The sequence below is a fragment of the Coregonus lavaretus genome, assembly GCF_964263955.1.
Source record: "Coregonus lavaretus genome assembly, chromosome: 17".
NCBI lineage: Eukaryota > Metazoa > Chordata > Actinopteri > Salmoniformes > Salmonidae > Coregonus > Coregonus lavaretus.
In genome coordinates, this window is record NC_140004.1 from 7812530 (window position 1) to 7884618 (window position 72089).

Sequence of the window (72089 nt, forward strand, 5' to 3'; positions counted from 1 at the left end):
TCGCTCTCTCTCTCCCCCCATCTCTCTCTTTCTTTAATTTCTCTCACAGATCAGAGGAAGGGGGGAAGTCCCCTTTTATCTTGGTGACAGCACTTTTCACCTCCACCGGTGACTCACTGGGGGCCGATGCTCTCGTTGCACCCTGGGATACCAGATGATGGCGGATGCTTCTGGGCCACGTACCCTGGCAACCGTTCCTGGAGCCAGGCAAGCCTCGCCCACAGCCCCCCTCTCCAACCCTCTACCGCCTACCCCTTCAATCGAGCAGTCCTCAGCCCACCAACCCTCCACCCAGCGTCCCCAGTCTGCGTCCAGGGCTCTGGCCACACATAAACCCGAGACAGGACTCTGATGGATGGGGCTGGCTGGAGAGAGGAGAAAGGCCCTTGATGTTGGAAATAAATCTGACAGGCCCTACTGGAAAGGGCCAGGCCTAATCTTTCCCAGCAACGGTGTAGACTAAGGCTTTTTCCTTTTCTTTTTCTATAGCCTTCCCTCTCTTTATTAACCATCTCTCCCTCCCTCTCTCCATCCTTCTCTTCGTCCATGTCTACAGAGATAATCCTGTAATTTACTTTCAAGCATTGTGGAACATGAAATAGTTGCTTTTTCAACTTAATACAAACTAGCCTTTAACAGATAATAGCCTACTGGTAAGAGGAATAATTAAAACAATTGTGGTCACATTCTTTCCCTAATGTGCTAAAAGTGATATAATTCGTATTATTTCATAAGATTCCAAACTGATACTGATCAAAGTGGTCTGATCAATCTTCTTTTCAAAGGTACCTTGCTTTTATTTGTCATATTCATGAGAAAAATATGGTCGTAAAAAGACAATTAAGCAAAGCCTTTCCCATTTCTATGTACAGTGCCTTTAGAAAGTATTCATACCCCTTGATTTATTCAAAATGTTGTTGTGTTACAGCCTGAACTCAAAATTGATTAAAATTGACACAATAACCCAAAATGACAAAGTGAAAACATGTTTTCTGACATATTTTCAAATGTACTGAAAATGGAATACAGAAATATCTCATTTACATAAGTTTCCACACACCTGGATCAATACTTTGTAGAAGTCTTTCTGGGTAAGTCTCTAGGAGCTTTCCACACCTGGATTGTACAACATTTGCCCATTATTATTTTCAAAATGTTTCAAGCGTTATCCGATTGGTTGTTAATCATTGCTAGACAACCATTTTCAGGTATTGCCATAGATCTTCAAGTAGATTTAAGTCACAACTGTAACTCAGCCACTCAGGAACATTCACTGTGTAGATTTGGCCTTGTGTTTTAGGTTATTGTCCTGCTGAAAGGTAATTTAATCTCCCAGTGTCTGGTGGAAAGCAGACTGAATCAGGTTTTCTCTAGGATTTTGCCTGTACTCTATTCCATAAAAAATGGTATACTGAAAAACTCCCAGTCCTTAACGATTACAAGCACACCCATAACATGATGCGGCCACCACTATGCTTGAAAATATGGACAGTATTACTCAGTAATGTGTTGTATTGGATTTGACCCCAAACATAACACTTATTCAGGACAAAAGTTAATTTCTTAGCCAAATCTTTAGCAGTTCTTCTTTAGTGCCTTGTTGCAAACAGGATGCATGTTTTGGAATAGTTTTATTCTGTGCAGACTTCCTTCTTTTCACTCTGTCAATTAGGTTAGCATTGTCGAGTATCTACAATGCTGTTGATCCAACCTCAGTTTAATCCAATCAAAGCCATTAAACTCTGTAACTGTTTTAAAGTAACCATTGGCCTTATGGTGAAATCCCTGAGCGGTTTCCTTCCTCTCCAGCAACTGAGTTAAGAAGCACGCCTGTGTCCTTGTAGTGACTGGGTGTATTGATACACCATTCAAAGTGTAATTAATAACTTCACCATGCTCAAAGGGATATTAAATGTCTGCTATTATTATTATTTGTTTTATCTACCAATAGGTGCCCTTCTTTCCAAGGCATTGGCAAACCTCCCTGGTCTTTGTGGTTGAATCTGTGTTTGAAATTCACTGTTCGACTGATGGAGCTTACAGATAATTGTATGTTCAAAAATCATGTCAAAAACTTATTTCAGTGTCCATGCAACTTATTATGTGACTTGTTAAGCAAATGTGCACTACTGAACTTATTTAGGCTTGCCATAACAAAGGGGTTGAAAACTTATTGACTCAAGACATATCAGCTTTTAATTTTTAATTAATTTGTAAAAAATTCAGAAAACATAATTCCACTTTGACATTATGGGGTATTGTGTGTAATCATTTTAAATTTAGGCTGTAACACAACAAAATGTGGAAAAAGTCAAGGGTTGTGAATACTTTCTGAAGGCACTGTAGGTGGGTCTCTTGAGCGTGTACACGTGTGTAACTGACAGTAAAGAAACACAATGGATATGGTTAACACATACACGCACCTGTCAACATGAAGTGCTTCGAGAGGCTGGTCATGGCCCACATCAAGGCCAGGTTGCAAGACACACTGGACCAATTCAAATTTGCCTACCGTTCCAAAATAACCATGGAAGAAGCCATCTCCATTGCTATTCACATGGCCCTGTAATATAAGAGGAACACCTATGTAAGAATGCTGTTCATTGACTATAGTTCATCATTCAACATTGTTTTTCCCTCCAAACTTGTCACCAAGCTATAGGCTCTGTCTCCAAATCACCATCTGCAACTGAATCCTGGACTTCCTGTCGGGCAGGCCACAGGCTGTGGGGATTGGCAACAACACCTCCCCCACTCTTAGAGAAAAGGGTTCCAAAAGGGTTCTGCGGCTGTCTTCATAGGAGAACCGTTTTTGGTTCCAGATAGAACCCTTTTGGGTTCCATGAAGAACCCTCTGTGGAAAGGGTATTACATGGAAAGGGTTCCATCTGGAACCAAAAGGGTTCTACTTGGAACCAAAAGGGGTTCTTCAAAGGGTTCTCCTATAGGGACAGCTGAAGAACCCTTTTTGGTTCAAGATAGCACCTTTTTTTCTAAGAGTGTAACTCTCAACACAGGTGCTCCCCAGGGATGTGTCCTCAGCCCACTGCTGTACTCCCTGTTCACCCTTGACTGCGTGGCGAAGCACAATACCAACTCCATCATCAAGTTTGCTGACAACACCACGGCCGTAGGCCTGATCAATGACAAAGTCAGCCTACAGGGAGGAGGTCAGAGACCTGGCAGTGTGGTGCCAAAACAACAACCTCTCCCTCAACGTCAGCAAAACTAAGTTGATTGTTGACTTCAGGAAGCAGGGAGGAGGACACGCCCCAATCCACATCGCCGGGACTGCGGTGCAACATCATCAAGGACCCCGCTCACCCCAGCCACGGACTATTCACTCCGTTACCGTCTGGCAGACAGACCTCCAGGCTAATAGACAGTTTTTACCCACAAGCCATCAGACTACTGAACTCTTGAACTGAACTCACTGCACCTTAACACACATTAACTAACTCTCATACACACACACACACACACACACACACACACACACACACACACACACACACACACACACACACACACACACACACACCCTACACATTCACTTCATGATTGCTGCTAATGGACCCCTAGTCATATTGCTGCACAATGTATATTTATTATTGCGCAATCTATTGCACAATTCCCCAGCATATGTGTAAATATCCTACTTCAATTAGTTTGTATTGTATTTTTGCTACATGTTTATCCTATTTCTTATTCATTGATCTTTGTACTCTTTTATTAACTTAATGACATTCCTATTGTTGTTGCATTGTCAGTAGTAGCATTTTGTTGCACTGTGTATTCCATGTAAATAATGTGTACAGTGGTTCCTCAATGAAAGGTTTAGAGCTTATGCCGCGACCGTTTGTGGTAGATGGTGGCAGATTGTGGTAAATTGCGTAATTCTGTCATTGCACCACACAATCAAAAGGAGTTTTGTATTTGTATTTATTTCCAAGGCAGCAGCTACTCTTCCTGGGGTCCAGCAAAATTAAGGTAGTTCATACAATTTTAAAAACATTACAACACATTCACAGATTTCACAACACACTGTGTGCCCTCAGGCCCCTACTTCACCACTACCACATATCTACAGTACAAAATCCATGTGTACTTGTGTGTATAGCGCGTATCTTATCGTGTGTGTGTATGCATGTGTCTGTGCCTATGTTTGTGTTGCTTCACAGTCCCTGCTGTTCCATAAGGTGTTTTTTAATCTATTTTTTAAATCTAATTTTACTACTTGCATCAGTTACTTGATGTGGAATAGAGTTCCATGTAGTCATGGATCTATGTAGCACTGTGCGCCTCCCAATGTCTGTTCTGGACTTAGGGAATGTGAAGAGACCTCTGGTGGCATGTCTTGTGGGGTATGCGTGGTGTCCGAGCTGTGCGCCAGTAGTTCAAACAGCCAGCTCGGTGCATTCAACATGTCAATACCTCTCATAAATAGAAATAGTGATGAAGTAAATCTCTCCTCCAGGAGAGATTGACATGCATATTGTTGATATTAGCTCTCTGTGTACATCCAAGGGCCAGCCGTGCTGCCCTGTTCTGAGCTAATTGCAATTTACCTAAGTCCTTTTTTGTGGCACCTGACCACACGACTGAACAGTAGTCCAGGTGTGACAAAACTAGGGCCTGTAGGACCTGCCTTGTTGATAGTGCTGTTAAGAAGGTAGAGTAGTGCTTTATTATGGACATACTTCTCCCCATCTTAGCTACTCTTGTATAAATATGTTTTGACCATGACAGTTTACAATCCAGGGTTACTCCAAGCAGTTTAATCACCTCAACTTGCTGAATTTACAAGATTTTGTTAAGGTTTAGGGTTTAGTCTATGATTTGTCCCAAATACAACACTTTTAGTTTTAGAAATATTTAAGACTAACTTATTCCTTGCCACCCACTCTGAAACTAACTGCAACTCTTTGTTAAGTGTTGCAGTGATTTCATTCGCTGTAGTAGCTGACATGTATAGTGTTGAGTCATCTGCATACATAGACACTCTGGCTTTACTCAAAGCCAGTGGCATTTCATTAGTAAAGATTGAAAAAAGTAATGAGCCTAGACAGCTGCCCTGGGGAATTCCTGATTCTACCTGGATTATGTTGGAGAGGCTTCCATTAAAGAACACCCTCTGTGTTCTGTTAGACAGGTAACTCTGTATCCACAACATAGCAGGTGGAGTAAAGCCATAACACATACAGTTGAAGTTGGAAGTTTATGTACACTTAGGTTGGAGTCATTTTTCAACCACTCCACAAATTTCTTGTTAACAAACTATAGTTTTGGCAAGTCGGTTAGGACATCTACTTTGTGCATGACACAAGTAATTTTTCCAACAATTGTTTACAGACAGATTATTTCACTTATAATTCACTGTATCACTATTCCAGTGGGTCAGAAGTTTACATACACTAAGTTGACTGTGCCTTTAAACAGCTTGGAAAATTCCAGAAAATGATGCCATGGCTTTAGAAGCTTCTGATAGGCTAATTGACATCATTTGAGTCAATTGGAGGTGTACCTGTGGATGTATTTCAAGGCCTACCTTCAAACTCAGTGCCTCTTTGCTTGACATCATGGGAGAAATCAGCCAAGACCCAAAATCCTTGGGAGCAATTTCCAAGCGCCTGAAGGTGCCACGTTCATCTGTACAGACAATAGTACGCAAGTATAAACACCATGGGACCACGCAGCCGTCATACCGCTCAGGAAGGAGACGTGTTCTGTCTCCTAGAGATTAATGTACTTTGGTGCAAAAAGTGCAAATCAATCCCAGAACAACAGCAAAGGACCTTGTGAAGATGCTGGAGGAAACAGGTACAAAAGTATGTATAGCCACAGTTAAACGAGTCCTATATCGACATAACCTGAAAGGCCTCTCAGCAAGGAAGAAACCACTGCTCCAAAACCTCCATAAAAAAGCCAGACTACGGTTTGCAACTGCACATGGGGACAAAGATCGTACTTTCTTGAGAAATGTCCTCTGGTCTGATGAAACAAAAACAGAACTGTTTGGCCATAATGACCATTGTTATGTTTGGAGGAAAAACCGGAACGCTTGCAAGCCGAAAAAATCATTAAAGTAGTTGGCAATATCAGTTGGTTTTGTGATGAATGAGCCATCTGATTCAATTAATAATGGAGCTGAGTTTGCCTTTTTTCCCAAAATTTCATTTAAGGTGCTCCAAAGCTTTTTACTATCATTCTTTGTGTAATTTATCTTTGTTTCATAGTGTAGTTTCTTCTTCTTTTTATTCAGTTTAGTCACATGATTTCTCAATTTGCAATATGTTTGCCAATCGGTTGTGCAGCCAGACTTATTTGCCATTCCTTTTGCTTTTTCCCTCTCAATACAATTTTTCAATTCCTCATCAATTTCAGAAATGTGTCAAGTGCAGTGTCTGTTTGCTCCTCATTACACACCACGGACCAACATATATTCTTTACATCAACAACATAGGAATCACTACAAAACGTATTGTATGACCTCTTATACACAATATTAGGCGCATCCTTTGGAACTTTGGTTTTCCTAGATATGGCTACTATATTGTGATCACTACATCCAATGGATTTGGATACTGCTTTCAAACAAATTTCTGCAGCATTAGTAAAGATATGATCAATACATGTTGATGATTTAATTCCTGTACTGTTTGTAACTACCCTGGTAGGTTGACTGATAACCTGAATCAGGTTCCAGGCATTGGTTACAGTTTGAAGCTTTCTCTTGAGTGGGCAGCCTGATGAAAGGCAGTCAATATTTAAATCATCCAGAAAGTATACCACTCTATTGATATCACATACATTATCAACCATTTCACACGTCATCCAGATACTGAATGCTGTTAGAATGCTGATCATTCTGAGGTTTAAACTGTGGCACAAATTGACAATCTTTTCCTAAATTAATGGAGGTGTGAATGTTTCAGTCTGAGAGTCTCTCTTCTCTGGCACTAGAGTCCTGCATCAGGCAAAAAATGAATTGCTGGCAGGTGGTCCCAGAGTTGAGAGAGTAAATACAATTGTGCAATTACACTTGACTTGTGGCCTGCCGATTTTCCAAAAATAGGCACGGTGGGCTTTTGGTTTCTCTCCCTCTAAAAACAGAAATAAATCATTCTAAATAACAAACTGGCTTTATTTACCACAGTGTGAGAGAGTGATAGCCCCTCTACATAAAGTGGGTTTCTGAAACACGGAGTCCTTCTTTTCTGATGTGAAGAAGAAACTGAATGAAAGAGTCCAGCGAGGACAGGGAGGGGAAAAAGGTTGCCCATATTTTCAAGACCTGAGCTACTTCATTTATTTTTGAAATGTCCTAGTTTATTTAGGCAATTTAATATATTAGTTTAGGCTTGGCCTATTTAGTAGGCTATTTAATATATTAGTTTAGGCTTGGCCTATTTAGTAGGCTATTTAATAATATAATAATAATATGCCATTTAGCAGACGCTTTTATCCAAAGCGACTTACAGTCATGCGTGCATACATTTTTGTGTATGGGTGGTCCCGGGGATCGAACCCACTACCTTGGCGTTACAAGCGCCGTGCTCTACCAGTTGAGCTACAGAGGACCACAATTTAATATATTAGTTTAGGCTTGGCCTATTTAGTAGGCTATTTAATATATTAGTTTAGGCTTGGCCTATTTAGTAGGCTATTTAATATATTAGTTTAGGCTTGGCCTATTTAGTAGGCTATTTAATATATCAGTTTAGGCTTGGCCTATTTAGTAGGCTATTTAATATATTAGTTTAGGCTTGGCCTATTTAGTAGGCTATTTAATATATTAGTTTAGGCTTGGCCTATTTAGTAGGCTATTTAATATATCAGTTTAGGCTTGGCCTATTTAGTAGGCTATTTAATATATTAGTTTAGGCTTGGCCTATTTAGTAGGCTATTTAATATATCAGTTTAGGCTTGGCCTATTTAGTAGGCTATTTAATATATTAGTTTAGGCTTGGCCTATTTAGTAGGCTATTTAATATATTAGTTTAGGCTTGGCCTATTTAGTAGGCTATTTAATATATTAGTTTAGGCTTGGCCTATTTAGTAGGCTATTTAATATATTAGTTTAGGCTTGGCCTATTTAGTAGGCTATTTAATATATTAGTTTAGGCTTGGCCTATTTAGTAGGCTATTTCGCAGCATTAAACTATATTTGTCAGCATAAAGCTGAGTGACTCATTCATTTGTGACTTTGGATCAAAATAAATAAGTACCAACATTATTTCTGATAGTCTTTAATAAAGAAAGGTTTTGAGCAAGTTAATCTGCTCATGTTGTATGTGTTCAATTATTTGTGACATTGTGCTTACAATGAAGAATGTAAACAAAATAAATCAAATTCATAGTGAATAATCAGATGCGTGTTGCAAGCTTGTCATTTTCCTTATTACATTTTTTTAAAATATGTGATTTCATATTTTTAGACAATAGAAAACATACACATACAAACGACAACTACATCACACCTGGCCATGACTAATAAACAAACTTGAACACACATGGTCAACAGCAGATTCACAGCAGTGGTTTGGTTTTGCATGCATCAGCCAGCTTAATGCTATAGCAGAGGCTCAGCCTTGCGGGCAGTGCAGGAATCCGAGTGTCTGTCCGCTGGCCTGGCCAGACCCAGTCTCCCCTGGGAGCCTTCATTGATTCCTCTGAATGGCCCTAATGACCTAAGCTACTCCCAGGCCGCCATTTGTCTAACAGGTTGAATAAAGGGGTCAAAGGTCAAGTCAAAGTGGATGTCACTATGTGACCTCTTAACAGACAGAATCAAATCACTAAAATAACACTAAAACAGGACCTTATTCACGTTCATCAAACAGACTCATTCATTCTCAATGATATTAACTACCTCTTCACAAATGACATTTCTATGTGTTTATTTTGCTTTATTTTGGTCAAGTCAACCTTATTGAAAATGGATCATACAAACCAAACACACAAATACAGTTGTCAGAACAAAAGCCCAAACCATGTTGTACACAGAGGGTGTGAGATTTGGATCCAATTTTTCTTTTCACATATATAGTGTAGCTACACTAAATATGGATACATAAGCCTGCTGTATTTTTCTGCATAATTGCCCAGATTAATTCCTTAATAAAGAAACTTGACTACATATACAGGTAACTGCCAAAATAAAGGAAACACCAACAAAAATAATCTCCCATAAGTGATAACTGAGACGGCCATGGCATATGGTTTACATCATTACATCATCAATTCCTGATAGTATAGTACAGTGTTAAATTGTTTTAATGAGGAACATAGCTTGATTTTCAGGAACTGTGTGGAAGGACTGGGGGTGTAGCACTCTGTGAATGTATTGTTCATCATCAGCCTTAATGAAATATTGTGCTGCAAATTAACTCTATTAGAATTGAGACATGCAGGACATGTGCCCTGTGTGTGTGTGAGGCCCAGGGTTCATGAGGTTTAGTGGTGCTTCACATTATATCAGTCTATCACAGAGTCTAAATCTTATCAAACCAAAATGCAATCCAGGGACCAATATTTAATTGAATTGGGAAAGATTACTCATTGGGTAGACTTTTTTCCCCAGTCGCTTCGATGCACTGCAATGTAATGATAGCACAATAGGCCAAAGGATGAGGACAGCGGTCACACTCACAATCTGTCAATCATGCTGATGTTCCATGTGTGACACTAGTATTGTGTGATGCATTTCAAATCACAGAACACCCTCATTGCCCATCCCTATAAACTACAGCAGAATTTCAGGCTATTCCACCCCTTACTGCTTCATCATGATTGGAACTTGAAAGAAATAGAAGTGCAATACCATTGCTGAAGATAAACCATGATCTTAGGCTTAGAAAATATAGATTTGCATTCGTCACCTGGTTCTGTTGGATATGAATGCTTTAATAAGATGCTTTCTCATTGGACAATCAGGAGAGCTGGGATTGTGGTGGTGATGCTCAGGCTCACCTCCTTGTCCCACTTCGGTGCAGTTCTGTCCAAAGACACTAGGGGGAAGTCAACTCTGTTTATTCCTAACTGAGGAGATCCCTATAAGTGATAAAATCTGATGAAAAAGATACATTGATTGGCATTGACTTTGATGTTGTGTTTCCACTTGGTGCAACAATTCAATGTCTATCTGATTTCCGGTTTGTTCCTTTTTAATATAAAAGTATCATGTAAAGCCCTATCTTTGTCCTATTGTATTTAAATTATCTGTATAATATGTCCTATACAGAAGGGTAAACTACCAGATCTAACAGCTATTATGTTTTAATTTTGAAAATCCCATTTACTGTAGTTGTGTTTTATAAACTATTATGAATTATCATTATATCAGTTGACTGATTCCTCACGCGTGCATGTGCACGCACTCACACACTCACACACTCGCACTCACACAGTACACGTTCACACACGTGCATGTACACACACACACACACAGCTATGTTTTATACTTGTGAAGACTTTTGGGGATCAGTAATTGATTCCCATTCAAAATCCTATTTTCCCTAAACCTAACCCTAACCCTTAATCTAACATGAATTCTTAACCTAACCTGTTACAGGAGGGGGTCGCAGTTCCGGAGCGACCCACTAGGTGTCATCCTCCGACAACCTTAGGCACCTCCTCACTCATAGTCTGGACTAATCAGTATCCTATTGGTGTCACCTGTGTCTACCTGTTCACCTGTATTTATGCCCTCACTTCCCTGTGTTCCCTTGCTCAGTTTTCTCTGTTAGTTTCTCTATGTCCAGCAGTACTACTCAGTGTCTGATCGGAGACCTATGTACAGGTACTTGAGAAGTGTTCTCCCTGTTTCATTATTTCATTATTTGCTCCGCCTTTTATTATCGTGATAAGTCCGTTATTTTGTATTTTGGCTTTGGGACCACCAGGAAAGATCCTTGTTTCACCATCTCTGCCTACTAGCTACTGTATATCCTGCACCGCACCTGGGTCACACCTCACACCAAACCTTTACAGAAAACTGAGCCAATATGGATCCAGCGGAGGCAGCACAGTATCAGAGCGCATTAACAACACAGGGAGCTATGCTGAACCAACACGACCGCAGCCTGCTGCAGATCATCGAGAATATCCGCAAGCTGACGATCGCCGTGCAGAGCCGGGTGGACACACGACCAGCCCCGGCAGCCGGCGGAGCGGAAGCCGCGGCAGCGGTGTCTCCAGTCTCGCCTGTGACATCGCGGGAACCATGGCTACCACCTCTGGAGAGGTATGATGGATGTCCAGAGGGCTGCAGGGAATACCTCACCCAGTGTTCCCTGGTATTCAGCCCACAACCCTCCTCCTTCCCGACAGAGCAGTTCTGGGTGGCCTACATCATCACTCTGTTGACAGGTCGGGCCCTTTCCTGGGCTACCTGCGGAGTGGGAGAGCCAAACTCCAGAGTCCTCCGACTCCTACCAATTCACCCGGGAGCTATGCAAGGTGTTCGACACCTACCGGGTGGTGTCGGGGCATGAGGCCGGGAGGCAGCTCACGGCCTGTCAGCAGGGTGACCGTTCGGTGGCAGACTACTCCGTGGAGTTTCGGACCCGGGCTCAAGAGGCAGGATGGGAGGAGGCCGCCCTGGTCGTCCTTTACGCGCAGGGGCTATCAGAGGGGATGAAGGACGAACTCTCCTTCAGGGAGCTACCTGAGCGACTGGATGGCCTCGTCAAACTCTCGGTGCGGGTAGACAATTGGCGTCGTGAGAGGGCGCATGAGAGAGGGATGACGCAAGGCGCACTGTCCCCGTGCATCACCCGACGCACTGTCCCCGTGCATGTCTGGGTGGCGGGGGGGCTATGGGAGGATATCCAGTTTTTCATTGTGGACTCTCTGGAGTGTCCCCTCGTCCTCGGGAACCCCTGGCTAGTCTCCCACAAACCCCTGATAGACTGGTCCACGGGGTGGCTCATCCTGGAGGGAGGCTCTGCCCCCGTCCTGTTCCAGTCTCCACCGACCACTCATCAGCCCAAACCACCGTCCCAGACCCCCTACCAGTCCTCACCTCTTCCCCAGGTCCCGCACTCCAAACCGCGTACCGCTCTAGCGGCGGTTGCCACAGGGAGGACGCGGCTACAGACTCCATCACCGGCCCAGACCTGGCAGGCGTTCCCCGGGAGTATTGGGATCTGGGGGAGGTGTTTAGTAAGAGGCATGCCAATGCCCTACCTCCTTACTGGCCATACGATTGCGCTCTCGATCTCCTGCCGGGCGCAATGCCCACACGAGGGCGATTGTTTTCCTTGTCCCGGCCGGAGAAGCTGGCCATGAGGGAGTATATCGACGAGGCACTGGTCGAGGGTCACATCCATCCCTCTACCTCACCCGTGGGCGCTGGCTTCTTCTTTGATTACCGGGCGCTCAACGACATCACGGTTAAGAACCGCTATCCACTCCCCCTGATGACCACGGCATTCGCATCATTGCAGGGAGCCCGGTTCTTCACCAAGCTGGACTTACACAATGCCTACAACCTGGTGAGGAATCGGGAGGGGGACGAGTGGAAGACGGCTTTTAACACACCCAATGGGCATTATGAGTACCAAGTCATGCCGTTTGGTCTAGCCAACGCGCCTGCTGTGTTCCAGGCATTGGTCAATGACATGCTACGGGACCTCCTCGACTACAGCGTCTTTGTGTATTTGGGTGACATCCTAATATTCTCAAAGGACATGAGTGAACACCAGCAGCACGTTCGGCAGGTCCTCCAACGCCTTTTCCGTCACTAGCTCTACGTCAAGGCGAAGAAGTGCCTGTTCTACACAGAGACAGTCTCCTTCCTGGGGTTCATCGTCACACAGGGGGACCTACGGATGGACCCAGCCAAGGTCAGCGCTGTACTGGATTGGCCCCAGCCCTCAAGCAACTACAGCAGTTTTTATGGTTCGCAAATTTTTATAGCCGATTTATTCAAAATTTTTGCTCCCTAGCCGCTCCCCTGACAGCCCTCACCCAGACGAGCGTGCGCTCCTTTGCCTGGACCCTGGAAGTGGGGAACGCATTTGATGCGCTTAGGCGGCGCTTTACATCGGCCCCAGTCCTAGGGCATCCTGATCCGTCCCTGCCGTTCATTGTGGAGGTGGATGCTTCAGACGTTGCGGTGGGAGCAATCCTGTCCCAGCGGTTCCTCACGGACAGTAAGACTCACCCCTGCGCATTTTTCTCCCGTTGGCTGTCCCCGTCGGAGCGGAATTACAATGTGGGGAACCGTGAGTTGCTAGCGGTCAAGCTCACCCTGGGTGAGTGGAGGCATTGGCTAGAGGGGGCCGCCCATCAATTCAATCAATGAGATGATGAGGTGCAGGTGCGCTGGAGGTGATTAGGGTGCGTTGGGTTTCCATTCCGGTGTTGCCGAGGTGGTGCACTCAGACCGGTGGCTCAGTAGACCGGCGAATCAGAGCGCCAGAGCAACGGGAGGAGATGTGACAGTACCCTCCCCCCGGATGCGCGGCTCCAGCCGCTGGTCGTTGCCGGCCAGGAGGACGACCCCGAGGATGAGGAGCGGGCCGGTCAGGGTGGCAACGGTGGAAGTCCCAAATTAGGTTGGGGTCCAGAACGTCCCCAGCCGGAACCAGCTCCTCTCCTCAGGACCATACCCCTCCCAGTCCACCAGGCAATGGAGCCGTCCCCCACGGAACCTGGAGTCCAGCAGGTCCCTCACCGCATACGCTGGACTCCCATCAATGTCTAGGGGCGGAGGAGGCGTTCCCCGGGGGACGGCATCCGCCAAAGGACCAGGAACCACCGGCCTGAGGAGAGACACATGAAAAGCGGGTGAGAAACGGTAGTGAGGGGGGAAGGATCAGCCGGTATGATACCTCATTTATCCGCCGGAGGACATTAAACAGTCTCCAACTCCATAGTTCCTCTCTGCGGGGGTAAGATTTTTAGAGAAAAAGGCACAGGGATACATTTTCTCTGGCTTAACGTGCCGCTGGGAGAGGACCGCACCCATGCCCTCCTCCGATGCGTCCACCTGCAGGATGCAAGGACGAGATGGATCTGGGTGTTTAAGGATGGGCGTTGTGGTGAACCTCTCCTTCAGCCTCTTGAAGACAGCGTCAGCCTCAGGGTTCCAGGCCAGCTTCTGAGGCCTACCCTTAAGGAGAGAGGTGAGCGGGGTGGCTACGGAGCTGAAGGACCTGATGAAACGCTGGTTGAAATTACAGAAGCCAAGGAAGCTCTGTAGGCCCTTGATGGTGGTGGGAACTGGCCATGACCTGACGGCGTCTGTTTTCACTCCTTCCATGAACACCCCCTGAGGACTGATCCGGTATCCCAGGAAGGAGATGGCCTGTTGGTGGAATTCTCATTTCTCCCCCTTCACCAACAGGCTGTGCTCCCGGAGGCGGAGTAGGACAGCTCCGACGTCCCTGACGTGCTTTTCGAACGTAGCTGAGTAGATCAGGATATCATCGATGTACACCACCTGTCTACTCAGCATGTCCCGGAACACGTCATTGACGAAGGACTGGAACACAGGAGGTGCGTTGGCAAGGCCGCAGGGCATGACGCAGTATTCATAGTGGCCTGAGGTAGTGCTGAATGCAGTCTTCCACTCGTCTCCTTCACGGATTCGGGACAGGTTGTAGGCACTCCTCAGGTCCAATTTAGTAAAGTACGGAACCAGAGGGAGGGGGTACCGGTACTTGGTGGTGACTGCGTTCAGCCCTCGGTAGTCAATGCATGGTCTCAGTCCTCTGTCTTTTTTGGCCACGAAGAAGAAGCTGGCAGAGGCAGGAGATGTAGAGCATCTGATGAACCCATGTTTCAGGGTCTCCGCGGCCTCAGTCTCCATGGCCTCCGCCATGAAAAGGGGGTAAATGCGACTCTTCAGGGGGTGTTGTCCCTCCAGCAGGTCAATGGTGCAGTCCCAGGGCCTATGAGGAGGGAGACACATAGCCTTTAATAAAGAGAAGACATCGGAGAGATCTGCATACTCACGTGGAATGTTGGGCTGGAGGGCGGACTCCGGACTCTCCACTGACGTGGAACAACAAACCACCGGCAGGCAGGTCTTCCGGAATGAGGTGGACCAGGCTGTGATCCTCTTGGTGCTCCAATTGATGGTGGGGTTGTGTAGTCTGAGCCAGGGCAATCCCAAGACGATCTGGTGAAGGGGTGATGTGACGATTTGGAATGACAGCTCTTCATGGTGCTCCGGTAGTGTGGGAATGGTGATTGTGATGGGGAGAGTGACGTGCGTAATGGTGTCTGATGCAAGGGGTTTATTGTCCAGTGCGGTGACGTGTAGCGGAGATGGCAGTGGCATGATGGGCAACCCCCATTCAGAGACCAGCTCCCTATCTATAAGTATCATAGCAGTAGAAATGGAAGAGAAGGAATAACCAGTCACCATTATGGGAACTAAAAACAATGGTTTTGTGATAGGAGATGACGGAACACTCACCGAGCGGCGACGGGAGTCTTACTGCCTAGATAGGGAGCCGCCAGGAGATCTGTGGTCCGAGGTGGCGTAGGGGGTGCTGCCCACCTCCATGAGTGAGGACTCGGAAGCAGGGTGGCTTCCATAGCTCAGATGGGGTGAGCGTCGAGGCTCCGGGAGGTGTTGGGAAAGCCGTCTCTCTCTCAACATGTCGTCAAGACGGATGGACGTGGTGATGAGGGTAACAAGGTCCATCTCGTCGTCCAGACATGCGAGTTCCGTCTTGATGTCCTCCCATAAGCCTCTCCTGAAGGCCGTGCGCAGATCACACTCATTCAAGCCGGAAGACGCCGCCACTGTGCGAAAGCTCAGAGTGTACTCGGACGCGGGCCCCTCTCTCTTTTGTAGATGGAGGAGACGCTCACCCCTGTCCTATCCCTCCGTGGGATGATCAAACACAGCCCTCAACTGAGTGAGGAAGGTCGGGTTGGGTAGTGCCACTGCCTCCTCTCCTTCCCAGACTGCTTTGGCCCAATCCAGCGCCTTTCCTTTAAGTAGCAAAATCACCAGCGCTATCCTGGCTTGTTCAGATGGCTATGCCCCAGGCTGACACGCCAGATAAAGTGAAACCTGTAGCAGGAAGCTGCTACATTTAGTAGTTTTACCGTGATAGCGCTCCGGTAGGGCGAGGGTTCCCGCAGAAGTGGTGATAGAACGGGATCAGGTGGATAGGGGGCATTCGCCGCTCCCTGAGGTGGAACCGGAGCGCTTGGCAGATTATGCAGAGTTTGGAGCACTTCCTGCATGGTGGCGTTCAACTGGGCAAGCTGCTACTGGTGCTGGTCGAGGCACTGGGAAACTCCTGCTGCATCCATTTTCATTTGGTGTGTGATTCTGTGACGCGTACTGAGTATACGAAGAGGCAGGACGCAGACGCAGGAATTAACAAGGTCAAGGTTTACTTGACAATGACACAGAGAAATAACAAAGATAGAGTAAACGACACAAAGCTAAACAATCACACACAACACCATACAGAACAGTCCAGGGTGCAGGTATGCTGGAGGTGATTAGGGTGCGTTGGGTTTCCATTCCGGTGTTGCCGAGGTGGTGCGCTCAGACCGGTGGCTCAGTAGACCGGCGAATCAGAGTGCCGGAGGGGAGCAATTGGAGGAGACGTGACAATTTCTGATGGTTTAAGTCTAGTTTCCTGGATATTACAAAAGGTGTACTGCAAGGGTCGGTACTCGGGCCTGTTCTCTTTACTATTTATATAAATAATACTGGTCTATCTCTATTGTAATATTCATCTTCATGCAGAAGACACTGTTATGTATGTCATTGCCCCAACTGTTGACCAGGCTATGTTAGAGCTGCAATCTAACCTTGCTACCTTACAGAAAACCCTGGTTGGTTTAAAACTTGTACTTAATGGGGGCAAGACTAAATACATGTTGTTCTCAAATTTTCACAAAAATGTTTCAGATGGACTACATATTTATTCATTAGATGGTTCTCCCATTGATCGGGTTCCCACCTATAAATATATCCGCATTTGAATTGATACAGACTTAATGTTTAAAAAACATACAGATGTGCTAGTTAAAAAGCTAAGATTTAAAGTGGGCTTCTTTTTTAGAAATCCACTATATATACAAATGTATGTGGACACCCCTTCAAATTAGTGGATTTGGCTATTTCAGCACACCCGTTGCTGACAGGTGTATCAATTCGAGTACACAGCCATGCAATCTCCATAATCAAACACTGGCAGTAGAATGGCCTTACTGAAGAGCTCAGTGACTTTCAACGTTGCACCGTAACAGGATGCCACCTTTTCAACAAGTCACTTCATCAAATTTCTGCCCTGCTAGAGCTGCCCCGGTGAACTGTAAGTGCTGTTATTGTGAAGTGGAAATGTCTAGGAGCAACAATGGCTCAGCCACGAAGTGGTAGGCCACACAAGCTCACAGAACGGGACGCCAAGTGCTGAAGCGTGCAGCGCGTAAAAATTGTCTGTCCTCGGCTGTAACACTCACTACCAAGTTCCAAACTGCCTCTGGAAGCAACTTCAGCACAATAACTGATTGTCGGGAGCTTCATGAAATGGGTTTCCATTGCCGAGCAGCCGCACACAAGCCTAAAGATCACCATGCGCAATGCCAAGCGTCGGCTGGAGTGGTGTAAAGCTTGCCGCTATTGGACTCTGGAGCAGTGGAAATGCATTCTATGGAGTGATGAATCATACTTCATCATCTGGCAGTCTGACGGACAACTCTGGGTTTGGCGGAAGCCAGGAGAATGCTACCTGCCCCAATGCATAGTGCCAACTGTAATGTTTGGTGGAGGAGGAATAATGGTCTGGGGGGTTTTCATGGTTCAGGCCCCTTAGTTCCAGTGAAGGAAAATCTTAACGCTACATCATACAATGACATTGTAGACGATTCTGGGCTTCCAACTGGCCCATACCTTTTTAAGCATGACAATGCCCCCATGTACAAAGCGAGGTCCATACATAAATGGTTTGTTGATATAGGTGTAGAAGAACTTGACTGGCCTGCACAGAGCCCTGACCTCAACCCCATCGAACACCTTTGTCATGACTTGTAACACCGACTGCGAGCCAGGCCTAATCGGCCAACATTACTGCCTGACCTCACTAATGCTCTTGTGGCTAAATGGAAGCAAGTCCCCGCAGCAATGTTCCAACATCTAGTGGAAAGCTTTCCCAGAAGACTGGAGGCTGATATAGCAGCAAAGGGGGGGACCAACTTCATATTAATGCCCATGATTTTGGAATGAGATGTTCGACGAGCAGGTGTCCACATACTTTTGGTCATGTAGTGTAGATCTTGCCTCTCCCTAAATAGCATGGAAGCAGATTGTACAGTCAACCTTCCTGCCAGTTGTTGACTGTGGTGACACCATTTACCAGATTGCAGCAGCCACTACTCTTAAAACCTTTGGATGCCGTCCACCATAGCGCCATTCATTTTATCCCTAGTGACAGTTTCAATACTCACCACTGCATCCTGTATCAAAAGTTTGGCTGGTCATCCTTAAAGTCCCGTAGATCAATTCATTACTCGCTTTTTGTTAACAAAGCCCTACTACACAAGCTTCCAACAAAAAAGGGGGGGTAATTACCTAACTTTGTTGTTAAAGTATAAAACAATGAGATACCAAACCTGCTCACTGGGTTGGTTAACTCTTGAGGTTCCTCGGGTCTCCACCAAACTAGGTAAATCCGCTTTTAGCTTTAATGCATCTCATTCCTGGAAACAACTGCAAAATATGCTGCAATTGAAATGCTCTGGTGCTGCTCGGGCAATTTAAAATATTGATTGCGGAACTACTTGCTGAGGAATGTGACTGTTTTTCTTGATTGTTTGTGTTGTGCTGCATTTTAGTTTGTTTTCGCACTATGTCTGATTTTGATTTGATTTTATCTTGTGAATTGTATGTGCAGGTCTCCCTTGCGAAAGAAGCCCTGGTCTCAATGGTGACTGTTTAAGTTAAATAAAGGTAAAATGAACCCTAACTCCTAATCCTAATTCTAACCCTAATTCTAACCCTAACCCTAAACCTACATTATACTTTTTCCTGTGGGGACCGGTGAAATGTCCCCACTTGTCCGAATTGTCCTTGTTTTACTGTCCTTGTGAGGACTTCTGGCCCCCACAAGGATAGTAAAACCAAACACACACACACACACACATAGTGCTCAGAAAGGAAGCTGCTAATTAAAGGCTGTGCTAGAATGCACCATGGAGACCACAGAGGAGCAATGTTCATCGCAATGTGAATTGATGTAAGAGCACTGGTGATTACGAGGAGAGCAGCCAGCCATTTCATATCGCTATGAGGAGCCAGCGCACACCCAAATTCATCCATGACTAGATGTAGATTTATTTTGCCTGTAAAGGCGGGAAAAAATCTATATTTTCCCATCTGTCCTTGTTTCTGACAGATTACACAGTGTCCTCTAACTGATTTTATGTGTGTCCCCCCCCCCCCCCCCCCCCCCCCACAAACACACACATACCCACGCAGGGCCGGCTCTAGCCTTTTGGGGGCCATAAGCGCGATTTGGTTGGAGGGCCCCCCCACAATGCGGGCAAAACATCTGCATTGCTTACTCTTGGGGATTTAGGCTGGGTATCTGTATAGCACTTTGTGACAACTGCTGACAAGGCCTTTATAAAATACATTTGATGGATTGATTGATAGTGCCGGAGAGAGAATGTTGCAATTTTATAACACATTTCATGCAGTTCTACTCATCTTGCCATGGGGCAGAGATCATTGTTTTTGCAGTTTTACAGCTAATTTCCAGCAATTCTACCCATTTTGCCATGGTAGGGAGAGAAATCTTTGCAGTTTTAAAGCTTATGGTTATGCCATGTTAATGATATCTGAGAGTCACTAACAAAATCAATGGGGGCCACCTGGAGCTCAGGGCCCCTGGGCACCTGCCATGCGTACCCAGTCGGTATTCGGCCATGATAACTACAAGTTTAGATTGCTGGCTAGAGTAACTGACCAATCTAAAAATGGTTAGCTGACATGCTAATTGAGTGACTGTCAGTGACTGACATAACAAGAGAAAAACTGCTGTTACGCAACCAAATTTCGAAATTGCACCTTGTGTATTCTACTACTTTAACTCTCAACAGTAAGTAGAGACCCCGACTGAGTTCCTAAAATTGATGGAAGGCATTCAGGAGGAGGCAAGCTCAGGTGAGACCGTTCTAGCCAATGAGAGGGCAGATGCGGGTGTGAGTTGCCGAAATCTAACGTGCGTCCTCTTATATCAGAGCATTCGTAACAACCTTACCATTACGAAACTTCTATCCGATCAAATAAGCCTCATGTAGCAAATTAGCAATTACATTTTTTGTTGACCAAATTCAACACTTTCTCAATGACCTCCATCCCAAAATTCCTCACTTCGCGGTCTTACTTATGTGGACAGATTTTGGGCGGAGTAAACCCTCTCTCTTCGCCTCTTCCTCTCTGCTATGGAGCACTGTTTAAAGCCACCATGCAGTATTTTTTAATCATCACTGTATTTCTAATAAATCACTGTTTGTTTATTTCATGAAAATAACTCCAAATATATTTGTAATAATGTATTTCCCTGAGCCTCCTTTTGACATTGAAATGCTCAGTCTGATTGTGTTGCCGTGTCAATATGAATTTAAAGACATTTACATACACAGCCCTGATTGGCAGATAGGATCGTCTAGACTCTAGAGCCTACCCCGCTTACCCCTTCAAAGTAGGAGGATACATATGCAAATGCTGGGATGACTGGTCATTGGTCAGAATAATCAGATCAGATTGTGATGTCATGTTCTGGGCTGAACAGACTGAAATTCTAGGCATTTTTCAAACAGCTCTTACACAAAAAGGCATTATCATCATTTTCACAATTTCTGAGTGTTATTTCGACCTCATGGTGTGGAAATATGATTTTAAAAAACAGGAAAATCACATTTCTAACTGCACTGCCTCTTTAAGATCATGTTTGGTGTATAGAAGCTTGTGGGTACTGGTGTTACTGACGTTACATTTTTACATTTTACATTTTAGTCATTTAGCAGACGCTCTTATCCAGAGCGACTTACAGTTAGTGAGTGCATACATTTTTCACCATACCATTTACAGATTGTTCACAGACTGTAGTATTATTTTTGATGTTCACTCTCAGTCACACAATATGTTTTAGGAATCTTTTCTGAAGCATTGCAAATATTCTGGCCAAGATATTTTGTCTATATTTAGTCAAAAGTGATACAAGTGAGTGTGTGGGTCTTATTTGTGTACATAACTTAGGTAAGATGAGATGGTAAGGTAGACCATAGAAATGATGAACAATTACCAAATCAAATGAATTCAGTCTATACCCTTTTTCAACTGATGATCATTTTGAAAATAGACCAGAGGTTTGAGAAAACATAAGCTGTTGCTGGACTCAAGCTATACAAATGGTGTGTATGATCTGCCCTCAATTTAATTGACGGCCCTTACGGCAGGCCACGTTTTTCCTTGTCCCAAATCTGAAGTAGAATTGCTAATGTTCTATAAAAACAGGTCAGAGGCTTCCAGGAAAATGTTATGTCCTCTTTTGGGCCATTCAATCCACACGGTCAGGTCATTGATGGAGTAGCTCCTCTTTATTGCTACTACTTCTCACAATCCCAATAACACAATGGTGGAATTCCTATTCTCCCACAGACAGAGAGCTAGCGATTAAAGGGACACCTCTCCAGAAGATTCTGTCATTTTGCTGTGGGATGGGGTTTTAGGGGTCTGGAGGGGTACACCAACCCCCCAAAGGGGTGCTCTGTGGCCCTCTGTAGAGAACAGTCTGGTCTGAATAGGCCCCTCTCGAGGGAAAGAAAGGAGCCTCTCCAGAGGTTTGTTTTGAGATCCTGCCTCTGAAATGAATGTATTGGCCCAGTTTCCCCTGTTCATATGGAATACAGTGGGGAAAAAAAGTATTTAGTCAGCCACCAATTGTGCAAGTTCTCCCACTTAAAAAGATGAGAGAGGCCAGAAAATGACATTGTTGGATTTTTTATGAATTTATTTGCAAATTATGGTGGAAAATAAGTATTTGGTCAATAACAAAAGTTTCTCAATACTTTGTTATATACCCTTTGTTGGAAATGACACAGGTCAAACGTTTTCTGTAAGTCTTAACAAGGTTTTCACACACTGTTGCTGGTATTTTGGCCCTCCATGCAGATCTCCTCTAGAGCAGTGATGTTTTGGGGCTGTCGCTGGGCAACACGGACTTTCAACTCCCTCCAAAGATTTTCTATGGGGTTGAGATCTGGAGACTGGCTAGGCCACTCCAGGACCTTGAAATGCTTCTTACGAAGCCACTCCTTCATTGCCCGGGCGGTGTGTTTGGGATCATTGTCATGCTGAAAGACCCAGCCATGTTTCATCTTCAATGCCCTTGCTGATGGAAGGTGGTTTTCACTCAAAATCTAACGATACATGGCCCCATTCATTCTTTCCTTTACATGGATCAGTCGTCCTGGTCCCTTTACAGAAAAACAGCCCCAAAGCATGATGTTTCCACCCCCATGCTTCACAGTAGGTATGGTGTTCTTTGGATGCAACTCAGCATTCTTTGTCCTCCAAACACGACGAGTTGAGTTTTTACCAAAAAGTTCTATTTTGGTTTCATCTGACCATATGACATTCTCCCAATCCTCTTCTGGATCATCCAAATGCACTCTAGCAAACTTCAGACGGGCCTGGACATGTACTGGCTTAAGCAGGGGGACACGTCTGGCACTGCAGGATTTGAGTCCCTGGTGGCGTAGTGTGTTACTGATGGTAGGCTTTGTTACTTTGGTCCCAGCTCTCTGCAGGTCATTCACTAGATCCCCCCGTGTGGTTCTGGGATTTTTGCTCACCGTTCTTGTGATCATTTTGACCCCACGGGGTGAGATCTTGCGTGGAGCCCCAGATCGAGGGAGATTATCAGTGGTCTTGTATGTCTTCCATTTCCTAATAATTGCTCCCACAGTTGATTTCTTCAAACCAAGCTGCTTACCTATTGCAGATTCAGTCTTCCCAGCCTGGTGCAGGTCTACAATGTTGTTTCTGGTGTCCTTTGACAGCTCTTTGGCTTGGCCATAGTGGAGTTTGGAGTGTGACTGTTTGAGGTTGTGGACAGGTGTCTTTTATACTGATAACAAGTTCAAACAGGTGCCATTAATACAGGTAACGAGTGGAGGACAGAGGAGCCTCTTAAAGAAGAAGTTACAGGTCTGTGAGAGCCAGAAATCTTGCTTGTTTGTAGGTGACCAAATACTTATTTTCCACCATAATTTGCAAATAAATTCATTAAAAATCCTACAATGTGATTTTCTGGATTTTTTTCCCTCAATTTGTCTGTCATAGTTGACGTGTACCTATGATGAAAATTACAGGCCTCTCTCATCTTTTTAAGTGGGAGAACTTGCACAATTGGTGGCTGACTAAATACTTTTTTTCCCCACTGTATTCCATATGAACAGGGGAAACTGGGCCAATACATTCATTTCAGAGGCAGGATCTCAAAACAAACCTCTGGAGAGGCTCCTTTCTTTCCCTCGAGAGGGGCCTATTCAGACCAGACTGTTCTCTACAGAGGGCCACAGAGCACCCCCACTGTATGTACAATGGCACTCACAGGCTTTATTATTTCTCCTCTGTACTATCCAATGAATGCCTCATAATGCTTGAATTGGATGAGAATGACACCCCTGTCCTACAACACACCACCCCACCCCACCCCAACAACGGAGGACAGGCAAAGCAAATCAATAGATTTAGCCAATTTCAGTTAATACAAGGACTTCCATTTAGTCTAAAGTGACACTCTGGGCTAAATCAAAATATAGGATGACAAAACTATGTTGAACACCATATCTTGAGCATCTGGTTTACAATTAAGTAGAACATGTCTTCTCAAAAGTGTCTAGTTGAAGGCCTTGGAACGCGAAGTGCTCTAGAGTGAGAGGCTTATCAGACCAATTAATGTATTAATGTCCTTGACAGGCTGATGCTAAGCCACACCTTGTGAGGAGCAAACCTGGACTGAGCCAGATGGGACCAAAACATCTTGAATAAGAAGGCCACTTACTAAAGTACATTTCTTTATTTGCTTTTGTTTAACTATGAAACAGTAGAATGTTGTTGCCATTAGCTGTGGCCAAGTTACACATGCTACTGTAACACATCTACAGTAACAGTTGCAGTTGTCTCACAGTTTGTTAATGTCTGCCCCGCCATCATGACAACCCCTGAGCTAAATAAAAGCATGGGTGTAGTGTCATAATGCAAACTAACAGCAATTATACTGTATGTATTACACTGAACAAAATTATAAACGCAACATGTAAAGTATTGGTCCCATGTTTCATGAGCTGAAATAAAAGATCCCAGAGATTTTCCATACACACAAAAAGCTTATTTCTCTAAAATTTTAAGCACACATTTGTTTACATCCCTGTTAGTGAGCATTTCTCCTTTGTCAAGATAATCCATCCACCTGACAGGTGTGGCATATCTAGAAGCTGATTAAACAGCATGATCATTACACAGGTGTACCTTGTGCTGGGGACAATAAAAGGCCACTAAAATGTGGTTTTGTCACACAACACAATGCTACAGATGTCTCAAGTTTTGAGGGAGCGTGCAATTGGCATGCTGACTACAGGAAAGTGCCCCATGGTGGCGGTGGGAATATGGTATGGGCATGCATAGGCTACGGACAACGAACACAATTGCATTTTATCAATGGCAATTTGAATGCACAGAGATACCGTGACAAGATCCTGAGGCCCATTGTCGCACCATTCATCCGCTGCCATCAACTCAGCATGATAATGCACGGCCCCATGTCAAGCTGAAAATGTCCCAGTTCTTCCATGGCCTGCGTACTCACCAGACATGTCACTCTTTGAGCATATTTGGGATACTCTGGATCGTCATCAGCGTTTTCCAGTTCCCGCCAATATCCAGCAACTTCGCACAGCCTCTGAAGAGTGGGACAACATTCCACAGGCCACAATCAACTGCCTGATCAACTCTATACGAAAGAGATGTGTCGCGCTGAATGAGGCAAAAGGTGATCACACCAGATACTGACTGGTTTTCTGATCCCTTACCTTTTTTAAGGTATCTGTGACCAACAGATGCATATCTGTATTCCCAGTCATGTGAAATCCATAGATTAGGGCCTAATAAATCTATTTCAATTGACTGCTTTCCTTATATGAACTGTAACTCAGTCAAATCTAAGAAATTGTTGCGTTTATATTTTTGTTCAGAATATATTCATCTGGCACTTTTCATTAAGGTCTTAAAACACTCAAAACTGTATGGATGTAACTCATCCCATCCACTGCCAATGTTTAGGTCTACCTGGGTGATGCACGGCAGCCATTTTGGATTGACAATAACATGGTGGGCTTTTCAACACATTGGGCGCGTTCCTCTACCCAGGCGTTGCTAATGCATGCCAGATCTTACAACGCCTGGATAGGTATTTTAAGTATTAGCTAACCACATCATATGTTATAGAAATCTGTCAGTCGATGACGTGGCACACAACCATTGGTTGATGCATGCAACGTCTGAGCAGGGGAACACAACCATTGACTGACTGTCATCGCAATGCCTCGACAGAGAGGGGTTGACACAGAGGGAGGGACAATACAAGGACACATTTACACAGTCTTTTGTAAGGCATTGTTTCTGAAGTTGTCCAGCATGTGTTGTACTGAACACTACTTAACAATACTGAAAGACTAGGAGGAAATTCAAATTGAAGCTAATGTTTTGCACTGGTAACATATGGATTAATATGAGTGGACACTATTCTCACATGGCCTCACATTCTATAGTAATCATCCAACAGCTGCCTGGAGGCATGATCCATTTAGTTATAAAGATGGTTTTAAAGTACCACAAAAGATGCTGTCATGACCCACCATATTAACACTTGTCCATTGGCAAATTACTGCATTATTGGGTCAGAAACTGGCACCATTATAAGAGCTGGCGAGAAGAGGTACATTTATGCCATGCCTCTGGTGGGTAAAGTGGGTCCTTCCTGCAGTGTCCACACCTCTGATGCATAGAGCTCAAGTGAACAGCAGTCTAAAGGTCCTCACTAATATTTCAGAACAAACCTGTTCAAAATTCAAATACTTTAGACAATAAAGACTTGAATGTAACCCTCAAGCTGAGTAACTATTTGTAACGGTCACGCATCCTCTGGTATAGTAAGCCTCTGGGCCAATAAAATAGCTTTTCCTTGTGCAGTGTTTAAAACTTGGACAATTATCAACCAGTAAGTCAGTAAATTAAAATTATTGAGCTCAAAACCCAATTTTAAAACACATGGTAATGATTTTAATTTATTAAAGACAAACTAAACTAGAAATAATAAATACATGGAAGAATAGTAATACGTTTGAACTCAAAATAAAGAAAAAAACAAAGAAAAAAAACACAAAAGTGGTGACAGACAAGGCAAACAATGCCTTTTTGGCCAATGGATTGCAAAAGTATCCCAGCTACTTTTCGATTGACATATCAGGGGAAAGAATCTCAAAAGATACAATTTGCGATTTGTCTTGTACACGTTTCTGAACTGACTGAAAACATCATACAGTCCAATAATACATTGTTTGGTGTTAAGATTAGACATTTTCACAGCCCCCCAAATATACTGAACTTAAAACCCCGTTTCCGGGTGGGTAGGGAGGATGCGGGCAGGTGGAGGGGGACTGAGGGGGGGAATGGGTCAGAGTTATCTTTGTATGCATTTAATTGATTGTTTTTGTGCCTCTGAAAAAGAAAAATGACTAAACTCAATAAAAAGTTGGTCACAAAAGAAAATATTCTGTTGACCTAATCACATGAGGCATAGGGCTAGGAAGTACAAGTACAAATTAAAATCACAGATACCAATAATGTTCTTCATTAAGAAAAATCTGAAATTAGGCAGGATAGATACATTCACAGTATGCATACTCCCCACCTTTCAAATGAATAAGAACAAGTGAAGATAAGACTTTTGACAGCTCTTAAAAAAGCCTTTATACAAAACAATGAATTTTCACCCGATATGAGTTAGTGTTATGATAACTTTTGACCAAAACAAACCTTGCTCTGAACTCTGAGGGGTATACTACAAAGCAGAATCAAGGAGTTAGCCAGCCTGAATATTCTGAAATAACGTATTAATTTAAAAAAAGATAAGCTTGAAATGGGCATGGTCTAATGGACGCGACAACCAAAAACACATATCTATGTTCAGCTTTCTTAATGAACCAGAAAATAAACTGTTTATCAAAGTTAGCCGGCTAACTCATTGATCCTGCTTTGTAGTACACCCCTCTGTCCAGACACAACTGTTCTTTATTCCTGAATGGGCTGGACAATCATCCCTGTGTTTCAGCATGTGACAATATGTGTGTGTGTGACAGAGTGCCTGTGAAAGTCTGTTCTTGTGCATATCTTGTTCTATGTACAAGTGTATGAGTACACACTTGTGCTCTAATGATTCCTCATGGGGACTCTGAAGACGGAAGTCCACAGGGTTGCTGTAAAACTATCAGCCCACTGGAGGGGTCATTCTTACTTGGCAGCTCTTTGAAATAAAAATCAATTTATACATTCACAATTTGATCCATGAAACAAAAACAGAAGACATCAAATGGTAGTTTCCCTACTGGCTCTACACAGGGTGGACGGGGACAGGGGAGGGTGGAGGAAAAGAGGCCGTAGCTTATAATTGGCATTTGATTTGACACTTCTCCTATTGATCAAAATGCCCTTTTAGTTGTACGCCAACCTAACAGCAGGGATCTTACTCAAATTCACATAGATACATACACATTCACAAGTGCCATTCCCTTGACCAGGGCCAGTGTGTTGCTGCCCTCCCTAACTGTTGTCACAACTGGTCAGAAGGGGCACAAGTTTCTCTCAGCTCTTCCAGTATGGCTTAGTTTTTTACCAGGGACAGTAACGAGGGGGATAAAATATTTCACAAATCATAAGCAACGCATCACATTTAAAAACCCATGTTTGTCCTTGGTAGCCAATTAGACACATTTACCGGTAAATATAACCGTTTCAAGTGATGGGATCTCAGCAGGGACTCTCCCAGTGAGGTGTCCTCTCCTCCTTCTCCAGTAGGACTAGCATCGCAGCGGTGACCTCTTTTTGGCTGCTTTAGTTCACACATCCCTTTACAACATCCACAGGACCCCACCACGCCACCTCCCCCCACCTCCAGTCTGCAGAGACAAGGTTATCTCTGCTGCTCTGTTTAAGACTGTATGCATACACATTATCATTACTCTCATTTATATTAGTGTCTTTTGTTAAGGATTTGTGAATCCTGCTCTCAAAATAAAAAGGTAGTAAAAGTCAAGTTAAGAGTCATCCATGGAGGAAGTACTGGGGGGTGAACCAGGGGTTCTGCAGATATGGTCATGAGTGACGGGGCTGTGGGAGGGGAGAAGGGTTGTCCTCAGAGCCCTGCCCCACACAGTCATTTCTGAAAGGGCCTGGAACAGAGCCCTGTGGGACACCACCCTGACCCTGGGGGAATGCTGCTATGCCGCCATGAGATACTGGTGGTAGAAGAGGCCGAAGATGGAGGTGGAAAAGAGGCAGGCAGCGATCCACCAGGTGAGGAAGGAGAGGAGGCCACGGAAAAGCAGGGGGGTAAACACTGTTCGCAGGCCCCCGAGGGCCACCGACAGCTGGGCCACCGATGCCTGGGCATCCACAGCCGGCCCTGGAGCTGCAGTTGGTGCTGCCACCGCGGCAGGGTCAGAGTTAATCTCCATTGGGCAGGGGAGGTCTCCCTCAGGGTACACCCCCCAGGAGTGTCCACCTATAACGCAAAGAGTAGGGGGCTACATTAGCAGTGTGGTGGACTAAAGATTGCTGCTAAATGGTTCAATTTAATGTACGGGCAATAATTTCTGATGATGTGCCAAACTCACCTAAGGTTTTTAGCAGCAAGGTTGTATGCAGCAACATCACCAAGGGTGCCACATACTGCAGTGCGATTACACATAGGTAGTAGAAAACACGGGCCACCTGGGAAACAAAAGAAGAGAGAACTTCCTGTCAACAGGAACTCTTAAAACCCCATTGGTTTTATCATACTCTGTCCATCTGTCAAGGCCAAATGATTGGCCGATTCGAGGTGCCACTCACCATCTTCTGCAGGTCGACAGTGCTGATGCGTCCCGCCTCCTTCTTCATCTGCTCCACGCCCTTCTGGGCCAGGTTGAGGTAGGCCTGGAGGTGGTGCCTCATCATAGCCAGGCGCAGCACACACAGCAGCACGATGGCCCACAACCGCAACGTGTCATAGGTCTCCTCAGTCATCCTGGTGAGGTGTCAGAGACACAGCGAGTGTGTGTGTGAGCGAGAGAGAAAGAGACGGGTGAAGGAAAAATGATAAGCAACCCATGTCGATAATGTGAGAAGATGAGAGAGTGAGTGTGCGAGAATGTGAGGGTACGAAAGCCAGGAGTGACAGGGAAAGGTGGAACGAAAGAGATGTTACAGAGATGTGAAACTTTGGGAAGGCCTAATTCTTTGCCCATGCATGTGGTTGAAAAATTTAATGACAAACAAAAAACAAGCCAGAGGTGAACTTACAAAGGCACACTCTCCTTCCCCAGGGCAGGGTTCAGGAGGTAGTCCTTGGTTATGGGCTTCACCCACAGCAGTACCATAATAAGAGGGGCCAGGAAGTTGATATGAAGCAAGGTCCTGGAAGAGAAGAATAACGTAAAATGGTCACACAATCTTGTCAGAGAACGCTTTGCTTATCCTGGAGTGCAATGTGAATACTGTATGAGCACTATGTTTATGGCATACTATCATCCACACTCATCGAGGACCGGCTAGTAGACCACATTACTTATTGGTTTATTCAGATCCCCATTAGCTTTTGCCGAAGCAGCAGCTATTCTTCCTGGGATCCAATAATTTACACTCACACCTACTTCAGCTAGCCCATATTTGAATGGGACAACAATGTGTGGTCTGGGTGTGGGGGAAGGAAGACAGGAGAGAAGAGAGGAACTCACTGTGTGACTTTGGCTGTAGTCAGGTTGAGGGCATCCAGGTGCATTTGAGCCAATCGTAGGCCAGGGAAGGTGAGGAATGCACCAATCAGAGAGCAGAGCAAGGCCAGGATCAGCTTAAAGGTGAGTTTAGATATGGGACCCCTGGTGAAAAGAACATACACAGTTATATTGGGCTAAAGCGTACCTCACATTCATACAACATGTGCATATGCACACAGTCCATGAGTCAATTGGATTCATGACCCATGCATACTGATAAAAAAAGCTCATACTTACTGGGACTCTAACCCCTGGTTGTCCAAAAACTGTGTGGCACTTTCAGAGAAATTTGCGAAACCTAGATCGAAATGAAAACATGATTATATTTAAAAAATTGGTCCTACAAAGTCCAGAAAAATTACAATTACAGTCAGTACATTAGTCAAAACAAATTGAATCTATTCCTCTAATAACAGATTGAATCTATTCCTCTAATGTAGTGTTCTTCAACCCTGGTCCTGGGGAAGCACAGGATTTGCAGGCTTTTGTTCTATCCCATCACTAACACAGCTAGTTTGATGAGTTGAATTGTATGTGTTAGTACTGGTCTGGAACAACAGCCTGCCCAGCCTGTGGGTCCCAAGGGTTGTATTCACTAGGAAGCAAACGGGACGAAAACGCTAGTTTTCCATTACACAAAAATGTTTTGCACTAATGAATAGGACCCAGGTGCAGGATTGAAGAGCACTGTGGGCTAGCTATACTCACAGATGGCTCATCGACCACTCACCTGTCTCCAGGCCAAACTCCAGGTAGTTCTCAGTGACAATGAGGATGGCCATGGCTTTGACGAAGAAGAAGAAAGCAAAGGTGATGCAGAGCGAGCGCTCGCCACCTTCCTCCAGCTTGAAGTAGAAGGCCGTCAGGGAGAACAGGGTCTTACTGTGGGGCAGGGGAGTTAAGGAAAACCCCCACAGAAACACACAACTCATGAAATATAGCCTACTAATCATATTGCTGTGAGCCAGGGCTGTGTAGAGACATTTCTGGAATAATGGTGGTGGCTCATTAACATAATGGACTCGAAGGATCAAAAGCGCGCAACAGTACTGAACAGTGACCCCACAACAAGCACGCACACACACAGTCTAGCTTCTCTCACTCTCTTAAGCAGTGGCTGTCACACATTACCATAGGGCTCAATGGGCCGGGCTTCCTCAGAACTAGAATGGTATTGTCTGCGGTGCCTGGCTGCAGTGTTTCTAGCGGGCTAAGTAAGGACACAGAGTGCTTCTAGAACTGCCTTGCATCTCCATGGTGATGGTGCTCAGCCTTTATTCCACATACCAATGTCTCAGGCCATTCTGAATGGGGAATCGAGGTAATGTAGGCTAGCCAATGGACTTGCCTTTTCCTGGGGGTCACAAACAGGATACTAAAGGCTGCATTTTAAAAAGGTAGCTGACAACTTAGAGCTAATTTCTCTCAAAGGAGCAATGCAACCCCATTATCAGACCTCAGTGAGGCAGCTGCTAATGTAGCCTAAATACTATTTGGGAAGGAGCCACAGAAAGCAAGTGGCAAATTTTGATGCAGCATTTCTGCGAGAGTAGCTTTAGCCCACTTCAAGTTATACCATCACTGATTGTCAGGATAAATCTAGGCTAACCGACAGGCCACTTGATGGTATGTCTACCTGATGTGCATTCAACTTCATCAACACTTATAGAAATCCCTTTCAGTTAGGTGAAATCACAAGGCTTGGGAAGAATCAGATGTTCCAATACTTCGTAACTTCACGAAAAATGTAATCTGCTAAATCCATTCCAATTTGGCAGTTTTAAGATTCCATTCCATGGCTGAGGTGTTGAGTCGAGGTTAACACAACAGGTGCCCGGCTGCAGCCTCTGGCTCTTTACTTCTCCAAGAGGGGCGCCCGAGATGGGAATATGAAATCAAGTGTTCCATTAACATAAACACACCATCATATCACCATCTTCATCATCCAACCAGCCGTGCACCCCCTCACCCACCTCCCAGTCTCCTCTTTTCCCAGGCAAATCAGTCTGGTGAGCTGTGAAAATTGGGCCTCCAATCTACCTCAGCAGGCATGCAGGAAATGGCATGCCTTCCGACCGCACTCAGCCAGGGAGCGTGGGAAAGATTGATCCCCACGGACTGTGGCGGAGGATAATGCGTATGATTTGGCGACGCATCGGCGGAAGAAAGTAGCAGGTAGCAGGGAGACAGGTGGTGGCAGGCAGTGGCTGGAGCTGAGTCTGTCAGTTTTTGGCCACTTACTGCTGAGTGCCTGCTGAAACGGAACCTGGGAACAATCAATGCTCTCTCTCGTGTTTTTTACACTCTCGTAGACAAAGAGATGTTAACCAGCAACAGGTAGGGAACAAAAGGGAGGATTCTCAGTATGTGTTCAGTGATTAAATGCAAGGACACTAATGAAATCAAACTCTTTTACCAGGTCTTTAACGACGGAGTAAGCATTAGGGGGAAACAGCGCAACTGTCCGCCCCAGCACCTTTGCTATTGATTTTGTTTTGTGGACAAAATGGAGACAAGGTGCGTCGAGCAGTGTGTAAAAAAATAATTTGTACATATTCTGCTGTTCTATAGCACATGTACAGTGAGGGAAAAAAAGTATTTGATCCCCTGCTGATTTTGTACGTTTGCCCACTGACAAAGACATGATCAGTCTATAATTTTAATGGTAGGTCTATTTGAACATTGAGAGACAGAATAACAACAAAAAAATCCAGAAAAACGTATGTCAAAAATGTTATCAATTGATTTGAATTTTAATGAGGGAAATAAGTATTTGACCCCTCTGCAAAACATACCTTAGTACTTGGTGGCAAAACCCTTGTTGGCAATCACAGAGGTCAGACGTTTCTTGTAGTTGGCCACCAGGTTTGCACACATCTCAGGAGGGATTTTGTCCCACTCCTCTTTGCAGATCTTCTCCAAGTCATTAAGGTTTAGAGCCTGACGTTTGGCAACTCGAACCTTCAGCTCCCTCCACAGATTTTCCATGGGATGAAATTCTGGAGACTGGCTATGCCACTCCAGGACGTTAATGTGCTTCTTCTTGAGCCACTCCTTTGTTGCCTTGGCCGTGTGTTTTGGATCATTGTCATGCTGGAATACACATCCACGACCCATTATCAATGCCCTGGCTGAGGGAAGGAGGTTCTCACCCAAGATTTGACGGTACATGGCGCCGTCCATCGTCCCTTTGATGCGGTGAAGTTGTCCTGTCCCCTTAGCAGATAAACACCCCCAAAGCATGTTTCCACCTCCATGTTTGACGGTGGGGATGGTGTTCTTGGGGTCATAGGCAGCATTCCTCCTCCTCCAAAAACAGCGAGTTGAGTTGATGCCAAAGAGCTCTATTTTGGTCTCATCTGACCACAACACTTTCACCCAGTTCTCCTCTGAATCATTCAGATGTTCATTGGCAAACTTCAGACGGGCCTGTATATGTGCTTTCTTGAGCAGGGGGACCTTGCGGGCGCTGCAGGATTTCAGTCCAAGGCGTAGTGTGTTACCAATTGTTTTCTTGGTGACTATGGTCCCAGCTGCCTTGAGATCATTGACAAGATCCTCCCGTGTAGTTCTGGGCTGATTCCTCACCGTTCTCATGATCATGGCAACTCCACGAGGTGAGATCTTGCATGGAGCCCCAGGCCGAGGGAGATTGACAGTTCTTTTGTGTTTCTTCCATTTGCGAATAATCGCACCAACTGTTGTCACCTTCTCACCAAGCTGCTTGGCGATGGTCTTGTAGCCCATTCCAGCCTTGTGTAGGTCTACAATTTAAGAGTGTGCTCCTAATCTCAGCTCGTTACCTGTATAAAAGACACCTGGGAGCCAGAAATCTTTCTGATTGAGAGGGGGTCAAATACTTATTTCCCTCATTAAAATGCAAATCAATTTATAACATTTGACATGCGTTTTTCTGGATTTTTGTGTTGTTATTCTGTCTCTCACTGTTCAAATAAACCTACCATTAAAATTATAGACTGATCATGTCTTTGTCAGTGGGCAAACGTACAAAATCAGCAGGGGATCAAATACCTTTTTCCCCTCACTGTAATTATGTCAGAAGGGGAAAGAAAGTGTTCGTTGTTTGCAGTAAGTTCTTTGTTATTTAATATCCAAAATAGAGGTTTCACCATTAATTATTTGGCTTGTCAAAGGTTGCTATTAGGTGAGATTGGGTTAAACTGAACCCCCGACATTCTGTAGGCCTGGAACGCTGTTCCGCAGGACATTGTTACAAATGGATTTGATATAGAAGGAAAGATTGAAAGAGAGAAAAATGTATTGAACAATGTACTGACTGAAGGATACATGACGAAGGCAAGGACGAGCAGGCACCACACCACACTGATGTTCATCTCTCCAGAGGGCTGGGCCACTGTGTAGTACAGCTCTGTGATCAGATACACCACCGTGGCCGCCACCGTGAAGTCCACCAGCCACTGGAACTCTGGGAAGTAGTGCAATGCTGCAGGAACCAGGAGGAAGAGCAGGAGGAGGAAGAGGGGGAAGAGGAAGATTAGTGACTGATTTATTTACTGTTTTGTTACTTCAAATCAAAATCAAACCAAATTTGATTCGTCACATGCGCCGAATACAACAGGTGTAGACCTTACAGTGAAATGCTTACTTACAAGCCCTTAACCAACAATGCAGTTTTAAGAAATACCAAAAAAATACCCAAAATACATAAAAAATTAAACATTAAGAAATAAAAGTAACAAGTAATTAAAGAGCAGCAATAAAATAACAATGGCGAGGCTATATACAGGGGGTACCGGTACCGAGTCAATGTGCAGGGGCACCGGTTAGTCAAGGTAATTGAGGTAATATGTGCATGTAGGTAGAGTTATTAAAGTGACTATGCAAACAGAGAGTAGCAGCAGTGTAAAATAGGGGTATTGGCTTGGGGGTAGAAGCTGTTTAGAAGCCTCTTGGACGTAGACTTGGCGCTCCGGTACCGCTTGCCGTGCTGTAGCAGACTAGGGTGGCTGGAGTATTTGACAATTTTTAGGGCCTTCCTCTGAGACTGCCTGGTATAGAGGTCCTGGATGGCAGGAAGTTTGGCCCCATTGATGTACTGGGCCGTACGCACTACCCTCTGTAGTGCCTTGCGGTCGGAGGCCGAGCAGTTGCCATACCAGGCAGTGATGCAACCAGTCAGGATGCTCTCGATGGTGCAGCTGTACAACCTTTTGAGGATCTGACGACCCATGCCAAATCTTTTCAGTCTCCTTAGGGGGAATAGGTTTTGTCGTGCCCTCTTCACGACTGTCTTGGTGTGCTTGGACCATTTAAATTTGTTGGTGATGTGGACACCAAGGAACTTGAAGCTCTCAACCTGTTCCACTACAGCGATGAGAATGGGGGCTTGCTCGGTCCTCTTCTTTTTCCTGTATTCCACAATCATCTCCTTTGTCTTGATCACATTGAGGGAGAGGTTGTTGTCCTTGCACCACACGGCCAGGTCTCTGACCTCCTCCCTATAGGCTGTCTTGTCATTGTCGGTGATCAGGCCTACCACTGTTGTGTCATCGGCAAACTTAATGATGGTGTTGGACTCGTGCCTGGCCATGCAGTCATGAGTGAACAGGGAGTACAGGAGGGGACTGAGCACGCACCCCTGAGGGGCCCCCGTGTTGAGGATCAGCGTGGCGGATGTGTTGCTACCTACCCTTACCACCTGGGGGTGGCCCGTCAGGAAGTCCAGGATCCAGTTGCAGAGGGAGGTGTTTAGTCCCAGGGTCCTTAGCTTAGTGATGAGCTTTGAAGGCACTATGGTGTTGAATGCTGAGCTGTAGTCAATGAATGTTGACCTGTTTAAAGGTCTTACTCACATCGGTTATGGAGAGTGTGATCACACAGTGGTCTGGAACAGCTGATGCTCTCATGCATGTTTCAGTGTTACTTGCCTCGAAGCGAGCATAGAAGTAATTTAGCTCGTCTGGTAGGCTTGTGTCACTGGGCAGCTTTTGGCTGTGCTTCCCTTTGTAGTCTGTAATAGTTTGCAAGCCCTGGCACATCCGACGACCGTCGGAGCCAGTGTAGTACGATTCGATCTTAGTCCTGTACTGACGCTTTGCCTGTTTGATGGTTCGTCGGAGGGCATAGCGGGATTTCTTATAAGCTTCCAGGTTACAGTCCCGCTCCTTGAAAGCGGTAGCTCTACCCTTTAGCTCAGTGCGGATGTTGCCTGTAATCCATGGCTTCTGGTTGGGGTATGTACGTACAGTCACTGTGGGGACAACGTCATCGATGCACTTATTGATGAAGCCAGTGACTGATGTGGTGTACTCCTCAATGCCATCGGAAGAATCCCAGAACATATTCCGGTCCTTTAGCTTAGCATCTGCTTCATCTGACCACTTTTTTATTGACCGAGTCACTGGTGCTTCCTGCTTTAGTTTTTGCTTGTAAGCAGGAATCAGGAGGATAGAATTATGGTCAGATTTTCCAAATGTAGGGCGAGGGAGAACTTTGTACGCATCTCTGTGTGTGGAGTAAAGGTGGTCTACAGTTTTTGTCCCTCTGGTTGCACATTTAACATGCTGGTAGAAATGAGGTAAAACGGATTTAAGTTTCCCTGTACTAAAGTCCCCGGCCACTAGGAGCACCTCCTCTGGATGAGCGTTTTCCTGTTTGCTTATGGCCGTATACAGTTCATTGAGTGTGGTCTTAGTGCCAGCATCGGTTTGTGGTGGTAAATAGACAGCTACGAAGAACATAGATGAAAACTCTCTTGGTAGATTATGTGGTCTACAGCTTATCATAAGATACTCTACCTCAGGCGAGCAAAACCTCAAGACTTCCTTAGATATCGCGCACCAGCTGTTGTTTACAAATATACATAGACCGCCACCCCTTGTCTTACCAGAGGCTGCTGTTCTATCCTGCCGATACAGTGTATAACCTGCCAGCTGTATGTTATTCATGTCGTCGTTCAGCCACGACGACTCGGTGAAACATAAGATATTACATTTACATTTTACATTTTAGTCATTTAGCAGATGCTCTTATCCAGAGCGACTTACAGTTAGTGAGTGCATACATTTTCATACTTTTTTCATACTGGCCCCCCGAGGGAAACAAACCCACAACCCTGGCGTTGCAAGTGCCATGCTCTACCAACTGAGCTACACTGGGCCCGTTTAATGTCCCGTCCCGTTGGTAGGATATACGTGCTTGTAGTTTGTCCACTTTATTATCAAGCGATTGTACGTTGGCCAATAGTATTGATGGCAAAGGCAGATTTGCCACTTTTCGCCGGCTCCTTACCAGGCAACCCGATCTCCTTCCGCGATATCTCCATTTCTTTCTACTGCGAATGACGGGGATGAGGGCCCTGTCGGGTGTCTGGAGCAAATCTCTCTTCCGACTTATTAAAGAACAATTATTCGTCTAGTTCAAGGTGAGTAATCACTGTTCTGATGTCCAGAAGCTCTTTTCGGTCATAAGAGACAGTAGCAGCAACATTATGTACAAAATAAGTTAAAAATTCGAGAGAGAAAAAACAAACAAAATAGCACGGTTGGTTAAGAGTCCATAAAACAGCAGCCATCCCCTCCGGCGCCATTATTACTTGGTTGATTTATGACAGTAATTCTGGATTGTGATGGATGTGCTCAAATACTGAATGATGAAGATTTGTTGAGGTTTAAGATATAAAACAAACTGGTAATAAACATAAGAATAACTGAATGGTGTCAGTAGATATGGCCTCATACCTAATGTGTCCACCTCTGTGATGCACTTGGTCTCCAGCTGCAGGTCTATGTCCTTGGGAATGGTCAGAGGCTTGTTCTCAATGTGGCCATTGTTCCTCCTGGGACAAAAGACAGAGCGCCAAATCAATACTAGACAGACATGGGAGATAGGACTTGTCCTATGTTGCAGGCAGGTTTACGCCATGTCATTTTTCTGGTCATTATTCCACCTCTAAATCAAGGGCACAGCAAAGACTGCTAAATAAAAATCCACTGCTATCATGTCAATTTATTGGCTGCCTAAAGAAAAACATAATATCCTGGACTATATCGAACTTAATCTGTGTATAAGGTCATTTGGGCATCTGCGAGATGGCTAGTGTATAGACGGGTTGGCTGATAACGTCACGAAAAATGAAGTGTGCACATTGATGAGGCAGAAGGCTGTGTGGTGTTATGTTTATGAGCAGTCAGATAGTTAGCAACAATGACAAGAAGCTGCCATTAGGGGAATCGTAGGTGGCTAATTTCAGCTTGTTATATCTTGTTATTGATACCATGTCTAGTTTTGACTCATGTCAAGTCTACGCTAATATGACAAAAATTGTGCAAATGTACACTACCGGTCAAAGGTTTTAGAACACCTACTCATTCTAGGGTTTTTCTTAATTTTTACTATTTTCTACATTGTAGAATAATAGTGAAGACATCAAAACTATGAAATAACACAAATGGAATCATGTAGTAACCAAACAATTGTTAAACAAATCAAAATATATTTCTATACATTTTAGATTTTTCAAATAGCCACCCTTTGCCTTGATGACAGCTTTGCACACTCGCAATAGTATCGTCATTACTTTACCTGAAACCATTACATGGGGTTAGGCCTACAGCTTGTTTTGTTGGGAGTCTTAAACTGCTGTTCATACACTACTGAAAGATGTCACCTCCATGGCCTGGAGAGACCTACCATTCAAGCTTCCACCACCTTAACTCACTACCATAAGACAGCCAGAGACCATTCTAAGGCAAGGCTAGCGTCACTCATAGGCAGAAGCAAACAACAAAAAGACTTCAGTCCTCTCACTTCAAACAGGCCTTAAAAAAGCCTCCTAAACACATCATCTTAATCTCTCCACTGACGCGCCTGACTCCACTGACGCTCCAATGACGCGCCTGACTCTCCTCCTTTTCATTCCTGATGAGAGGCGCCACTCGCTCCCCTCTGCACCACTGCCGCCCCCACCCTCCTCAGCCCCCCCCTTCTTACCTGTCTTTCTTGCTCTTTGTTTTTTGTTGTTTTCCAGCAAGGCTCCTCAACTCATCTTCCGTAGGGTGCTGGTACCACCGCAGACTGGGAAAGGAGAAGGGAGGAGACAAGTGAGTAATAAATATAAATAAATAAATACAAATATAATATAAATATAAGTGAGTAATCTAGGTAGCATTAGAACTACACCAGTGGTCCCAAGTCCTGGTTCTGGAGGGATGAAGGGTGGACCGGCTTTTACCCTGGCCTAGCAAGGAAACTCCTCAATCAATTAACCAACAATCAGTTGGATTGTTTTTTTTTGTGTTTGATGACAATATATTTACAGGCTGTGGCCCTCCAGGACCAGTATTGGCGACGCAATACCTCACATAATCCAAAAAGTGAGCCCTTCAAAAAGTATAAGATTGTGATTTATTTGGTCAATAGTTTGTGGTTCCAGGCCTACATGATTGAACATGATTAGGACCATCAATTAACAAACAAGCTGGGTTTTGCGATCATTTACCTTACAAAATACACACATAAGACTTCCCCTCAAAGCATATTCAATGTATTCAAGTCAATTAATGCACCTCTGACAAACACTTGCCAGAAGTTTACAAAGAGGGTAGTTACTGTGTTCCTTGAGGACTGGACTTAAAACAAGAGCTAATTTAAAAACAGTCTTTTGAAGACTAACATTTCACGCAACCTCTAACTGTCACAAGCCCTGAGAGGCATAGGCGTGAGGGAGGGGTAGAGGGCTTGTTTTCATTCATTCATCTTTTATTATTTATTTATTAGGGGAAACTTAATTGCGGATCTCTCTGAAGCGACACTGAGCCTCCTGTTTGGTCTAAAGTTGTTTGAAAAATGCATCAACAGCCCCCTGGGAAAAAAACTAGCCCTGATGAATTATGAAGTGTTTTCTGAGGAGCTGTTTACTCAAAAACGCATATGGCACTAATTAGAGGAAACGAGGCGGGTGCTTTATTTTTTTATTGCCCGTCCTCTCGGGTCATCCCAATATTTGATGATGCCCTTTGGTCTATGCAATGTGACTTAAATTATGTTTTTTTTTTATTATTCCTTTTCAGCAGACAATGAAAAAAGAGAGACTGTTTACAAGTTAAGCAAATACTATTTTCTGCATTGTTAAGAATTTAAAATGAATTGTTCTGATGGGAAAACCACTGAGGAGATTAAATCATGGTTCTTAAAGACACCATCAGAAACATAAAATGTCAGGTACAGAGTTCTACATTACCTGCCACTGCAGAGTAGCCATCTTGCAAAGGAGTAATGAGGTATGATCTTCTGAATTACACTGGCCATTACCATAGTAACCACCAGCTGCACACCGATCACACCCTGAGGGAGGGAAAACAAATCAAGTTATATTCTAATAGGAATTAGACAGATATGACATACAGTACACATACACTCTTGCTCTGAATGGAGATGAGTCATTTCATCATGGTGTTTCATCCGGTCTGAAATGTCAGCTGAAAGACGGAAATCCATCACTCAAACTTGCAGCCATTGATCAAGTGACAACTATATTGAGGATAACTTTGTAGAACCGAGAGTGTCAAAATACAGTAGTACTGGAATGTATTCTGGTTGTTCCAATTGATTCACCCAAAAGGGTATTATGGGTTTTTGCAGAAAAATAAGCAGTCTCTAGCAGCATAGGAACATAACGGGATGGATGGTGTAGCCCAACTATTGTAGCCCAACTCCGTGCACACCAGATGCCATATAGACGTCTCTCAGAAGGGGACAATAACGCTGGCATGATGTCAGAGAAGACAGGATGGTGTCAAACCAAAAGAAGCACTATAGGTTTATTGAAGGCACCATTTTTACATGCCAAATGTAATTACCTTACCAAATTAGTGCTGAGAGGTGCTGTCAGTCATCAACTGTTGAACAATTTCGAGAGTCCCTGCTCTTAACGGTGACTAACGAACACAGCCACTAAAGCCTTGTTCACACTGGCAGTTTGAAGTGCCTCAAATTCTATTTTCTTTGCATATCCTGAAAGGCCAAAAAGCGCATGGAATCGGATATTTCAAGCCCCATTTCAAACCACCTTTATAGGTGGTTTAAAATTAGATACAAAATCAGATTCCTGGCCACACGACTTGTGTCTGAACGGTCAAATCTGAGTTATTTGCTCTCAAGTGGCTTTTAGACTGTTATTTTGCATATCTTGTTGCTTGCTAGCTACTCTGTTGACAGTTTGACAAGAACATGTGGTAGCTAACTAGTTTGTTAATGGTTTACAAACAAATTAGTTAATGTACTAGAAAGCTAAAAAACAGCTACCTAGCTAGCTAGTTGACTGCTGTGTCTAGCCAAAAATAACTCATTTTGAAAGTTGGATCATCTTATCCTTTGAGGCTTTAACAATATGCATCTTCAAGTGATCTATTGATAGGACAGGTGCCTGTCAGTCACAAAGCGAGCGACGACCGGAAACTGCTGGTTTGTCAGTCTGCTGTCTGTCCCGCCTCTCTTTACCCTTTTTTTTTTTTTTTTTTTTTTTTTCACCCTCGCTGTGGTTGGCTGCATTCAAATGTATTTTCACGGAGGGAGAGCATGATGCTTCTTCATCGTCTCCTGTGAGTGAATTTACACGTTCCATGTAATGTAAGTGGTAACGATGAGTTCTAATCCACGTGGTCCTCTGTAGCTCAGCTGGTAGAGCACGGCGCTTGTAACGCCAAGGTAGTGGGTTCGATCCCCAGGACCACCCATACACAAAAAAAAAAATTATGCACGCATGACTGTAAGTCGCTTTGGATAAAAGCGTCTGCTAAATGGCATATTATTATTATTTTATTATTATTTAATTATTATATTTCGCGTGTATCATGTGCATATAACAAGCCACGGAGTCGGGGCGCATTTGCTATTTATTGTTCTTTGATTGACGACCAAACTTGTGTTGACTAGTTTATAAAAGGTGTCAAACTGACTGAATAGTCAATCTCCAATATCCCTTTGCTATTCATAAAATCATACAACATATTTATATGTCCATAGTACCGCATCGGGACAAGTAAACCAAAGATCATTTGTATTTTCCTAGGATTCGAAGCCCATGTCGAGACTTATAGATAAATTATGAAAACATTTGATGAAGATGTTGAATTCTCACTCCAGGAACAATGGGCAGTGGAGAGAGCTTCGTTCTGGTGCAAAATATGTTAAAAGAAAACAGATTGAAGGTTATAAAAGCTAATGTCATGATACTTACAGTGCCATCAGAAAGTATTCACACCCCTTGACTTATTCCATATTTTATTGTGTTAGACGGAATTCAAAATCACACAATACCCCATACTGACAGTGAAAATATTTTTTAAGACATTTGTGCTATTATTTTGACTATGAAATACAGAAATATCCAATTAACATAAGTATTCACTACCCTGAGTCAATACATGTTAGAATCAACTTTGGCAGCGATTACAGCTGTGAGTCTTTCTAGATAAGTCTAAGAGCTTGGCACACCTGGATTGTACAATTTTTGCACACTTGAAAAAAAATTAAAATATTCTATCTCCGTCAAGTTGGTTGTTGATCATGGCTAGACAGCTATTTTCAAGTCTTGCCATAGATTTAAGCCACTTTAAGTCAAAACTGTAACTAGGCCACTCAGGAACATTCAATGTCGTCTTGGTAAGCAACTCCAGTGTATATTTGGCCTTGTGTTTTAGGTTGTCCAGCTGAAAGGTGAATGTCTCCCAGTGTATGTTGGAAAGCAAACAGAACCATGTTATGCCTGTGCTTAGCTCTATTCAGTTTATTTTTATCAAAATAAACTCCCTAGTCCTTGCTGATGACAAGCATACCCATAACATGATGCAGCCAACACCAAGCTTGAAAATATGGAGAGTTGTACTCAGTGATGTGTTGTTTTGGATTTGCCCCAAACATAACATTTTTATTCAGGACATCAAGTTAATTTCTTTGCCAAATTTTATGCAGTTTTACTTTAGTGCCTTATTGCAAACAGGATGCATATTTTGGAATATTTTTATTCTATACAGGCTTCTTTCTTTTCACTCTGTCATTTAGGTTAGTATTGTGGAGTAACTACAATGTTGTTGATCCATCTTCTGTTTCTCTTATCACAGCCATTAAACTCTGTATTGTTAAGACTTTAAAACACTGTAGTTGTTTTAAAGTCACCAATGGCCTCATGGTGAAATCCCTGAGCGGTTTTCTTCCTCTCTAGCAACGGAGTTCGGAAGGATGCCTGTATGTTGAAGTGACTGGGTGTATTGATACACCATCCAAAGTGTATTTAATAACTTCACCATGCTCAAAGGGATATTCAATGTATGCTTTTCTTATTTTTTGTACCCATCTACCAATAGGTTCTCTTCTTAGCAAGGCATTTGAAAACCCCCCTTGGTCTTTGTGGTTGAATCTGTGTTTGAAATTCACTGCTCGACTGAGGGACCTTACAGAAAATGGTATGTGTGGGATACAGAGAGGAGGTAGTCATTAAAAAAAATCACTTACTGCACACAGTGAGTCCATGCAAGTTATTAAGCAAATTTTTACTCCTGAACTTTTTTAGGCTTCTTGCCATAACAAACGGGTTGAATACATATTGACGCAAGACATTTCAGATTTTCATTTTTAATACATTTGTAAAATTTTCTAAAAACATCATTCCACTTTGACATTATGAGGTATTGTGTGTAGGCCAGTGACAGAAAATATAAATGTAAATCAATTTTAAATTCAGGCTGTTTCACAACAAAATGCGGAAAAAGTCAAGGGGTGTGAATACATTCTGAAGGCACTGTATATGGCATTATTAAATATATTGATATAGGCCTACTGATTTGATTAAAGTGTCGACAATGGAGTAGTCAACTGCTGCTTTCTGTGTAGCAAAGCCCATGTTTAACACCTGCTTCTTTTTTCAATCATACCTGCAGGTCATTTTTAAAACCATTTCCTGCAATTCTATATTGTTTCTCAACAGGGAATCAATGTTTATGACCGAATCTACACTACCATTCAAAAGATTGGGATCACTTAGACATTTTTTGCCCATTAAAATAACATCAAATTGATCAGAAATACAGTGTAGACATTGTTGATGTTGTAAATGGCTATTGTCGCTGGAAACGGCTGATTTTTTATGGAATATCTACATAGGCATACAGAGTCCCATTATCAGCAACCATCAGTCCTGTGTTCCAATGGCACATTGTGTTTGCTAATCCAAGTTTATAATTTTAAAAGGCTAATTGATCATTAGAAAACCCTTTTGCAATTATCTTAGCACAGCTGAAAACTGTTGTGCTGATTAAAGAAGCAATAAAACTGGCCTTCTTGAGACTAGTTGAGTATCTGGAGCATCAGCAATTGTGGGTTCGATTACAGGCTCAAAATGGCCAGAAACAAATAACTTTCTTCTGAAACTCATTAGTCTATTCTTGTCCTGAGAAATGAAGGCTATTCCATGCAAGAATTGCCAAGAAACTGAGAATCTCGTACAACGCTGTGTACTACTCCCTTCACAGAACAGAAAGAGGAGTGGGAGGCCCCGGGGGACAACTGAGCAAGAGGACAAATACATTAGAATGTCTAGTTTGAGAAACAGACCCCTCACAGGTCCTCAACTGGCAGCTTCATTAAATAGTACCCGCAAAACACCAGTCTCAACGTCAACAGTGAAGAGGCGACTCCGGGATCCTGACCTTCTAGACAGAGTTGCAAAGAAAAAGCCATATCTCAGACTGCCCATCTTAATCTTTCATTTTTATTGGCCAGTCTGAGATATGGCTTTTTCTTTGCAACGCTGCCTAGAAGTTCAGCATCCCGGATTCTGCAATAACTCCCTGGCTCAGCTTTAATATTGCAGAGAGATCGTAGCTTCCATCAATGTAATTGTCTGCATCACTTCCAATCCCTCAACATCACTTCCAATCCCCCATATATTTTCTTGCAAATATACACTACCGTTCAAAAGTTTGGGGTGACTTAGAAATGTCCTTGTTATCCATGAAAGCATACATGAAATGAGTTTGAATAGGAAATATAGCAAAATGTATAGGAAATGTAGTCATTGACAAGGTTAGAAATAATGATTTTTAATGGAAATAATAATTGTGTCCTTCAAACTTTGCTTTCGTCAAAGAATCCTCCATTTGCAGCAATTACAGCCTTGCAGACCTTTGGCATTCTAGTTGTCAATTTGTTCAGGTAATCTGAAGAGATCTCACCCCATGCTTCCTGAAGCACCTCTCACAAGTTGGATTGGCTTGATGGGCACTTCTTACGTACCATACGGTCAAGCTGCTCCCACAACAGCTCAATAGGGTTGAGATCCGGTGACTGTGCTGGCCACGCCATTATAGACAGAACACCAACTGACTGCTTCTTCCCTAAAGAGTTATTGCATAGTTTGGAGCTGTGCTTTGGGTCATTGTCCTGTTGTAGGAGGAAATTGGCTCCAATCAAGTGCCGTCCACAGGTTATGGCATGGCGTTGCAAAATGTAGTGATAGCCTTCCTTCTTCAAGATCCCTTTTATCCTGTACAAATCTCCCACTTTACCACCACCAAAGCACCCCCAGACATAACATTGCCTCCACCATGCTTAACAGATGGCATCAAGCACTCCTCCAGCATCTGTTCATTAGGTCTGCGTCTCACAAATGTTCTTCTTTGTGATCTGAACAACTCAAACTTCGATTCGTCTGTCCATAACACTTTTTTCCAATCTTCCTCTGTCCAGTGTTCTTTTGCCCATCTTAATCTTTTCTTTTTATTGGCCAGTCTGTGAAATGGCTTTTTCTTTGCAACTCTGTCTAGAAGGTCAGCATCCCAGAGTCGCCTCTTCACTGTTGACGTTGAGACTGGTGTTTTGCAGGTACTATTTAATGAAGCTGCCAGTTGAGGACCTGTGAGGCATCTGTTTCTCAAACTAGACACTAATGTATTTGCCCTCTTGCTCAGTTGTGCACCGGGGCCTCCCACTCCTCTTTCTATTCTGGTTAGAGACAGTTTGCGCTGTTCTGTGAGGGAGTAGTACACAGCGTTGTACGAGATCTTCAGTTGCTTGGCAATTTCTCGCATGGAATAGCCTTCATTTCTCAGAACAAGAATAGACAGACGAGTTTCAGAAGAAAGTTGTTTCTGGCCATTTTGAGCCTGTAATCGAACCCACAATTGCAGCTGCCCAAGATACTCAACTAGTCTCAAGAAGGCCAGTTTTATTGCTTCGTTAATCAGCACAATAGTTTTCAGCTGTTGGGAAACAAGATTCTCTGGTCTTATGAAACCAAGATTGAACTCTTCAGCCTGAATGCCAAATGTCACATCTGGAGGAAACCTGGCACCATCCCTACGGTGAAGCATGGTGATGGCAGCATCATGCTGTGGGGATGTTTTTCAGCAGCAGGGACTGGAAGACTAGTCAGGATCGAGGGCAAGATGAACGGGGCAAAGTAGAGACATCCTTGATGAAAACCTGCTCCAGGGCGCTCAGGACATCAGACTGGGGTGAAGGTTCACCTTCCAACAGGACAACGACCCTAAGCACACAGCCAAGACAACGCAGGAGTGGCTTCGGGAGAAGACTCTGAATATCCATGTGGCCCAGCCAGAGCCCGGACTCGACTGAACATCTCTGGAGAGACCTGAGAATAAGCTGTGCAGCAACGTTCCCCATCCAACCTGACAGAGCTTGAGATGATCTGCAGAGAAGAATGGGAGAAACTGCCCAAATACAGGTGGGCCAAGCTTGTAGCGTCATACCCAAGAAGACTATGCTGTAATCGCTGCCAAAGGTGCTTCAACAAAGTACTGAGTAAAGGGTCTGAATACTTATGTAAATGTGATATTTCTGTTATTTTTATTAATAAATTAGCACCAATTTCTAAAAACCTGTTTTTGCTTTGTCATTATGGGGTATTGTATGTAGATTGACGAGGGGGAAAAAAACAGTTTAATCTATTTTAGAATAAGGCTGTAACGTAACAAAATGTGGAAAAAGTAAATGGGTCTGAATAGTGTCATAAGGCACTGTAAGTATAGTGATAATTTCGTATAGTGAGGTTCCTGGCAATTCACAGCCCTATATGAAAAAATACCCTGTTTGCATGTCACATTAACAAACCATGCGGGACCGTGTGGCTCAGTTGGTAGAGCATGGCGCTTGCAATGCTAAGGTTGTGGGTTCGATTCCCATGGGGGACCAGTATGGGGGGGGGGGGGGGTAATTATGAAAATGTATGCACTCACTACTGTAAGTCAATCTAGATAAGAGTGTCTGCTAAATAACTAAAAATGTACAGTACTGGGCCTAGACTACGCCTAGATGTTGTGTTCGCACATTTTGGAGATTGTGGTGTGGCTGTTCATTTAAAGAACAATAGTCTACTATTTTTGCAATATGTCTGATTAAAACTGTGCAAAGCACTGCAATATCACTGCAAAGCAAAGAATGGATGTCTTGTTTACGTTTGATTAGATTACATCAAGTTGGAAGGGTACGCCGACTTCTACAATGACCTTCAACTGAGTTGAGACAGGGACAGTTAAGAGTGGAATGCTGGTTTAGTTGTCCCTCGACGTCCTTTCACCTTCTTGTTCGTTCGACCAAAACAGAAAACATGAGAGTAAAGGTAAGCTTATTTTCCTAAAATCCTGCAGATATTGTAGGTCATAACCAATGTTCCCTCTGTGTTTTTCCGGCACTGAGCAAATTTCAGGTCTGCTGAGCGCAAAACTTGAACATTGTGAATTTCCGTCGCGCGTTTACTGTGAACACTGAGGCTGTACCCGCTTTAAGTTAGAGTTTTTAACAGTGGCCAAGTAGGCTACTGTGGCTATTTGATCATAATGTAGGCCTACCATCAAAAACAATGGAGATAAATGCAACCAATAAAAAATTATCTATCAATCATTCAGCCTACAGTAGCAGCAAATGTGTGGTGTTCAATGTAGGCCTACATTCCATGAGACTTTAGAAAATAACATGCAGGGCTTGACATTAACCTGTTTCAGTCACCACCTTGTCTGAAGGACAAGGTGGTGACTGAAAATGTGTTGTTTGATGCAAGAAAACACTTTACAAAATAAAATGCATTATTATTCCAATACCATTATTACAAAGAATCAGACAAATTATGCTACCCTCTGCCTATTGGCTACTTAGCTTATTCAAGACCGTCTCAATACAACACTGCCCCTTTAAGACATAAAAAAAAGCTCTTTACCTGACTCGGTTTCAAAGATGGCTAGTAAATGCACACTTTGTGCTCTTGTAGGAAGCAACCACTCCCCCACTGTTGACTAGCAACTGGAGGAAACCTGGCACCATCCCTACGGTGAAGCATGGTGGTGGCAGCATCATGCTGTGGGGATGTTTTTCAGCGGCAGGGACTGGGAGACTAGTCAAGATCGAGGCAAAGATTAACGGAGAAAAGTACAGAGAGATCCTTGATGAAAACCTGCTCCAGAGCACTCAGGATCTCAGACTGGTGCAAAAGTTCACTTTCCAACAGGACAACGACCCTAAGCACACAGCCAAGACAACGCAGGAGTGGCTTCGGGACAATTCTTTGAATGTCCTTGAGTGGCCCAGCCAGATCCCGGACTTGAACCTGATCGAACATCTCTGGAGAGACCTGAAAATATACAGGTGTGCGAAGCTTGTAGCATCATACCCAAGAAGACTCGGGCTGTAATCGCTACCAAAGGTGCTTCAACAAAGTACTGAATAAAAGGTCTATAAACTTACGTAAATGTGATATTTCCGGGTTGCTTTTAAAAATGTGCAAACATTTCTAAAAACCTGTTTTTGCTTTGTCATTATGGGGTATTGTGTGTAGATTGATGAGGGAAAAAAACAGTTTAATCCATTTTAGAATAAGGCTGTAACGTAACAAAATGTGGAAAGAGTCAAGGGGTCTGAATACTTTCCGAATGCACTGTATAGGCCTAATGCAGCTCTGATTGGTTATGACACACCGGTCTGGGTCTGTGTAGAGTACGAGCCTGAGTCATGCATGTCAATGCAACTGAATCCTACTCCAATGTGTCTGCCTACAAGAAAATCTCTTGCAGAGTTTGTTTTGTTCTGGTATGTTACATTGAAAGTGGCTAATATTGCGTTGATTCGAGCACAGTTCCCACAGTAGAGCGAAACGTTGATAGTGGTAACTAAAAGGGGAAAAACTCCAGAGAGTTGAGTGAAGTTCAATCTTGTCCTTCTCTGCGTGGGCTGATATTTCATCTGTGCACCCGTGCGCACCTTAGAGGGAACATTGGTCATAACTACTTTTTCTGCTAAGTCTTCTGCTATGGATTATGGAGGAGAGTTGTTGAACATTTCAAAACGCTTTAGAAATTGTGCTTTGAGAGTGTAGAGTTCCCTCTTCCACTTTTTCCCTTTAGTCCTTCCATCCTAGCTTTTTTAGTCCTTTGAAGATAACAGTTATGGGCTGTTTGGGAAGAAACTGAAAAAATCATTATTGAAACAATTTCCTGAGCCACTAAAAGAGTTGTAGTGTAGCACATGTTTTCAGACATGAGTTTGAGCCAACTTCGTGCATTAGACACAAACCCAATTTCATGAGGGACTATTAGAGAAATAATATTAGGAAACAATTAGATAAGGCTTAGTAAGCATCTTATGATGGTAGACTTCCAATCCACCGTCAATTCAAGTACACTCCAATAAAAAAATGGGGTCTCTAAGATACCCATTTAGGACTGTTTATACTGTACAATGCAGAATCGCTCATACACACTCCCCCTTAAAGTCCAACAATTCATCCACTTGTTCTGTAATTTCCAGGAAAGGAGTAGGCTACACAGCAGCAAAGTGCACTTCATCCGTTATGACAAACAACTGCAGTAACAAAGAAGTGAGACCATTTTATTACCACCTTTGAGGCAGTTGCAGAAACGGCCATCGGTGCAATAAAAAAAAAATGGTGTGACTCTCAGCACCTATGATGCTCAGCTGAGAACAAGCAGCACTCAACAGTGGAAAGCTGGTCCTGTGATAGCCAGCTTTAGCACAGGGGGTTCGATCAATACTTTTAAACAGGCTGGCTAGAATCATTCATATCGTGCTGCTACTTTATCCACTCACTGTAGGGTAGTCCAACTTTTACCCTAATAAGTGGGCTTAGCCATGATGTCAGCATGTACTCATGCAGATATGAGCACGCACGCACACACACGAATGTAGGCCTTCGAATAGCACTAAGTCTTAGACACATTTTTGTCATTTGAATAATGATTTAGTCTAGTTTTTGTCAAAATGAAGAAAACAGTGGGCCATTGTAGTCAACTAAATGCCCTTTCATTTTGGTCACACCACATTTGTATGCCTCATTAACCTATAGTAAATATAAATCACTGACTTCTATGTGCACAAACATACATAGCCTTGTCCTACCAACATATTTTTCTGCATAACATCCTATTCTCTTCCCAACTGCAGAAATATGACAAACATTTATTAAAGTAGTATGGGTTGCACCTCCGTCACTCGGTGGCGTCATTGCCATTGTTATCAACATTCCACAGACGCCGCAGCCACATTGGTGTCCAAAGTAGAACAGGGGCTAATGATTGTTTCGCCCAGTGATTTAGTCGAGTCACTAAACCTTGAGTCCGAATCGAGTCCCAAGTCCCCTGTGCTCGAGTCACCAATGGTCAAGTCACGAGTCATGTCACAAGTCCCTATGGCTGAAGTCAGAGTCCCAGTGCTCGAGTCCTGGTCCAAGTGCTCAAGTCTGAGTCACTGGTTCCACATTAACTCAAAATAAAGTTATTTACCGCCAATGCACTTTAAAAAATAAAAAACGTAGCGCCGGTTTTATGGGTCATATCTTTTGAACGGTAAGGGCTAGAATTAAGACATTTTCTCTGATTAAAATAAGGAGACTTGGCTGCATTGGCTACAGAACCTGGCTATGAAATGCAGTGGGGAAAGTGGGAGGGTTGAGAGAGACTACAAATTAAAAGACGGCCTACTTTTCTATTTTCAAGGGAGAGAAAACATAGCTAAACTGTTGTTTTACTATTAAGTTCAGTGCTGCCATTGTTTTTAATTTCGTAAAGCAGCTGGTGTTTCTTAACCAAGCAAAGGGTAGCTAACTAGAAGGCTGGTGGTAACTGATTAGCTACGGGGAAGCAAGAGTCGCCTGCGCGATGTGTATAATCGGAGGCGGAGCGTAGACTGTCTGCCCACACTCATCGCTTGCGCTGTGCATCTATGCTGCTAATATTAATTGTGCTTATCACCGAAAAGCTCACAATCTCTCCAAAAACTATTTTCCAGTCCACTTAGTAGTCAGATTTTAGTCACTGAGATAATTTAGTCTAGCATCATTTTAGAAAAATCATTTTTGTTTAGTTATAGTTTTTTCTGGGTATTTTTAGTCAGCGATAGTCTCGTCAATTACCACGGAAAAATAGGCGTTTAACAAATATTTTAGTCACAATTTTTGTTGACGAAATTAACACTGGCTCAGAATACACCAAGAAGCCTTGGATAACTGAGACTGCCTTTTCCATCAGCTGGGTAGACTGCTACCCTGACAGAGAAAATGAGGTCATAAATGTGTGGGGGAAGAAATGTGAGTGAAAGGGTGACTTTTTTATAGTGTTTCTACTGTGCATTTTGTATGGCCAATTTTACCTCACTTTCCCCTCCAAGAGTACTCTACTGCAGAATCTGCTGATGTAGCACCTTCTTGAGGCTCTGTGAGTAGAAAATAAGAGAATAGAAGTGTTTTAAGTTCACTTGTTTCCTGATTCTGACCTGACCACTGAATCTGTTGGGATTTGGTCAACAGTGTGACTATTACTGGATTTGAGAGAGGGAAGGGAGATGTGGGTAGAGAATGCGGAAGAAGAGAAGATGGAGGGAATAGATGTGTGTGTGTGTGTGTGTGTGTGTGCGGGGGGTGACTGGAGGTTGGGAGATCCCAGGCAGGCACCACACAGTGCACTCCCAAAGCCAAAGTCAATACCTCCACTAGAGTTACAGAGGGGGGAGTAGGACCCATAATGTGGCAATTTACTCTTCATCTGACATCTTGAGAAATGTGACCTCTGGTATCTGACAATAACAGGCAGGATGGAATTTCTCAGACTCTTGGACATACAGGGTATATAGGTCAAACACACACACTAACACACAGTTGGGTAGGTCTTGAACATTCTCCATAGGGTACTCTAGGACTCCCAAGCCTGGGGAAATTGAACATCAGCATGGGCTCTCTTATCTTCCCCAGTCCCCACGACCCCATCCACACAGGGGCCAAATGAAGTCCAAGGGGGGGGCCACAGGGGAGATAACCAACACCTCTGAGAGCTCAATCGCCCAACTGGCGGCCTGCCATCTTGCCCCTGAAACCAACTGGAGATCAGAGAGGGGATGCCATTTCCACCGCTCTCTGGTTAAGCTGGCAGTTGGTGGAAAGCTTCAAGGTTTCCCTGCCAGGAAATGGTACTCACTACTAGCAATACGGATTCACAGAGACAACATACAAGAATATCAAAGGCAGTCAAATAATTATGTGTAGGCAAATATCACTTGTGAATAATACACAATCATGGTGTGCTACACATGCACTGACTGATTACTGTTAGGCTTTTATCCATATTATCTAATATTGAGCAACCATTGTGCACCCCATTAAAACAGCTTACTACAGCCAACTTACCCATGAATCAGTGGGCAGATTGCATGAGAGCTGCAAGCTCAGGTAAGGCAAATCAGTGACTTTCTGACTGTGTGTTGCACTGACCATCACAAATGACAATTTAGCCTAATAGTTTATCTAAATGTCCAATCTGAATAGCCCAGACATAAATGCCATTAAAGGGGGTATCTCTATGATGATCTGTGTTACAAACTGCTTAGAACTGGCATATCAACCACCAAACTGAGTGGGTGAGTGCAACCTTAAAAGTGACATTGAAGTATCCTAAATCTCACACCAGTGCTTCCATTATTCGCAAATGAACCATGAGTGCTTTTCAAGTCCCTTTTTCAAATTGCAATGAATTCAAGCACTATCTGAAAAAGATAAGGCCGCTTTGGTGTAGCCTAGCTACTAAATTAAGAATTATCCTTTCGCAAACCTAGGCCTATAGTTTAGGAGACCTTATGATAACACCCAATTCACCTAAACATAAAATGGACATCAATAGTAAAGCTACATTTAGACCAGAGATGGTAGGCTCATCTTCCCATTCAGAATGTTTTAAATTGTACTGTTTTGTCTTTGGTAGTACATTTGACTTTTATATCATGCCAAGGGATTCTACGGCATCTGATCCTACTTTTTTACGTTAGATCCTTTGCACATTTGATGCCAATAACTTGAGGAGTGAAAAGTTCTTAACAGGTTGCCCTGGGGATTTAGCAAACATTACCAGTACCATAATATTATAAGAGACAAAGGTACGAGGGACATACAGTGTGGCTGATCAAATGCAATATCACAACATGACAAGGTAGAAAATAACCCACAAGCATACCGCCTCACGGAGGGCATTCTGAGGTCAAAACGAGCCCTCTATCTAGAGGTGAGGAACACCTTTCCCTACCAGCACATTCTCAATGAGCGACATAAGCAAAGTGAAGATGGCAAGCTAACAATGTTCTAGCTATTTGCTGAGCACTACGAGCGCCAAATTCTCCAGCAATCTAAGTAGTTGTCAGAATAAGATCGATAAAAACATTGGCTAGCTAGTGATATTAACTAATTGGCGTTCACTGCACAGGTGTCTGAGCTTATATCGCTACCTGCCGGTAGCTAGCTAGCTAACTAACCTAACGTCAGCTACCTAGATAACGTTAGGTCGCTAGCACAGGAACCGAATACATGACTTGGAACTAAACATGTAATATTACATCTGGTTGTGAAACTTCAGTATAGATTATAATGTTCTATATCAAGAGCCATTGCTGCAGCAGATGTGTAATATTAGCTAGCTAGTTAGCTGGCTGCTCTCTGAAATCAAGCTAACGGCTAACTAGTGTAATGGCTAGCTTGCCGTGGCATAGGATACTCACCATGTTGATGCAGTTGTGCTGAAATGGACTTAACGGCGACAACTGTCACACTAAGCTCCCCGAGTCGGAAATCGAGCGGCGCGGAGCACATAAGCCTTTCTGAAGTTGGTGATATTTAAGAGTAATGCATTTATAAATTAAACTGCTGCAATTATATTTCAATGACCAATTCATTCAAGCTCGGTTTTCAACTGCAGTAGAGGTCATGCTAATACTCTGGGTATATAGGTGTCATTGGCTATGCCTGTTTACAGTGTGATCTATGTGGGTGTTACTTTTTTTTAAACTGAAGCCTAGAGCATTGTTTTTGATAAGAATATATTTAATATAAAACCATATTAACGGAAAATGAAATATATGGCATACTTTCTACTGTAATGTCTTTATTTTATCTAGGCATTTTAGAACATAAGAAATGTACCTAAGGACCCCTAGAACGGACGTGAAGGTACACGTGACTTTTCTTTTCACCGGTCTGTCAATGGATGAGTAACCTAGCAAGATCGAAATGTTAAAACTAAAGAAGAATGTGTAGGGTTTTATAACTATTTTATTCGGCAGGTGAAGATTTTCTGGTATTTGTATGAAAAAAAATAATAATGTATGCACTAACTGTAAGTCGCTCTGGATAAGAGCGTCTGCTAAATGACTAAAATGTAAAAAAAAAAAAAAAAAAAAAAGGTAATTACAAATTTGAAATGGCCTTATGCGCTACTCTAGTGAAGCCTATGGTCCTAATTTGGCTTGATGAACTATTTTGTTTGGATGCAACATTTCAATAAATTGTTGAAAAGAAAACATATATGATTCTGTAGTAAGTGGCAGGTGGGGGTTTTGAGCCCCACCTGTTTAGCTAAAAATAAAACTTTTTTTGTGTGTTTTTTTGTTGCCTGTTTTGCATGTTATTTTGGCGCATATCAGTTTGCAAACAATGTAAAACAAAAAATAAAATAATTGAGTTAATAAAGCCGCATAGAAACATGGTCTATTTTTTGCTTTCTTGAGTAAGGCAGCTCCAAAATACAGGAGTTTCATCCTAGCTCAGTGCTTTCTGTGGTGGTGGGGCAGCCAGCGGAAAATATGGAGCGTAGGGGTTGGTAATGAGCTCGAAAATTGAAGCCCCTTGGGTGCTGCCATAGAGTTACATTAGAAGGACCCATCCAAGAAGGCTCAAGGTCATTGGCCACAGAAAAAAATGACGTCAAATCACGTTATATCTACCTTATCTTTGATTGGACCGATCATGTCAACGTCAACATTTCAAAGTTTTAGCTGGCAAGCAAGCAGTCATCATCATGAATCAAGTCGATAATCTACTGGCAAATCCTTTTCAATCCTTGTCATATGAAGAGAAATTATAGATTAAACGTATCGGTGCTCATCAGCCATTGGACATAAACACTACACAACAAGTTGGAAATCACAAATTCAACAATGAGTGGTTTGGAAGGAGTCAGTGGCTAACTGCAAGCATTGCAAAGGAATCACTAGCCTGCTATTCAGTGGAGTGCGTGTGTGGTCCAAGTCTGGGTTTAAGGGTCTATTTTCCAAGTTTAAAAGGATAAACATTCAACACTGGCCATGCTGTCAATCCAGTATGACCTCTGCTGCGTTCAAAACAACTGAAAATTCGGAACTGGGAAATCTCAGACTTCAGTGAGTTCAAGACAACTGGGAACTACTACTACTACTACTACAAACTGGGAACTACTACAAAACCATGGTGCTTGCCTACGGAGCTGTGAGGGGAACGGCACCTCCTTACCTTCAGGCTCTGATCAGACCCTACACCCAAACGAGGGCACTACGTTCATCCACCTCTGGCCTGCTAGCCCCCCTACCTCTACGGAAGCACAGTTCCCGCTCAGCCCAGTCAAAGCTATTCGCTGCTCTGGCACCCCAATGGTGGAACAAGCTCCCCCACGACGCCAAGACAGCGGAGTCACTGACCACCTTCCGGAGACACTTGAAACCCTACCTCTTTAAGGAATACCTGGAATAGTATAATAGTAATCCTTCTACCCCCCCCCCCCCCCCCTTTACTACCACTGTCTTTTGTCTAAACTAACACCTTACTTATTTCACCTGCTAGCACTGACTTGTTTAAAGAAATGTACTTATTGTGATCGAGATGTAGTTGTCCTTGATAGTAAGCTGTTAGCAGCCGGTGTGCTTCACCCTAATCATTTTGTCCCTTTTCCCCTCATAACTTAGCCTAATGTTCTGACTTGGTGGTGCACATGTAGCCTATAGCCTGCTTTAGAGAAATGTCATCATATTGTAAGAGCTTTCATTGTCTGCTCATATGCCCTCTTTATTTATCCTATGGTTCTGACTTGGTGTACAGGGAGAATACTGTAAGAACGGACCATGTTCTGAATTCCGTCACTGTACATTTCAAAAGTGCTGAACAAATAGTTATATTGACTACGTCCGCCCTAGCTCGAAATTGCGGATTGCCTCTTATCCCCTTGTCTTCCCCTTATGCCATAGTTTGTACATCTCAATTGTCATTAGAAACCACATTTGTTTAAGCAAGTCAGCCATATCAGCTGATAGTCAGGTGTAGCAGTGGTAACGTTTTGGGACTGCTGTTGGGACAGCTTTATGTAGACCCTAACAGTTTGTGGGCACTGTTTGTCACCATTATAGTGCAATTCATGTATTGTTTAGTGTTGTGTTGTTTAGTGGTTTTGCTGGCATGCATCTAACATATATTTTTTGAGTTTGCCCCACCAAGATTTACATGCTAAAATCGCCACTGAGTAAGTGTACATCTGCTATTGGGGGTGCTTCGTGCTTACTGTACCTCATAAGTTAGCCTATTAATTCTGATATTTTAGTTTAGCTAATATGAAGGCCTAGGCATTGTAAACACTAGGCTAGTTCTAAGTGGTGCCACAGTACACATGACAAAAACATGACTGATTCAATTTATTTATTAGTCTTCAGCTACTTGAGTTGGACACTTTATTATTGCATAAAACAGTGATACTGCACAATGACTCCACATCTAACCTAAACTAGTGAATTAATGTCAGCTACACCTTTTCCCGTCTACCTCAGCAACCCCAGCAGTTCCTTCCATGTCTGCCCTGAACTGGGTTTGAACCAGGTATGCGCTGCACACATGCCAACCGTGCTAGCTGACAGATCAGGAGATTACTGTGGTCTGGCACTATGTGAGAGACAGTTGACTTTTAAGGCTGGTTTCCCAGACACAGATTAAGCCTAGGCCTGGACTAAAAAGCATCCATTTTAGTCCAGGACTAGGCTTAATCTGTGTCCAGGAAACCGGCATTTAGAGTTCAAGGAAGGTGACTTCACTAGCCAATGGCTCTGCTTTTAGCATGCCACATCTAACCCAGTAAGCACAATGGCATTGAAAAGATGTCTAAAAGGCATATTTTCCACACGTTGAAGTTAGGTTCATTTCAGGATCTGAAAGAAAGGTGAAAATATGTATTTTCTAGGTGTTTAAAGTATGTATTTTCCATACGTTGAAAATACGTATTTCCCGGATGTTGAAATCAGGTTCATTTTTGGTTCTGAATGAAAGTTGAAAAATGTAATTTACATACGCTGACAATTTCCATTGGTTGTTAGCTTGTGGTGACTAAAGTTAGCTGAAGTTTGTTGTGGCTGTTGAAAGGAAACTGCACCCTGGATTACATATTCTCCTGGCCCATAGACTACTTTCCGGGTGAGGAACCATCTAATATCAAGTTGTAAAATAATTATTAATTCCCTGTTGCAGTGTGCATGTTGATTTTCTGAGTTGTTCGTTTTTTCTTGCCTTGTTGGTGTTGTGGAGTGGTTGACAGTGGGTCACATCCTTGTGTTGGGGGGAGGGGATAATTGGGATCTGGGTTGGCAGTGGTTGGATGGAGGTGGACGTTGTGGTGGTCGCTTCTGTGTCCAGGGTTGGCAAAGGGGTTGGGGCTGGATCCGGGAATGCTTGGGTTGGTGTTGGTGCTTGGGCCAGGACTGGAAGCAGTGCTGGTGCTGGGGCCGGGACTTGAAACTAAAGTGGCTAAAGTTAGCTGAAGTTTGTAGTGGCTGTTTAAAGAGAACTGAACCATGGGTCTGGTGCTGGGACAGGGGACCGGGAAACAGGAACCGGGAACCGGGAACCAGGAACCAGGAACTGGGAGCTGATCTTTGGTCCCTTCTCTGCGCATCATCTGGTGGTCTGGGCCCAGATTCACACAACTTTATTATGAAGAAATGTCTTCTTAAGTCCCATTTTTCCTTAACTTTATACTTAAGAAGAAACGTACGAAAAGTTGCTATTCCTCAATAAAGTTATTGAAAATGTTCTGAAGTTTCTTCCTGTGTTTCTTCCTAAGAAAATAGTTTAGAATAAATGATATTCTTGAAATTAAAGTTATTGGATTTCTTCTTGGAAATGTTCTTAATTCCAAGATAGCTAAACCCTTGTCATAAACTCATGGAAGTGAGAAAATAAGATAGTGAAAGCAATTAACCAGTAATCTTAGTAAGAAATATGCTAACAGGATTGCCCTTCCAAGCTAGATAGCTAGCTCGGTTGCCTAGCGACAATCATCTTAAGAAGATAGTTAAGAAGTTCGTAAGAAGATATTTGAAAATTTCGTAAGAAAATCATAAATGTTTAAGAAATGTTTGAGGAATTGCACTTAACTATCTCATGAACTTCTATTTTTTTTAAGAAGCTTCTTAAGTTTTTGCGTAAGAAGTGTTTTGTGAATCTGGGCCCTGATGCTGGGACTGCTGCTGGAAACCAGGATATGGATTGGTGATGGGGCTGGATCTGCAGAGGGGAGGAAGGACAACCTGAGGAGCAAGCAGACACACAAGGAAGACCCAGAGGTCAGTGGTGGCACTCCCCTGTGGCCTGCTCGCTCCGGGTGCGGGACAAGGTCCGATCTTTGGTCCCTCCTCCGCGCCTCGTCTGGTGGTCTGGTGTTGGGACTTGTGCTGGAAACCGGGATCTTGATTTGTGCTGGATCTGCAGAGGGGAGAAAGGACAACCTGAGGAGCAAGCAAACACACAACGGAGCCCTAGACCGGGGGGTCAGTGGTGGCACTACCCTGTGGTCTGCTCGCTCTGGGTGAAGGTCTGGTGTTTGGTACCTCCTCCGCGCCCCTTCAGGTGTTCTGTTGATGAGACTGATGCTGGAACTGCTGTTGGATCTGCAGAGTGGAGGAAGGACAACCTGAGGAGCGAGCAGACACACTTGGAAGCCGAAGACCCGGAGGTCAGTGATGGCACACCCTGTGGCCTGCTCACTCCGGGCGTAGGTCTAGATCTTTGGCCCCTCCTCCGCGCCTCTTCTGGTGTGGTGGTAAGTGGTTCCGGGTTCTGGTCTGGTTCTATGAGCGGGATAGGTGGAGAGGGAGGAAGAGAGGGGTGGAGGGGGGATGGGGAGTATGTCCATCTGCTTGGGCTGTTGGAGGATGCAGCGGCGAAGCTTGACACTGGAGGCTGGAGGATAGAGGGAAAGAAACAGGGCCTCAGCCCGCTTGGCCATGCAGCACTCACAAACTGGTGGTAGATGTATTTTAGTGCTTCTGTGGGGGCAGTCTCTGTAAGTACCTTGTGCCGTCTATTTGGGAAATGGAGGCTGCCATGAACAGCCCTCCAAGGTCTGTCTTCCAGTTCCGGGGGTAGTGTCTCGGTAATGGTGATGGGTTTTTGGGGGGTATGGGGTTGATCATTCCGTTGCAGATTAAGTGTGTATAATTTTTTGTTTTTTTGTTTATTGCTAGGTATTACTGCACTGTTGGAGCTAGAAACACAAGCATTTCGTTGAGTCTTGACCCACCTCTCCACTGACTGCCTGGTGGCCCCCTGTACATTTACATTTACGTCAGTTAGCAGACGCTCTTATCCAGAGCGACTTACAGTTAGAGTGCATACATTTTTCATACTGGCCCCCCGTGGGAATCGAACCCACAACCCTGGCGTTGCAAACGCCATGCTCTACCAACTGAGCTACATGGGGCTGTACTGACTGGGTGGTGGGATGAGGGGGGATGGAAGGGGTGAAGTCGGCTCTGAGGTTCCGGGGGGCCTGTACAGAGGCTGGCTGGTTGGCTGCTGTGTGGGATCAGGGTCCTTGTGGGGCAGAGTGGGGGCGTCATGGGCAGTAGGGAACAGGGAGGAGGGATCTGGGCCTGTAAGGTCTATAAAGTCAAGGGGGGTCAGGGGCAGTAAAGATTACTACAAGCCCCACTCTGTTGATCTACATGCGTGCATGCACGTGTTTGAAGTGGGATTTTTGGAGTAGTGGAAACCTTTTGGTAACATAATATCCTCGCTGGTCCCATTCCCATTCAAAAGTGGGCGATAGCAAAGGTTTTTATTTTTGTCTTCTCATTTTGTAAACAACAAGGAAGAGTCGCTTTCCCTTGCTAGCTGGCTTTAGCCTGGCTAAAAAGATAGCAAGCTAGCTAGCGTTTTTAGCTTCCCACATCTCCATTTGAAATAATCAGATTTATAATTTAATAAAATGCCCTGGCAAATATTCTTATACTTGTCAGTGTAACCTTCAACATTATCCTAATTTGATATGCTGCTTCAATGTATTTGCTCCCATATCAGCAAAAAATAGAATGTCATAATGTTTTGTCAAGGACAAAAAAAACAGATGGCTATCTGTTTTAGCCTAGAATAACGTTATCACTTATAAACAAAGTACATTTTGGGCTGATTCTATAAGGCTACAATGTTGTTTGGTTTATTGTTTGAACAGTCGCTGAGCTTATATTTGGTTATCAATGCAAAATAGGCTACTTTGATGAATAGCCTATATAGCCTATAGATCAGATCAAGGAACCAAGCAACAACTCTTTCCCCACGGCAACGTAAGAAATGATAAGTCGGGTCTCAATTTCCAGGTAGAATAAAACTGTGTTGAATGCTGGAATGTATTACCGGCTCTTTTGTGACGAAAAAATAACATTGCAACACTGCGCTGCACTCCGTCGGCCCCGCCTATTTGTTCTCTGTAGATGCCTTAAGGGCATTGGAAGACAGATCTGGCCTACGGGGCTAGGGTGGAGGGATCAGGGGTGGTAAAGAGTGGCGGGGAGGTAGGGTGTGGTATGCGGAATGGTCTTGGAGTGGGAGACGGTACCTCTGAGGGGGTGGGGGACTTCGGGGGCCTGCGTGCTGGCTTTGCTGGCTTTGCTGGTGTGTTGTTTTGTCTTCCTTTTCAGTTTTTTCGTCTGTCGTTTGGATTCTGTGTGTTCTGGCCTTTGTGGTTCTTCTTGTTGACTGTCGGAGGAGTAAAGGAATTGGGGGGGCGGCGTCTTGGGCGGTGAAGGGGTTGGGGCCGTTTCTGGGATGTCTTGGTTGGGGGGTTGGACACTGTGTGTGGGATGGTTTGGTTCTGGGTCTTTGACTGGAGAAGGGGATGGGGGGTTGGTGGATTTGGGATTTGGGTTAGTGGGGTTGGGTTTGGTGGTGTTGGCCCTTGCCCTGCCAGCGTAGGAACTGGGGCAGGTAGTGTAGAAGTGGCCCCCACAGGTTGCAGGGTTGTGTGGAGGTACAGTCTGAGGTGGAATGGTTGTCTTTACAGATTTTTCAAATGGTGGCTATGGCCCAGTTGGCTGCAGTTCCTTTACAGCTTGGGCATGCCGTAGTAGTGGACGGAGCCCCTGTTCCCCAGCTTGATGGTGCTAGGGCGGTGTTGGACACCGGCTACTCCAGTTGGGTCCGGTCTTAACTGAACCAACCATTTTCGTGCCCCAGTCTTTGTCTAGGACCTTCCTAGCCATTGACTTGAGGGTGGTGAACCTGCTTAACCAAAGTTGTATATCATAGTCCTGGAGGCATTCATTGTGAGGCTGTACTGTAACTTTCTTGTATTCTGTGTCAGGGTTATGCTCTGAATCTGTTAAACGGGGCTGAATCTTTGCAATTTCTGTATTTTAATCAAAACGGTTCTAGTAACTGGGGGGTCTTTAATTATTTCTGTGGCCCTGGGGGTTTCACCAGGCAGTTTAGGTCGGACGGCACATAGCCCATACCTCTCTGGAGAACTGCCCTGCTAAATTACAGGCGGGTCATGATTTTTGGTCTGCCGGTTGTTGTGCCGTTTTTGCTGCTCCTGCTGATCCCTGTCTATTGGTGGCTCTGTCCTCGGCAGCCTCCTCATTGGGGATTAGAGTCAACCTCACCACGTTGTAGTGACGCATCACGCCTGGGTTAACCCAAGTCATCTTCAGGTGGGGGTGGGAGGGCAATCTAAATATCTGCAGTGATTCATAGTAAGCATACTTTGTCTCAACATGACTTGTGTCATGTATGCTTACCATTGATATCAAAGGGGGGGAGGTGTTGGCAGTGTGAATGTGCATCTGTCATCTTCAGGTGGGGAAATGGGGATTTGGAGAAAGAGGGTTGGAAGGGTGTTGTCTGGTCTGGTCGTTGGAACCAAAACAAGAATGCAACATACAGTGCCTTGCAAAAGTATTCATCCCCCTTGGCGTTTTTCCTATTTTGTTGCATTACAACCTGTAATTTAAATTGATTTTTATTTGGATTTCATGTAATGGACATACACAAAATAGTCCAAATTGGTGAAGTGAAATTTAAAAAATAACTTGTTTCAAAAAATTATACAAAATAAATAACGGAAAAGTGATGCGTGCATATGTATTCACCCCCTTTGCAATGAAGCCCCTAAATAAGATCTGGTGCAACCAATTACCTTCAGAAGTCACATAATTAGTTAAATAAAGTCCACCTGTGTGAAAGTCTAAGTGTCACATGATCTCAGTATACATACACCTGTTCTGAAAGGCCCCAGAGTCTGCAACACCACTAAGCAAGTAGTACAGATCAGGGTTGGGTTATAAAAAAATATCCGAAACTTTGAACATCCCACGGAGCACCATTAAATCCATTATAAAAAAATTGAAAGAATATGGCACCACAACAAACCTGCCAAGAGAGGGCTGCCCACCAAAACTCACAGACCAGGCAAGGAGGGCATTAATCAGAGAGGCAACAAAGAGACCAAAGATAACCCTGAAGGAGCTGCAAAGCTCCACAGCGGAGATTGCAGTATCTGTCCATAGGACCACTTTAAGCCGTACACTCCACAGAGCTGGGCTTTACGGAAGAGTGGCCAGAAAAAAGCCATTGCTTAAAGAAAAAAATAAGCAAACACGTTTGGTGTTCGCCAAAAGGCATGTGGGAGACTCCCCAAACATATGGAAGAAGGTGCTCTGGTCAGATGAGACTAAAATTGAGCTTTTTGGCCATCAAGGAAAACACTATGTCTGGTGCAAACCCAACACCTCTCATCACCCCGAGAACACCATCCCCACAGTGAAGCATGGTGGTGGCAGCATCATGCTGTGGGGATGTTTTACATCGGCAGGGACTGGGAAACTGGTCAGAATTGAAGGAATGATGGATGGCGCTAAATACAGGGAAATTATTGAGGGAAACCTGTTTCATTCTTCCAGAGATTTGAGACTGAGACAGAGGTTTACCTTCCAATGACCCTAAGCATACTGCTAAAGCAACACTTGAGTGATTTAAGGAGAAACATTTATATGTCTTGGAATGGCCTAGTCAATGCCCAGACCTCAATCCAATTGAGAATCTGTGGTATGACTTAAAGATTGCTGTACACCAGCAGAACTCATCCAACTTTAAGGAACTGGAGCAGTTTTGCCTTGAAGAATGGGCAAAAATCCCAGTGGCTAGATGTGCCAAGCTTATAGAGACATACCCCAAGAGACTTGCAGCTGAAATTGCTGCGAAAGGTGGCTCTACAAAGTATTTACTTTTAAGGGGGGGTGAATAGTTATGCACGCTCAAGTTTTCTGTTTTATTGTCCTATTTGTTGTTTGTTTCCCCCCAAAAAATATTTTGCATCTTCAAAGTGGTAGGCATGTTGTGTAAATCAAATGATAGAAATCCCCCCAAAATCAATTTTAATTCCAGGTTGTAAGGTAACAAAATAGGAAAAATGCCAAGGGGGGGTGAATACTTTTGCAAGCCACTGGATAATACTTAAAACTTTTAAACTGGCAGCAATGATGTTCAATGTTGTTCAAACTACATAATAAACCAACAGAACACTTGAACTACAATAACATTCTCAATAACAGTTACAGAAGTATTTCTTTCTTACAATGACTGTGATATGTTTTTTTGTTGTTATTATTGAATGCACTGACTGTAATCACTCTGGATAAGAATGTCTGCTGAATTACCAAAATGGAAATGTTAAAAACAAACACTTGCAAAGCATGCTGGGTATTATTCTAAAAAGCTCCGCCCCCAAACATGTACAATTTTGGTCGGTCCGGATGTCTAGGCTATGTTTCACAAGTTTGAACAGCACAGTGCAGTACGGCAAAGTTCAGTACAGTAGAGCACAGTACAGTACAGTACGGTAATGGACAGTAGAGGTTCATTCAGTAGAGTACAATTGAGTACAGTACAATAGATTTTAATTCAGTAGAGTAGAGTAAATTACAGTATGGTTTAATTCAATACAGTAGAGTTTATTTCAGTAGAGTACATTACAGTAGTGTAGTAAGGGTACAATACAGTACACTATACCAGACTGGACCAAATATGAACCAATTATAGAAGTTATATTTGGTCCAAACCAAGGCCTGGACCAAATCTGAACCAAACATAGAGCTCTATGTTTGGGGAAAATCAATGCCGGTCCGGACCAAATCTGAACCAAACATAGTGTCACGTCTCCTCCCATTGCTCCCCTCCGGCGCTCTGATTCGCCGGTCTACTGAGCCACCGGTCTGAGCGCACCACCTCGGCAACATCGGAAAGGAAACCCAATGCACCCTAATCACCTCCAGCGCACCTGCACCTCATCATCTCATCGCCACCCCTATTTAGCCCTGGACTGTTCTGTATTATGTTGTGTGTGATTGTTTAGGGTTGTGTCGTTTACTCTCTCTTTGTTATTCTCTTTCTTATTATTAAGTAAACCTTGACCTTGTTAATTCCTGCGTCTGCGTCCTGCCTCTTCGTATATCAGTACTCATCACAGAATCACACACCACGAAAATGGATGCAGCAGGAGTTTCCCAGTGCCTCGACCAGCACCAGCAGCAGCTTGTCCAGTTGAATGCTCCAAACTCTGCATAATCTGCCCAGCGCTCCGGTTCCACCTCAGGGAACGGCGAGTGCATCCAATCCACCTGTTCCCATGCTATCACCCACGTCTGCGGGAACCCTCGCCCTACCGGAGTGCTATGACGGTAAAACTACTAAATGTAGCTGCTTCCTGCTACATGTTTCACTTTATCTGGCGTGTCAGCCTGGGGCATATCCATCTGACCAAGCCAGGATAGCGTTGGTGATTTTGTAACTTAAAGGAAAGGCGCTGGATTGGGCTACGGCAGTCTGGGAAGGAGAGGAGGCAGTAGCGCATCCCTACCCCACCTTCCTCGCTCGGTTCAGGGCCAGTTTGATCATCCCACGGAGGGAAAGGACGGGGCTGAGCGTCTCCTTCATCTACAACAGAAAGAGGGACCCGCGTCCGAGTACGCTCTGAGCTTTCGCACGGTGGCGGCGTCTTCCGGCTGGAATGAGCGTACACTGCGCACGGCCTTCAGGAGAGGCTTACGGGAGGACATCAAGACGGAACTCGTATGTCGGGACAATGAGATGGACCTTGATACCCTCATAACCATCCATCTTGACGACATGTTGAGAGAGAGACAGCGTTCCCAAAACCTCCCGGAGCCTCTACGCTCACCCCATCTAAGCTATGGAAGCCGCCCTGCTTCCGAGTCCTCACCCATGGAGGTGGGCAGCACCCCCTACACCACCACGGACCACAGATCTCCTGGCGGCTCCCTATCTAGGCGGTGTGACTCCCGTCGCCACTCTGTGAGTGTTCCGTCATCTCCTATCACAAAACCATTGTTTTTAGTTCCCATAACGGTGACTGGTTATTCCTTCTCTTCCATTTCTACTGCAATGATAGATTCCGGATCAGCGGGGAACCATATAGATAGGGAGCTGGTCTCTAAATGGGGGTTGCCCACCGTGCCACTGCCATATCCGCTACACGTCACGTCACTGGACAATAAACCCCTTGGATCAGGTACCATTATGCACTTCACTCTCCCCATCACCATCACCATTTCCACACTACCGGAGCACCACGAGCCTCCAGCCCAACATTCCACGTGAGTATGCAGATCTCTCCGATGTCTTCTCTTCATTAAAGGCTACGTTTCTCCCTCCTCACAGGCCCTGGGACTGCGCCATTGATCTGCTGGAGGGACAACACCCCCCGAAGAGTCGCTTTTACCCCCTTTCCATGGTGGAGACTGAGGCGATGGAGAAGTACAGTGGGGGGGAAAAGTATTTAGTCAGCCACCAATTGTGCAAGTTCTCCCACTTAAAAAGATGAGAGAGGCCTGTAATTTTCATCATAGGTACACGTCAACTATGACAGACAAATTGAGGAAAAAAAATCCAGAAAATCACATTGTAGGATTTTTAATGAATGTATTTGCAAATTATGGTGGAAAATAAGTATTTGGTCAATAACAAAAGTTTCTCAATACTTTGTTATATACCCTTTGTTGGCAATGACACAGGTCAAACGTTTTCTGTAAGTCTTCACAAGGTTTTCACACACTGTTGCTGGTATTTTGGCCCATTCCTCCATGCAGATCTCCTCTAGAGCAGTGATGTTTTGGGGCTGTCGCTGGGCAACACGGACTTTCAACTCCCTCCAAAGATTTTCTATGGGGTTGAGATCTGGAGACTGGCTAGGCCACTCCAGGACCTTGAAATGCTTCTTACGAAGCCACTCCTTCGTTGCCCGGGCAGTGTGTTTGGGATCATTGTCATGCTGAAAGACCCAGCCACGTTTCATCTTCAATGGAGGTTTTCACTCAAAATGGAAGGAGGTTTTCACTTCTCATTTTGTCTGTCATAGTTGATGTGTACCTATGATGAAAATTACAGGCCTCTCTCATCTTTTTAAGTGGGAGAACTTGCACAATTGGTGGCTGACTAAATACTTGTTTTCCCCACTGTATGTGGCGGAGACCCTGAAACAGGGGTTCATCAGACGCTCTACCTCTCCTGCCTCTGCCAGCTTCTTCTTCGTTGCCAAAAAAGACGGAGGACTGAGTACAGTCACAACCAAGTACCGGTAACCCTTCCCTCTGGTTCCGTCGGCCATCAAGCAGCTACGAGGGGCCCGGTACTTTACCAAGTTGGAAATGAGGATTGCCTACAACCTGATCCGAATCCGAGAAGGAGATGAGTGGAAGACTGCATTCAGCACTACCTCAGGCCACTATGAATACTGTGTCATGCCCTACGGCCTCACCAACGCACCTTCTGTGTTCGAGTCCTTCGTCAATGACGTGTTCCGGGACATGCTGAGTAGACAGGTGGTGGTGTACATCGACGATATCATGATCTACTTGGTTACATTCAAGGAGCACGTCAGGGACGTCTGAGCTGTCCTACTCCGCCTACGGGAACACAGCCTGTTGGTGATGGGGTAGAAATGTGAATTCCAGTAATAGGCCATCTCCTTCCTGGGATACTGGATCAGTCCTCAGGGGGTGTTCATAGAAGGAGTGAAGACGGACGCCGTCAGGTCATGGCCAGTTCCCACCACCATCAACGGCCTACAGAGCTTCCTGGGCTTCGCCAATTTCTACCGCCGTTTCATCAGGTCCTTCAGCTCCATAGCCGCCCCGCTCACCTCTCTCCCTAAGGGTGGGCATCAGATGCTGGCCTGGAACCCTGAGGCTGACGCTGCCTTCAAGAGGCTGAAGGAGAGGTTCACCACAGCGCCCATCCTAAAACACCCAGATCCATCTCGTCCTTTCATCCTGGAGGTGGACGCATTGGAGGAGGGCGTGGGTGCGGTCCTCTCCCAGCAGCACGGTAAGCCAGAGAAAATGTATCCCTGTGCCTTTTTCTCTAAAAAGCTTACCCCTGCAAAGAGGAACTATGGAGTTGGAGACAGGGAGCTGTTGACGGTGGTCCTCGCTCTGGAGGAATGGAGACGCTGGCTGGAGGGCGCAGTCCATCCATTCCGGATTCTTACTGACCACCGGAATTTGGAGCACATATGGGCAGCAAAACGGATGAACTCTCGTCAAGCCAGGTGGGCCCAATTTCTCACTCGCTTCCAATTCATTCTGTCCTACCGCCCAGGATCCCAGAATGTGAAAGCCGACGAACTCTCCAGGATGTTCCATACCGGAGAAAGGAAGGATCTGGGGGGTCCTATCCTGCCCTCGTCTCTCATTGTTGCACCTGTCATTTGGGATGTGGATGAAGACATCCGCCTGGTGGCTCAGGAGGACCCAGCGCCTGCCAACGCCCCTCCGGGTTGCGTGTATGTACCCACCAGTGTCCGTGACCGCCTGCTGATCTGGGCGCACACCACCCTAATGGCAGGGCACTCTGGTAACCTGCATTCTCTAGCCCCAAAATACTGGTGGCCCACCTTGGCTTCTGATGTCTCCCGCTATGTCAACTCCTGTTCCGTATGTGCCCAAACGAAGACACCCCGTAATGCCCCGGTAGGCAAACTAGTTCCTCTCCCAGTGCCTCAGCGACTTTGGTCACACCTGTCCATAGACTTTGTCACTGACCTTCACCACAGTCATGGTGGTCGTATATCGGTTCTCCAAACCATGCCGTTTTTTGCCACTAACTTGTATTCCTTCTGCTCTCCAGGTCGCTGAGGTCCTGTTCCAACAGGTCTTCCGGCATTATGGCCTTCCGGAGGACATCGTCTCGGACCGTGGCCCCCAATTCACCTCCTGAGTGTGGAAGGCTTTCCTTGATAAGATCGGGGCCATGGCCAGCCCCACTTCCAGGTATAGGCCTCAGTCGAATGGCAGGTGGAGTGCATGAACCAGGAGCTGGGGAGGTTTCTTCTTTGCCACTGTCAGGACCGGCAGGGTGAGTGGGCGAGGTTTCTTCCCTGGGCAGAATATGCCCAGAACTCCCTCGTTCACTCCTCCATGGGGCTCACTCCCTTCCAGTGCGTCCTGGGGTACCAGCTGGCCCTGGCCCCTTGGACACCCAGCCAGACCGATGCGCCCGCTGTCGACGAGTGGTTCCACTGGGACGCTGCCAATGTCCAGCTCCAGAGGGCCATTCGTCGGCAGAAGGACCAAGCCGACCGCCACCGCAGTGAGGCCCCTGTATTCCAGCCTGGTGATCGTGTCCTGCTGTCCACAAAAAACCTCCCTCTCCGCCTGCCCTGCAAGAAACTGAGCCCCCGGTTTGTGGGGCCGTTTAAGGTCCTCCGGCAGATAAATGAGGTATCATACCGGCTGCTCCTTCCCCCTCACTACCGTGTCACACCCACTTTTCATGTGTCTTTCCTCAGGCCGGTGGTTCCTGGTCCTCTGGCGGATGCCGTCCTCCGGGTACACCTCCTCCGCACCTGGACATTGACGGGAGTCCAGCGGATGCGGTGAGGGACCTGCTGGACTCCAGGTTCCGTGGGGGATGGCTCCATTACCTGGTGGACTGGGAGGGGTATGGTCCTAGGGAGAGGAGCTGGGTTCCGGCTGGGGACGTTCTGGACACCAACCTAATTCGGGACTTCCACCGTCGCCGCCCTGACTGGCCCGCTCCTCGTCGTTGAGGTCGTCCTCCTGGCCGGCGACGTCCTGCGGCTGGAGCCATGTGTCCGGGGGTGGTACTGTCACGTCTCCTCCCATTGCTCCCCTCCGGTGCTCTGATTTGCCGGTCTACTGAGCCACCGGTCTGAGTGCACCACCTCAGCAACACCGGAATGGAAACCCAACGCACCCTAATCACCACCAGCGCACCTGCACCTCATCATCTCATCACCACCCCTATTTAGCCCTGGACTGTTCTGTATTATGTTGTGTGTGTGATTGTTTAGGGTTGTGTCGTTTACTCTCTCTTTGTTATTCTCTTTCTTATTATTAAGTAAACCTTGACCTTTTTAATTCCTGCATCTGCGACCTGCCTCTTCGTATATCAGTACTCATCACACATACTGTAGACCAAAAATCAACTGGTCTGGACTGCACCAAAAAATGACGTTGCCGTCAGTCAGTGCTTAGTGGGAACTACCTAGCCATTTAATATCGGCTACACTTTCACCAGTGTCAGCCCACACCTAACACAATGCTAGCATAGTGTAAGCTCTGACTTTGACTCTGCATGTCTGCAGAAATGGCTGCCATAACAAGTCATTGCTACTACGAGGATATTCTTCAACAGTGTTTGTATTTATTAGGGATCCCCATTAGCTGCTCTTCCTGGGGTCCAAAGACATTACGGCACTTATCACACATAAAACTAACTATAAAACAGTACATCATATAACATTATTACACCACTACATATCTACAATACAAAATGTATAATACCACCATACAACAATATTACAATGTACGTGTGTAGAGTGCGTGTGCTGTCTGTACCTGTGTGTGTGTGTGTGTGTGTCTCTTCACAGTCCCCTCTGTTCCATAAGATTAATTTATATCTGTTATTTTTTAAAATCTGATTCTACTGCTTGGCTTTATGTAGTACTGTGTGCCTCCTATTGTCTGTTCTGGACTTGGGGATTGTAAAGAGACCTCGGTTGGCATGTCTTGTGGGGTATGCATGGGTGTCCGAGCTGTATGCTAGTAGTTTAAACAGACTGCTCGGTGCATTCACTTTGAGCCATGAGAGATTGACATGCATATTACTAATGTTAGCGCTCCGTGTACATATAAGGGGCAGCCGTGCTGCCATGTTGTGAGCCAATTGTAAGTCCCTCTTTGTGGCACCCAGAGTATGTGAGCGGAGTTGAGTGGTTGGAAATCCTGCTCATTGCTCATGTGCTTACTCACCGCTCTGGATGTGAAAAAATCATAATTTAACCAACACCCATCTATTTTTGTGACTACCTGGATCTACCATTTGGTTTTGAAGTATTGAAACCAAACCATATGATTTGAATGAAAAGTACAGTATTGGAATAAACATGAAAAGGTGAAATGTAAGAAGCACACATAATTTCAACTAGGCTACATGTCATATTAAACAGCATATAAACACTCTAAATAGGTCAGGAGCCAGACAGGGAGCCTAAGAAGGAACGAAAATGAATTATTTAGGCTATATTATTTCAAGGCTATAGCCTACAAAGAAATACATTGTGAAGCATTTGTGAGTGCGACACAATAGGCTGGTAGGGACATAAAACGCTCAGCATTTAAACAACATTTCATTGTATTTAATCTTTGTAGTCTATAAATTGCATGTATAGGCTGTGACTTACTTAGAATTAAATCATATTTAAAATATCTGATGTATTTGTTTATAAATACAATGATACAATTATCTACCCACCTCGTTCCTTTCTTTTAGCATGTGCGTGTAATAAGTACACCATCATGCTTTCGGGATATGTGTCTTTTCAGATTCCACAATGATTCTTTAGTTGTGGAAACTACATCACCGCACTCCCTCTCTTACGCTTGGTCCTCATCTTTGTAAGTCACCTTGATTTTGTACCTGTGTGTTTTATCAGTTTCTTTATGAAAATATTTAGCGAACTCCATGACAGTAGCTAAAGCGAGGGGCTATAGCAGAACACAAGTAGACTACAAATGCAGGCTGGGCCGGGCATGCCCTGAGCTCGTGAAGTGAGTTCTACTGGAGCGCTACTGGAGCGAAATTGGTGCGGGCGAGAAGGCCGACGCTCCAGCCTTTGGGAATCTCGTTCCACTCCAGTCAAATTGGGCACAAACTGCTCCTCGCTCCTCGCTCCAGTTCCGCTCCGCTCACATACTCTGGTGGCACCTGACCACACGACTGAGCAGTAGCCCAGGTGCGACAAAACTGGGGCCTGTAGAACCTGCCTTGTTGATTGTGTTGTTCAGAAGGCAGAGCAGCGCTTTATTATGGACAGACTTCTCCCCATCTTAGCTACTGTTGTATCAACATGTTTTGACTATGACAG

The 72089-nt window shown here is 44.4% G+C and overlaps 1 protein-coding gene across 2 annotated transcripts; it reads right to left on the reverse strand.

Moving 5' to 3' along the window:
• Positions 1-26315: 26315 nt before the first annotated feature.
• Positions 26316-54319, reverse strand: LOC311144867 (transmembrane protein 161B). Of its 2 annotated transcripts, XM_084181023.1 has the most exons (12): positions 54124-54319; positions 40307-40410; positions 39058-39141; positions 37806-37903; positions 34393-34549; positions 30815-30966; positions 30322-30382; positions 30046-30186; positions 29612-29725; positions 29162-29336; positions 28945-29041; positions 26316-28832 (listed from the first exon to the last, which is right to left on the reverse strand). In XM_084181023.1, the coding sequence occupies exons 1-12, from the start codon at positions 54124-54126 to the stop codon at positions 28549-28551; spliced, it is 1470 nt and encodes a 489-aa protein (XP_084037149.1). In that variant the 5' UTR covers positions 54127-54319; the 3' UTR covers positions 26316-28548. The 2 variants fall into 2 exon arrangements, with proteins under 2 accessions (XP_084037149.1, XP_084037150.1); XM_084181024.1 differs by lacking the exons at positions 37806-37903; positions 39058-39141; positions 40307-40410; positions 54124-54319 and having other exon boundaries at positions 34383-34396.
• Between the last annotated feature and the right edge of the window lie 17770 nt (positions 54320-72089).

Coding starts and splice junctions, on each gene's coding strand:
- LOC311144867 (XM_084181023.1), bottom strand. Junction 39,142..40,306: donor TGGCTACTCTGCAGTGGCAG/GTAATGTAGAAC, acceptor CTCCTTTCCCAG/TCTGCGGTGGTACCAGCACC. Junction 29,337..29,611: donor GGGAAGGAGAGTGTGCCTTT/GTAAGTTCACCT, acceptor ACACCTCACCAG/GATGACTGAGGAGACCTATG.